The following is a 55,197-nucleotide window of genomic DNA, read 5'->3' as shown; positions in this document are numbered from 1 at the left end:
ATGCTACTTTTCCTTTCAAGGTGTTCTGTTCAATAACATTTGTTTTACGTAAAAAACAACAAAAGTTATCAGAGAATAAAATACTAGTCTGAAATTCACTTTATTTCACAATCTTATTTAATAAATCTCCCACTGCATGTAAACTATGCCTTTTCTAGGAAAAAAGTTTACAGTGTAATAACATACAGAAACCTATATCAAAAGTTTCACTTCAAATAGTAATTTTTTTGCTCAAATATTTCCAAAAGTAACTTCTCTACCTATCCATGTATGTATAATACTAGCTTTTAAGCAAGACTTCAACACAGAGTATGTAAAACTTGTATTTAGCATATGGCGGTTTTAATTTGTAAATACTATTAAAACATTGCATTACTACTGTTTTGGAAAGAGCACGTTCAGAGTGGATTGCGGAAGGAAAGGAGTTGAACATAACAAGTTGCTTGCACTTGTTTTCTTGCAAGTAGTCTAACTAACACAACATGTTCTCATGAAAGGATAAGTTGAAAGCTAGATAGTAGTCCCATAATCAAAAACATGTCTTGTGGGGGACATGTTTTAAATACCACAAACAACCAGACAGTTGTTGAAAGACAAAAATAAATGAAAAATATCATTTATGTACACGGAGGCAGAAGAAAAGTATTTTTTTTTCCCTTTTTCTCTTTTTGTGTTGTCTTGTGGAGGTGAGGGTGGAGGAGTTTCAAATAATATTCCAAGTTCATGGTGTCTTCTCCCAAGAGCTGGTGAATTGTGATCCTAGAAAACTGAATGGACCTTTAAAATTCAGTTCAACACCCTTCCAACCAATTTTATCTTTTCATCTTTCTGCTTCCCAACAAGTGCTTTTAAACCATCCTTCTCCCAGAAGTAAGAGAGATAGCTATATAATCTGGATTCAAGCTGGCATAAACAAGAATCAAGCATGGTCAATTGACAAACAGAAGAAACAAAAATGGAATCAATATGCTAGATAGATAGAAAGAATAACTAATAAAGTTTTCAAGTAATTATCTTCTCATCCTTTAATAGGTACTTGATTTCTTAACATGGGATTTTGGAAACTCATTACTTGGACCAACATTAAATAATAACCTTACTGTTGTATCATGGCACTACAACAGGGTAAGCTAAACCAAAATGTCATTTCAGTGATCTACAAATGGGATTTCTATAAACATCTCCTAGATTCTATTATGAGGTTTTTATTGATCATTGCTTTCGACCAAGCTATAATCAAATTTTAGAATATTGAAGTTTGAGATGAATATACCTGTTTAAACATGTTGTCATTCACAAGCAATCTTGGTATCAAAGCTGCTGAGGCACATCGCAAAGGCCTGAAATGCCGAAATAGGGTATCGGTAATCCATCGTAAACAAATCCTTCCCAACTTTTCCAAATTGGAGGATAATCTTATCATGCTCTGGTCCAGCAGGTCCATTTTCCGCAGAAGCTACCAGCTGAAAGTTTTTAACTGAGGCAATTGTCACCCGGCCATGAAAGTTTAAGCACCAACACTGGAGCTGCTCATGCCACCTAGGAGACTTGTTTTTCAACACGAGCATCCCATCCTTTTGATCAACCAGGGGTCCGGACATGGTGTTTTCTACACGATTTGATTTTGATCGGAAAAAAGGGAAAGAAGGAAACATATCTATGTTGTTAAGAGAAAACTCGGTCTGTGTAGGAGCTACTCCTCCAGCTTCAATTGCAGTGGCAGGAATGGAATCCATGACACAATGCATTCTCCGAGGCCCCCTGCTTAGGGTATACACATTGTAAGTATTACATAAATAAAGAGGATGAAAAGTTATCTAATATATTTTCAGCAAACATTTTGCCTAATTCAAAGCATCAATGTCTACCAAAAGAAAATCTATGAATGGAAGGTTAAAATTTATACGAATAAATATAACAAGTATGAGCAATAGTTAATTTCATGCATGAAGATCTACTTACAATTCCAATATGTAAAACTTACCGGGAGCCTAGCACATTCAATTCATATGAGATGTGAGCCACTGGATAGTTCCCTGTAGGGACTTTCGGCGAAACTTGTTTTAGATTCACCAGCCTTGTGGAGCGACTTTTCATAATCCTTGCCCCCGAGTGAGGTGGCTGGCTGTCATAGATTGTGAACTTTGTTCCAAGAAAATTTGATCTGGTTAAAAAGGAAAAGAAAAAGGTGTAAGTCAATGCAATAATAAACAAGACAACAAACAATGACCACAGTGCCAAATTACATCACACCTTAGTTTCCCGACATAGGAGTTGCTTCCCTTTGACATATCATCTGCATCAAGAGAGATGATATAATCTGTGCATGTCGGACGTCTGCACTTGCGTGCAGCCAGAAGAAACTTCCCATCTTCAGCTAGCGCTGCGATGAAGAACACACTCTCTTAGGATTAAATAATGGTGGAAAAACAAAGAATCTAAAGCTAAAACAGGAAGATTCAACCACAAGTTTTATTATATACTTACTGTTAGTTAAACTGAGAAACAAATAGTACGTTTGAGTTGAGCGGTTGCGCTTTATAAAGCACCGGAGGAGATTCTCCCTTGGGCCAGGCTGCAAAAATTACTCACAGATGAAAACATGTCAATGACAAGAGAAGGAAAACAGTATAATGAAGTACTAAGTAATAAAAGACAAGCACAATAGTCACATTCAAGCATCATGCCTTTGCAGTGAACAAGGGAATCTTTAGTGCGATACCATGGAGAGCAGGGAAATAAAAACAAAAATCAGAGCATTCCACTGAACCTTCTGGTACCCACTGAACTCAAAAGCTTAACCTCTTCTTTAACCCTTTTGGCCAGTATATTGTATAACAAGGACCACAAACCAATCAAAACATAATAATCCCAGATAAATTGGAACAACTGGGCAGCATAAGAAAACGAGGATCAATGAAAGATGCACACTAAGGATGCCATGCCAATAGTAACAGTGACAATACCCAGATGCCACTTAAAGTGGTCCTCTCAAAATGTTGTGGAAGGTATTAGTGAGTAAACGCCCATGTAAACTTCATAATAATTAAAATAGTGACATCACTATATAGTGGTCCCAGCCTCCTAAGTAGTGATATTGAACATTCAATCCTAGTGATGGAGGCGCAAAAAGGGAATATAGTGTTATGCAACAAAATATCCACAAAGATCATGGTCCAACCAAAATAACAATTTTCCACAAGGATAAAATGAACATTAGAGGGATTTATACAGAATAGGCAGGAATTTATCAGTTTCTTTTTCCCAGTAGATACTGTTAGAAATCAACAAAAAACACAATCTGTCCAAAAACAATTCACCATTGCTATAGTTGGATAGAACCACTATGAAGAACGACATTCTCCCTCAAATATTTATCGGGATGGCATTAATTAATTTATGAAAAGGAAGAGAAAAGCAGTAGCATATGAAATGTCATGATAATTAAAAGGACAGATAAAAGACATTAAAAAGTTAGAGTGATTTTAATACAAACAAGGAGGTTCGGTATATTTTAATTCATGCATTATATTCCTATACGTCATACAAAAAGATGAGAAAAAAGAAATGCACAACCATCTTATTAATATTCCAAAGAAACGAAGTTAATAATATTTAATAGAGTCACACAATGAAAGTGAAAGACCCCAAAAATGAGTTCATTGGTTCAACTCTATCCATCAGCTCACAATTACCTTCGCCCTTGCCTTCACGCCACAGGCGGGGTGAATCAATATTTTTCTTTTATTTTTTTCAACCATAAAGAAATCGAAGCACAACTCATCACAACATCGAGCCAAGAATATCGTCATGATTCTTCACAAAAACCAACGTTAGGAAGAAACAAAACAAACAGTGGGTAACACAAGAAAACCTCGTTGCACTGAATCAAACAATCATGCTAATATGAGGAATAATACCAAACCCAATCAATAAAATAATCCCATCACCAAAAAAGTACAAAATACCCTCTCAACTCAACAAAAAGTTAATAGAAAAGTAAATGAGTTACACTTTTCTTTTTGAGAGAGTTTATATTTAACTGAATATCAGTAAACAGTGATGCATGCACTTGTACATAAACATTTTATTGCAAATTTAGTAACTTTTGTAGTAATTATATTAATGTTATCCAATCACATCTTAATTTTGTTTCTGATTCCTGCCCTCAACTGTGACCTAATTCTGTTCAGTAAAACTGTCAAATTTTTTAACAGTTTGAATGCAAAAAAAAATTGTCGCTTAAGAGAAAATTTCTGGCGATTAACCACCACCAGAATATTTTGGGCCATATTACACTCCAATCTCCATTTATTGCTCTGTTGGTTAACAGAGTCTTGACTTCAGGAACCAAAACGAAAGTACAAGTTTGAAAACAAAAATACGCTTCAAGAAATAAAGACCGATACATAAAAATGGTTAACAGTTAAAAACCGTCTTAAAAGAAAAAAAAAGTGGTATCAACTACTATGATCTCTAATTAATAGTGTCAAATTATGTGCAGTGCGTGAAGTAAAATTGAATTTTGAGGAAATCCCACAGAAAATTGAAGGCAAAAAGGAAAAGGGTGGTGAAGAAACCTGTTTAACAGAAATGGGGAAGGTGATTTTTGAGGAAAGTTCGGGCGTTTTGACAATGTCTTTGGTGATTTGTCTCCAGCTGCGGCACACGCCGGCGCAGGCGACGACACTCTTCCGCGGCGGCCACGTGTCCTCGGAGGCCTCGATTCGTAGGAGAACCTCTCGGAGAAGCTCTTGGGGCATGTTGGCCCAACAACTCTGTCTCATGCTGTCACCAACACACTCTTCTTGCTCCTGCACGACGCGATGCGACCTCGATCTCATGCTTCTGATTATGCCCATCTAGATCACCGATTCCGATTCCGATTCCGCGAAAGGTAAAGCCTTTAGGAGGAGGAGTGCGCGCGTGTGAGAGAGATAGAAAGAAAGAGAGAGGAAGAAGGGTGGTAATTTAAGCGTGTTGCGTTGATTGAGGGGGAAAAAAGGGATTTTTTTTCCTCAGGGTGATTAAAAAATTGATTCTTTTTTGGTGGGTTTGGGAAGATAAGAGAAAGGGTAGTAGAGATGCAGCACAGAGAGGGAGATGGGATTCTGATAAGAGAGAGATAGAGAAAGAAAGTGAGAGAATGGTGAGTGAGTGGTTTTGTACTTTTGTGTTTTGGAGAGAGAAAAGAAAAGAAGATGAGATAATGGTTGATGCAGTAAAGTGAAATGCAATGTGATGGTTTGATCTGATGAAATGAAAGAGTTGGTTGTTACTGAGAGGGAAGATAGCAATATATGGTAGGTAGTGTAAATGTTTGGTGCTGGTGGAGACTGTTTTTGGGGTTTTTTTGGTAAATTGGCTTTGTTGATCCAATGGAGAAAACACAATGATAATGATGATGATGATATGGTTGAAAGGGTAATTTTTCTGATGTAGGGTTCATACAACAGTCTACAACAGTAATCTTGAAGAATATTTTTTATTAGTTGATGAAGGAAATTAAACTCTTATTAGTTCAATTAGATTAAACTTAAATCCTGTGGTGATGTTTTATAGAGCAACATTGTTGATAAAGGAATTCTCAGTTAAAAAATATTAGTACATTTCCTCAGAATATTTTAGTTTTATAATTTCTTACTTTAGAAACTTCTTATCCAATCCTGATTCTGAAAAAGATTAACGTGTTATCGGAGAAAAAGGTCTTGTTCACTTAATTATTTGAATAATACAAAAACAATTCACTATCTATCATTTAGTTATATCCTTAATTGTTCTGCCATTTATTTTTGTATTTATGTGATACTTTCTCTTTTTGTAGTATTTTTATATTGATTTACTTTTTTAGTTGTAATAAAATGTTAATGTTTTTATTTCAATTTCAGTATCTGAAAAAGTTATATATTAAAGTTTTTCCATAAATAAAGAAAAAAACAGTTTAGTAAAATTCGGTTCCTGATAAATGTTATTGTTATTATTATGTGAGATACATATAGTAATTTATTAAAGTTGTAACTTATGAGTTATACTATCTCTAATTAGTACTTCTTTTTTTCTGTATAGTAAAATATTTTAAGTGTTGTATTTAGTATATCACAAGATTGCCCTTATCCATGATTAATCCCTCTTACGATTGTGCTATTTTGTCTTTCATATGCAAATTAGATTTTTCTATTTTTATCAAATAATAAAATATTTTATTAATTTAAAAGGTGAATGAGTATATTGATAATGTTGATTTTATGAAAATACAAGACACTTTAGGCAGAACTTGTAAATAAAAAAATGAAGCTTAAAAAACAAAAGTTAAACCACTTTTAAAATAAATTCACGAAAATAATATTTTTATAACATTATTCTTTTAGTTTTTCTATTATATAATTTCTTTCTCACACATTTATTTTAATTTTTCTCTTTGTTATTTTATACAAAACTTGTATACACCAACGTTCCTTGAGTGAATCACAACTTGAAATTCTCAGAGTTTGGAAAATCTATGAATGAAAAATTGACATTACTAAAATAGACTTCTTTAAAAAAGTTAATCATTAATTAATTTTTTTGGAAAACAATTAAATGATATGATAAATGAGTAATGAAATGTAGTAGTTGTTAGGCATATATTATTGTATATTATGGTAGCTTTAACATTGAACCCGTACTAAACAACACATCATCAACTATCATTCCATTTCACATCTAACACACATTTTAATATCACCAAAACTCGACAACTGCAGCCAAACAAAACATTCAACATTGTTTAATTGTTCATCATCAAGTGCAACATCATTTTTCTTTTCATTGTTTATGTTTATATCTTAAACTTGTAATAACTTTGTTTATGAAAGATGGAGGGCAGGGAAGTTCAAATTTGCGTATATGTTTCCAATGAAATCAAATGTTATTGTTTTATGCTACATTTCAATTTTTATTTCTATTCCGAATAATCTTATAAAACCACTTTATTCGAGTATTTTTCAACTGCAGTTTGAACATTATTTAGGCGTAATGTTACTAATTACATAATTAGCTACACTAAATTACTATTAGTTTAATTGAAAATATTCTGATTCATCCCATTAATATAGTTTCTAATCTGACTCTGATACCATATTAAAAATGGAGTTTAAGATTAAATCAACCTATAAAACCAGTTTACAAAGTAAGATTTACACTTCACTTATATATTATGAAATGATCTTATCTCTAAGCGATATGAGACTTCAAACATTATATATTATTTTATTTTTTTACTCACTCTTAGGTTCCTTCCTGTAAAATATAGTCTTAATTATTTTTTTTTCACAAGTTCTAATTTTATTATTAGCATTACTTTTATTTTTTTAAAGTAATTTCAAGTAATACTTATTTTTTTCTTTTTTTTTGCCAGTTTTATTTTTGCCTTCAAATATAAATTTAGAATTACCAGTGTTGTCCTTTTTTAAAAAATAATGCCCATTCTTTAACATACAAGAAGATAGAAGAAAAAAAAAGGAAAAAGTCAAGAAAAACATAAGAAAATTCTTGTTATTCATAAGAATTGAATACATAATTTTTTTTCTTTATCTGATTAGATAATGAAGGATTAAAAAACATGTCCCACTCACATGTTTTGCTTTTCTCCACCAACATAAAAAAAAAGAGAGAAATGTCTTCTCCTCTATTAAACCCAAAATATCTTCAATTTTTGTATTTTTATTTTCAATTGTTTCAGTCCTTAATTTTATTTTTTAATTTTAACCTCCCACTAAAAAGTGAGAATAACTAATTCAAAATTTGGAGTACAAAAATAATTTTATGAATCGTGAGAAAAAAAAATACAATATTTGTTGGGAGGACATATTCAAACCCACTTAGCTTTTTATATGTAAACCATAAAAATCTATTAGATCCTAATGAATGAATCATCATCATCATAACAAACATGATGAATCACTCACTGTTAGTGATTGTTGCAACATTGAATGTTTTAGTAGATTCTTTCCCTTTTACCAAACTATTAGACTTGTAAATGATAACCCTAAGAAACTTAGTGTCCTTAATGTTATTATTGAGGAATTGATAAAATGGGTGCATAAGAAAGATTATGTCATTATCAAAATAGGGTGAATGAGTTTAGTGGCAGTGTTCTTAGAATTGGTACCACAATTTAGCAGTAGGTAGAAGTCATGATACCCCACCATACTAATATCTATACGCAAAATACAATGCTTTTCAGTGCATTATTATGGTCCATTCTATCAACCACTTCTATTCATTTGCAAACCAATTTTCCTTTTCACTCCATCAAATACTTACTCAGTAATTTTTCTTCAAAAAAATTATGTAAATTTAGTGTATTTTTATGGGTTAAATATGTTTTTGGTCTTTTAACTTTCAGTAAATTTTAGAATTAGTCCATTTTGAAACTTTAGACCAATTTAATCTTTCATCTTTCGAAGACATAAATTTAGTTCTTTTAATTAAATTTTGTTAGGTTTATTTGATATTTCATATGCATTTCAGGATTGAATTTGAGTTATTTATTTTGTTTGACATATTTTTTCTTTAAGGTTAAGTCAAATATTATTATGAAACGCGCTTGAAATGTCAAATAAACTTAACCAAATTTGATTAAAAGGACTAAATTCACGTATTTCGAAAGATAAATGACTAAATTGGTCTAAAGTTTCGAAATAAACTAATTCCAAAATTTACTAAAAAAGTTAAGAGATCAAAAACATATTTAACCCTACTTTTATATATTAAATAACCGATTTTTTCAATTTTAAAAAAAATCAAATTAAAATTACATAACTTTGCTCGAGAAAAAGTGAGATAGATTTTTGGAGTACATTACTCTGTTGGGTAAATGTAAAAGCTTTAAGCATTGGAGAAGTTAAAACTCACACCAACAATGAGAAAAGGGTTTAATTTTAGGTGACGAAAAGCTTCACTTAAACTGTCAATTACAACACTTAAATTATAAAGGGCTTTGTGATGTAACAGATAGTGGTGCTTTGCAAGTTTCCAACTAGGAGACGGTGAAGGATTGAGAAGAGTAAAATATAATTTTTTGTACAAAATTATCAACATGGTTCCTTGTGTTTTATTTCAAGTTTATGTTTAAGCACATGGATCCTTTAAAACAACATTTGAGGAAATTTAATAGTTTAATAATCGACTAAAATTGGAATATAAACGAAATGATGGGCAAGATAATGAACAAAAAAGGAAGCGGGACAAAGAAGAGGGAGAGAACATGACAAAGAATTATAAGCTTTTAGTATAACTCAATAACAACATTTTTGGTCCAAAAAAAATTATAATCAAAACAATTAAATGACCACATTTAATAAAAATCATTAAAAAAAATACATTAGGGATATCGAAGTAGTGGTTAGAGTATGGATAATAGTTTTTCTGTATCTTTATTCACACATAAATATTTGTTTCATATCTGTCTTTATTTTCGTATGGTATCTATTATATGAATATCTATATTTTTTTAATATTCACTAGTATCTGTAGATATTTATAAAAAAAAATTAAAATATTTAATAATATATTTTAATCATTTTCTTTTTCAATTTAATTTATAGTATAGTGAATATGAGTATACACATGTATGAATATTATGATAAGGGTACTTACCTCGTTAAGATGCAGATGTAAAAAATACTCATACTCATTATCTGCGAATATCTATTTTTTACTCATTATAAATTTTATCTGCAAATATCTGCATATACAAATTTTGTTGACATCATATGCATTTTATAAGTTTTATTTTTCTGCCAATAAATTTAGCAACGTTTTAAATGAAGTTACATACTAAAGTATTCCACCAAAACCAAAGTAATCATAACCTATATGACTAAATGAATGAATAGTAAAAATAGTGGAGATTTCATTACTTGTCACAGACCATTACTTTTATCAAAGTTTCATATTATATAATTCTTACATTTTTTTTATATAAATGACTGGTTTTACAGTACACTACCGGATAACTTCATTACCACTAATAAAGTTTGCACTTCAAATATTTAAAACGGCACGAAAGCTGCGTCTTACTATTTATTTCTAACAAGAGTTATGTGTTATTTTAAGTTTTACAATTTTTTTTTTGTCAAAATTGAAATATTACATATTTGATATTGTTTTATAACAAAAATAAATAAAATTTGGGTCGAGAGTTTGAAAGAAGGCAACTGTTTGTCTCATAACTGGCTGTCATTTTAAAAGACAAAGACTTACAATCCTAAAGGCTTATATGGCTTTTTCATTTACATTAATTCATTCATTCATCAATTACTATAATAACCTATAACCTATGCTTAATTTAGCATGAGTTGACTCGTTTTTCTCCTGATTGGGATAAAAACTAGAAAAAATGACATGTAATTTGTGAAAAAGGCAAAGCAGGAAAACATTATATTTCTATATTTGTGATGCTTACTATGAGATAACACATAAAAAAGATCATTTTTTTATATATATTTGAAGAAAAGACAACTCTGAAAAGGAGGGTGTGGAATTGACAAGATGGGGAGAAGATATTAAAGGCAAATTCCAATCGTGTTGTGTATGTATATTCGTAGAAGCAAAATAAAGATGGTGGCTTCAGATTTATGTGATAGAGTATGGTTTGTTGATAGAATTATAGATAAGCCAAAAGCAGGGAAATGAAAGTATGAAAATGACAAAAGAAGAAGGAAGGAGGAAGTGGGTGTAGTAGGAGACAAAAGTTTAGAACTATTCTGGCAAACAAAAAGAGATTATAAGTGACTCATTCTACCACTACACAACATTACTCAACTCTCCCAAATGCATTGAAATCATATCAACTCAAACTTTTCACACAAAATAATGGTGTGATGGAGAAAAAAAAAAAGACCAAAGACAAGATAATGCTTTGAAGGCCGAGACTTAATTTAAATGCTTCAACAACAAAATTTATGACTAAAATATATTCAAGTAAGAAAACCATTTTATGTTTACGAGATTAACTATGTACACAGAATAAAAAGTCCATTTCATAGAAAAATTGAGAAATTCAAATTTATATTTCATTCTTAATTTCTCATGATAAATTGAATATTAAACATTTATTTTATCACTTCTATTATAGAATATATGATTATAGGTTTAATTAAGTTTCTACCTCATAAACTTTGATATTTTAAACTAAATTTCTATTAAAAAATTTATCCATTAAATATTCTAAAATTTTATATTTAATTACATCTGTTTTATTAATTTTTTTATTAATTAAATAACATAATTGTTATTTTACTCCTTGCTTGCTTATTTTATCTACCTCATTGTATTAAAAAATAAAATTTTATGAATAATATAAAAATATATAACAATTAATATAAAATAATTAAATATTTGTATTACTTTAACAAGATCGTGAATAATTATGTATTGAATAGACAAGTTAAATAAAAATATTTAAATTTATAAACCTTAGAATTTAGTTTATATATAAAGAGGGAAAGAGATACAAAGTAGAGTTCGCAAAACAAGTGGCGCACCACCTCATCGTTTGACACTTTATTTTAGAAATATATAAATATAATGAATTGATCTTCTTTCCCACAATATCTTATTTGTCTACAGCTGATCACTGTTTTACCACTGTCTCAAACAATTATTGCACAGACGAAAAATGGATCAAATTAAAACAACTCAAACCAAAAATATTTTAAAATAATAATTCTCTCTTATCATTTTCAACTTGTTTATTTCATCTACAATATTATTTATTCCTCCCTACCTAAAAGTTATCCCGTCAGTAAAAAAAAAAATTGACAAAAAGTTAAAAATATTAAAAAGACAAGTTATCGACAAATCAAAAAACACAAAGAAATACAGTATTCACATCATTTCATTAATAACAACAAAAATATATTTCAAACAGTCATTAAAACAATTTCTTTCATAAATATTAAATTAGAGAAACCAAAATTTATAAGATATTAAAAATTTTGGATTATATTAAAGATATTAAAAAATACATTTTTATAATAAATTTATTTACTGTAATCCCAAATAAATAATTCTTATTCATTTCATACAAGTCAAAATAAGATAAAGTATCTTTGATTTTTCCAACAAAGCATTCACCTAGTTGCGGTGAGTCTGGACTAGCACGTGGTATGACATCATCTATTCTAATAAAATTCCATGTGGTACACTACCTGATTTTTTTTCTTTCCAGATGGCATAAAGAAGAATCTGCTACTAGATATTAGAAGACGTGAATGGAATGTGACAATTCCTACCAAAAGTGACAGAGAGAAGTCAATATCTGGTGTCATTTCGCATGTACATCAAATGTTACTATATTTCCGATAAAAAATTTACCAAATTCTCAATTTCATTAAGTTGAGCACCCGATTCTCCAACTCCCACGAACCTTCCACAGGTAGGCAAAATGTTGTGAATATTCATATCATTAATGAATGTGCTTCCATGATCATTTCAAGCATGGAATTAAACAAAGGACAACGTGATAATAAATTTATTGTACTCACCAAATGAACATGTGGCCTCCATTTAAAACAAAATTACCTTTTTCCTCCAAAGTTACTTCAAAATTAAAAATTAAAATATACATTATATCACTGCCAGATTTCCATGAGGAGAGTTCTTTTCTGGTTCAAAATAAATCCAAAAGAAAACACAAAGATTTGACACAGTTAAATTTTAGGAATAAGAATAAAAAAATTAAATAGAGGCCCCCGTTTAAACAGAAATACAGAGCCTTGACTAATTGTTAAAACAAAATATAAAATTTGTTATAATAATAAATTATTCCTACTGGAGAAATAGAAGTTTTAGTCTAATTATCATCTGATCATATTGTTACACAGTCCAAAACTCACTTTTTCTGACATACTGGAACCTGTTTAATAGCTGATAGCATTGTAAATCTGCATATCTGTTCCCAAATATATTCTTGTATTGAGAAACCTGTAATATCAAGAACGATGCAAGCTGCTATGCAAATACTAGTAAGCATAAATAACAGAAGACCAAGTATCGAGTTGAGGACACTGGGGATATAGAACTAATAATTTCTTCATTTCCATCCATTTATACAGAAGTTTACATGTACAAAGCAGATGACAGGATACACAATTTGAGTAATTTACTTTATCAGCTTCAAAAAAGGAGCTAAATCCTAAACTCAAGTATTGTTTACCTGAACCTTAACCAACCCAAAAAATTTCCACCATGGTTTCTAAATAACAGGAACACTACCATTCGGTTGCTGCATTGTTCCCAATGAATTTCCTACAAAAAACAGAACAAAAAACACTCGTTAACAACTTGTACCAATCATTTTCCTTCAAGCTATCACTCCAAAAATTGTCAGCTTTTTGTCAAAGCAAATCTTTCACCTCAATCCGTCCTTTAGTTAGTGATAGGCTTTTCACGATTACTTAGTTTTTCTAAATTTAGAATACCCTATAAACATGAAAAGACAACTCAATAACATATTAGATTACCTGTGTTGCTAGAAAATGAATAGGATGTTGGAAGAAAGTTGCTTCTAGTCAAACCAACATGAGTGGCTGTAGACCTTGAAACATTATCGAGAAGAAACTGATTTGACAAACCATTACTTGGCAGGCCTCCTGCTTTTAGTACGCAAACTTCTGAGCTTTTGGCAAGAATATGATCAGATTTTTGAGGAGATGATCGGCCCTATTTTTCAAAAAAAAAAAAGAACTGTATAACTTTGTTGACATGATTCGACCTATAATTGTAAATGATCAGCATTAAAAAAGAGCAAAGATTGTCACACCTCGGGCACATTGTCCAGTTGAGAAGATGAAGGGCATCTAAGAGATGAATCTTGGAATGTGACCATATCTTCAGGTGATGTCTTTGGACACAAATCAGTACGCAATTGCTCGTTTAAGTTCTGGAAGTAAAGATGGCGAAGTCTGGCACGCAGTCGATTGGTCCTTTGTGAATAAAATATCTTCGTAGCAAGGGGCGCAGGAAATTCTAATTCAACAAAAAAACGTGTTTACACAAACACCAGCTTGTATTAGAAACACTAAAATTAAAAATTAAAGGAAAAAACATTGGAGGAAAGGTCTTCCATTTTACCAGTTGCCGGAAGTTAATGACTTTCAAAACTTAAATTATATATTTTTAATACCATTCTTCGTAGTGTTTGGATGTTGCACAAGGACCTGCCCAAGGATTTTTCGGTTAGGATCTCCATGTTCTGAAGTAGTTATTTCAACCAAGTCCTTGCCTAAATGGAATCAGAATTAATTAGGTGATTCATTCCATGACCAGGTCCCCAATCGCCAAAGAGCGAACAGCATAATACAGTAAAAGTAATAGCACAGTTGTCATTAATGTCAGACTAAACATTACAAAAACCAAGGATTCACTGCGCATACATAGGAGGGCTTTGGTGGCATAAGAATATTATAAGAAAATTACTAATTTCTCTGAAAGTTAACATTGTTTAGTGTCCACAAATATAGAATTTGAGAAGTATGAAAATAACTTTCACACATTTGAGCATATATGGAAATCAGTAATAGCTTGTAACTTTTTGAGAAAAATAAATTTTAGCATCCATATTTTGGCATTCAACATGCCTTCGCTTGACACTAGAATGTTTTTAGAATGTACATGCCCAAGTTCTAGTTCACTTATAAAAATGAAATATGGTAGAACAGAATTAATAATTATGTTTTCACATCATGCAAAGACTTTTTTTAAGCTGGAGTTTATAAGGGTAAGAAACTCATTATAGGTATGTCCTGCAAGAACAACTTTTTTCATTCAACACGTATAATTGCACACTTACAAGTTATTCCATCAGTGAAACTCAGAGTTTTGGTCTCTCCAGAATCTCTTCCAGGGCTTTCTAGTACAGGTAGGTGGGTGTTTGCTCTCCTGCAATAAACATAACAGATTGGATATAAATTTAAGAGGGATGATTAACAACTCCAATAAATGGGAATAATTATCAAATTTCCTAACATAAGTTTTAAACAAATGTGTTTAACCTCTAATTATAATTTTCATTTTTTTCAATACCGTGAAGGTATAGTGGTTATGGCAGGCAATCATTCACACTGAACGACAGCCTATTTGATAATTGATTAACAACTTTTTATATCTGCAGTTTTAATAATTTTCCATTTGATAGTGGTAGTTTATTGGGGAGGGGTAATGGAAGTATTATGCAATAAATGATGCATTCAAATTTATTTTGTGTTAATCAAGAACTTATGATTAATATCTGGTAACATAGGCACACAATCAAATTAACACAACAAATATCAATATATAATCTAAGCCACAAAGTTAACCACAATGATATTAAAATAATCATACAACATGTGTGCGCAAATCAGATGAACAAAGAAAGCATACAATTTATGACGTTTTGTTGGAGGATGCATTACAGAAGCTGGGTGGTCCTTATTTCCAGGATTAATCCTGGTACCATCCATCATAGATGCTCCATCGACACAAGTAGAGTGTCCTAAGGAAATTGGAACTAAAATGAATCAAGTTTTCAAATTGATTAGCAAACCAATAGCATAGGGCATGGGAAAATAGATTTATGTAACCATAACAATAATAGTACTCCAACCAGCAAAATAAACTTGAGACATACATCAAGCAAAATAAAACCAGCAAAAAAGATCAAATATGTTTTAACAAGAGAAATTACAGTCTAAACTATCATCAATCAACATTGTATAATATTTCGAATCAATCCATCTTCAGCAATATAATGAAAGGTTTTGAACTAAACCTGTAAGCCAATGAAAAGCAAAGATCATATTCTCCTATGATCATGAGTAAAATGGTAGAGGGAGGCTAAATTTTAGTTCCATAAAAATACTCGTAAACAAACCCAGCGGCATTTGGTTGTTGAAGGTTTCAGGGAAAGTTAACACAAGTGATAGAAATAGCAAACTAATAACACCAATATGCCTTAGCTTTTGAACGAAATAATTTTAAAATACATTCAATCTTGTAAAAAATTAAAACAAGCAGTAATCATATGGTAAAATAGAATTTATAAGAAAATACATAAACTTCTGTATGAGAATTCCACTGATAATGAAGGAGAAAACTTACAAAAATAATCGGGCTTTTACCTTTAACCTTGTTTGAAAAGGGAATCACTCTGATTTGACTAATCCGGTGGGATTGTGACAAATCCGAGTCAATATTATCCATAGACCCAGACCTTCTATGCTCCCCAACGGCTGAAGCTTGGTCTATGAGGGGTTATGAGGCACAAAAAGTAATGTTACGAAAACCTAACATTAGAAAGTATTCAGAAAAAATAAAGGACTCCTTTAAAAGAAGAAATCTACTAAAGAAATCAAAGTTACTACTTAAATATGTTTATAGTCAACCTTAAATAAATAAGTTTTTTATTTTTTTATTTATTTTGGCCCCTGTATAATTTTTTTTTTGTTCGTGGTCAAAGGTTCCAAGAGATGCATACTATACTACTAGTGTTGTAATGTAATGTCACTATATGTCACCAAAAACAACTCCAAAGATTCGTAAAATAAATGATATTCATCTAGCTTAAAGTAAAAATAGGGGACTAAATACAGTGATTTAAAATTTTTGAAAGGATGAAAACCAAAGAAAAATATTTTACATGGACTGAAAAGGGATGAAAAACAAGAAAAAAAAATGGAAAAAAGAAGCATAGGAAACAAAAATTCGTTAATTTCACAGAGACTACAAAACATTCAAGCCTTTCAGAAAACATGAGTCATATACCTTCTACAAAAACAATCAGCAGAAGATTAAACTACTTATGACTAAACTTAAGATATAATAGTATAGTAACTAAAAATGTCTTAGCAATTTATTAATTAATTCATATTTTAAGGATACTAGCACAAGAAGCTGCTAACTTTTTCTTTTCCTTCCTAGGAGGTTTCAGACTCCCGGTGCTGCCATCAAACTCCAACCTAGTTTGTTCTGAGAGCTTTAATGACTGACAAAGTTCTGAAACACAGGGAGGATGGCGAAGCAAGGTTCAGTATTAGTAACCTTTTAAAGTATGGGGGACAAAAAACGAAAGCTGGTACTAAACTAGCCACACATTGACATTTGCAGTTTGAAAAGCCTCACAAAGTTCTATTATAAATACTAAAAGAAGCCAAAATTAAACCTGTATGAGCAGCAAATTGACTGTCTTTAATTGGCTTCTTGCAATTGTTGCAGCATACCTAAAAAAATATCACGCAATCAGTTATATGAATTTCTTTAGATTATACTTTCTAAAAGCTAATGCCTGGAGACGAAGATATTTACAAGTTATAACATCTAAATCAATTATATAATTACAAAGTTGGTATAAAATGCATAAACTGTTTCCAAACTGTGTCAGTTGCTCTGTGCCATCCTGGTGAATATGGCAGTAGAAAAGTAATAAAAAGAAGCAATAATCACTGAATTTAAGGTATACTAAACTATAAGAAGCAATAACAGATTATAAATATTATGCCATATAATATCCGCATGAAACCTAAGAAGAACAGGTTATACCAATAAAGAAACCACATAAAGTCTCAGGCCAGACTCTTGGCGTCCACTAGCGAACAAGAAAAAGTAGAAACATGAGGCAAACCTTACCAGCTGCAAGCCATCAGTCATGGGGCTAACACCATAGACATGCATATCTGTGATATAAAACATGTGAAGAAGCATTTTAAAAATCTCTAATACGAAATGACAATTGTACAAAGACCAAAGAACTGGAAAATGAGCACAAATTAGAAACTATACTCATAAAATTGAAATAAGACGATAATCGAAAGCCCAGAAAGAAAAAAAATTCCTCAAAACTAAACATGTTCATTTGACCATTATATGTAGTTCCACTTCGACAAAGTACTTGTCCCCGTTTCCCCCAAAAGAAAATATTTACATTTAGACTGATAAGTTTCTTAAAGAAAAAAAAATCCAGTTATTTCTCAAGTTAAAAATACAAAATCTAATTGGTCGAAGTTAACTTCACACACATAAACTAATTTATAACTCATGAGAGAGGTTAAATCCATTTACCGTCTTATTTTCTTCGTCTGTAAGTGGTTTTTTAAGAAGCTTTTTTCCAAGCAGAGACTGATTGATTATTAGAATGGCAGTCATTACCACTTATTCTTCTACCAAATAAATCACATTGGACTAAATAAATAATGAAGACTATAAATTACTTTCTACCAAGGAATATCCACAGATTGTACTACAAAAAGGTTGATTCACAAAACAAAAACACTTTAAACAACCTTCTTCCTGAAGCAAATTTGCTTCGTCCGCCTCACGTAGTTCTGTACTTATATATTCAGCAGCCGACTTCTGATAGGCAAAGTCATCTTCCAAGTCATGCACAAAGAAATGAGGTTCAATCAGACATTGAAAATGAAAGAAAAATCCATAAATTAAAGAATTTAATAAACTACACTGTCAATCTATCAGAGGTCACGGTAAGTACAATATTTATAATAAAAATAAAAAATGACTCGGTGATTTGTGATTAGATAACAATATACAAAATTATTTACATTGCCGATGCATGTATTATCTATAATCCATAATCCATAATAATTACGGGAATGCAATGTTTTTATGCATTGTCTTAGACATTTTCACCCATAAACTGGTTTTCTTTTCCTATTTACCCATTAGCTGTACTTTGTGACTTCCAGAAGCCACTAAGACATCCTCATCTGAATTTTCCCCCAATAAGTAATCTCCTAACTATGCAACTTCTGCAAGATGCTATCAATTATTAGTATTATTTCTTTTTCTTTTAACTTCTTCTCCATCTTTTTATGCATTCCAAGAAATGAATACAATCACTTCTTGTACTAGTTTATTCTATAATTAAAAAACTATTTGTTGCGTGGTATTATATTATATTATATTATATTATATTAAATATACAATATGATGACCTGAATCCAGAAAACAGTGTCAGGCATAACATGCAGCTAATAGATACGGAAGGGTAGGGTCTCTAAATACCTGCAACTGTCTGAGAAGCAAGAAGCCTTGCCATGACTCCCATTTTGCCACCATCTCCTGGGGAACATACCATTGAAAAGAGAAGATAAACCTGCATAACCGTTGAACAACGGATCATCGTCAATCCAAGAACAACACACAACATTGACGCGAAAGAGAAAAGAAACAGCGGCTAATATCGAAGCTAATGACGAATAGGAGTAGTAAGAGAGATAGCAATGAAGGAAAAAAGAAAAGCACAGAACAGACAGAAGAGAGAAAGTGGCATTGGCGAAACTTAAAGAATAATAGATCGCGAGAGGAGAATGGGCGTACCTCAGAAGCGAAAAATGACGGAATCGGTTAGGGAACGATGAGAACCCTAAAAAGAGAGGAAGAAATTAGGGAATCGGAATATAATTGAGGAATGGAGAGGAAGAGAGAGCAATGCCTGCAGAGGAAAGAGAGTAGAAGGTGATGATGACGATGAAATTGGCAATGACGGAAGAGAAACCCTAGAAGACGGAGAAGGAGAAGAATAAGATTAACCTTGTTTGTGTTTGTTTTATAGTTTTGGGGAATAAGAAAAGTTCTTCTCCTCTTCTCTGTGGAGGAGGAGAAGAGGGAGAAGGCAAAAATAAGAAGCTTTTTGAAGAAGTGGGTCGAGGTTGAGTGAAAGCGTTTTGCGTAACGCCTTCTTCTGCATCACACTGTAACTCCACAACTCCACTATACAGTCACTTCTCTTATTTATTAATATAAATTATAATTAATCTTCTTACTCTCATCTCTCCTTCTCTACTCGTGTCTTTTACCTTCCCTCCATATAAATCAAAACAATACTAACAAACTAATCATTTGCTAAACTGTCCCTAAGTCTTTGATAATTTTTTTAATTTTGGTTATAAAAAAGTTAATACCAAAATACTTTCATAAAACTGTACTTAGCACTGGTTTTCCACTTAGTTCCATCTTTAATTTTGTCTTTATATTTATAATTATGATTTATTTTAGTTTTTTTAATTGAAGTAATTTGATTTATCATTGATTTAAAATCAAATTAATAATTAAATTTACTTACTATTTATATATATATATATATATATATATATATAATTTTTATAATTTATACATAAAATCATTCTTCTTAAATTTTTCAATTATATTTTATATATTTACTTAAAAGAAATCTCTTTTTATATTTATAATTTTTAAAATGCTAAAAATAAAAATGTAAAGTGACACTTTTTATATTAAAAATATTTGTCACTTAAAATGTAAAATTTAAAAGTGATTTTTTTTATATTTTTAGAAAATTATAAATTTAAATAGAAATTTTTTTGCAAGAAAAAAATATAAAAAATAATAATTTAAATATTTAGGTAGAATGATTTTATATATTAATTATAAAAATAATATTTTAATATATATATATATATATATATATAAATTATAATAAAATTTAATTATTAATTTGATTTTAAATTGGAAAGGTATGGAATTGCTCCGATTTAAAAAAAAAAATTGGAGGAACAGTTTAGTCTTGAATTTTTTGGTGTGTAATGACTTCATTTTGACCAACTAAGAAAACTATTTTAAAGATGTAAATTATTTTTTAATACAGTGACTATTATAATTATTCTTTTATATTTTTGTCATTATGACCATTTTTTTTGTCTTTGAAATTTTTTTCTAATGAATGACTGAGTATAAATTGAAGCAGATTTATCGATGGACCAATTTAGGAAGAAAGGAGCCGTTGTTAACGATGACTCATCAATGTAATTAGAATGATTGTTTTTTGATTTTTTTTGAATGATAGTTTATTTATGTTGATAAGAAGAACTTTTGTTCTTGTAATAAAATATTATTGTTTCTTTGTTAGATATCAATTAAAATTTTGCTGACCGTGATAAATAAACTATTCTAAGGATGTAAACTATTTTTTTAGATAGTGTCTATTATAATTATTCTTTTATCATTTGTCATTATGAACACCATTATTATTTTTTTTCCTTTGAATTTTCTTTTTCATAAAGGATTGAGAAAATTTCTGATATATTATAATTGAGCAAATATTACTTTATTTTTTTATTTCTTCTTCTATTATTATTATTACTATTATTATTATTATTATTATATAGTAACATATTATTAAGTTTTTTCCTCTCCTTAAAAATCAAACAATTTTAAGTATCTTTCTCTCTTCTCACCTCTGTCAAATCTATTCCCCTTTCATCGATAACCAAACTGTCCAAGAACGTAGCCAGAACATTATGAACAATAATCGGGGAAATTACCTAATTCTGCTCTCTGATTTTGGTTCCGAATATCAGAGCCCCTGTATAATGCTTCTCCTAAGAAGTGCAGTTCATTTCACAAACATTTCAGGAAGGTTTCCACGTATCACATATTGACATTGATTGAGTACAACCATTACAATTAACAATAGTTATCTACCGAAAAGCATGAAGGAGAACCCCATTATTTTGGAACCTCGGTCATTATACACAATTTCGCTCCTTATGCATGAATATAATATCCGACTGCCATACTGACAAGCGAAACCACACAAACAAACAAAAACGGGAAGCCCTCCTGAGCTCTTTTAATTTTCATTTTCTTCTTCATCATCTCCTAACAAAAAAAGTAAAAGGTGTCAAATATAAAAAATGGTCATTCAGCAGCTGAACATTAACAATAATTTCAAACAGGTTCCAAGCAAAGCATTCTAGAGAAACCATCTATTAGATAACTATATATACCATAACTAAATTGATTAAGAAGATAAGAAAATTAAAATCTATTGTCCATTGGAAGAGAGTAATAATTTGCTGGTCCTTTAGTTATGTTGCTGTCACAAAGAATTTGTGTTTTAAAAAGAGTTGTAGAGATGATTCGAGGTTTGGAGTTGCCGTTGTACTTATAACAAAAATCACTCACTTTTTAGGTTTACATCTTACATGGCAAGTAAAATAATGTGAGAAGATTGCAAAAATGTACCCACCTATTGTGTAAACTGTATCCATGGAGCGTATAAAAGGACTATTGAACATGAAAAATGGAACTCACGAATTTTTTTAATAGTTTATTAGGACGTAAAGTAAAATAAGAAGGTACCTACCAACTCTTGCTTGAGCAAATTTTTTTCTCGGGTGTTCCTGCGCTTCTCTTCATTCAACTTTGCGATGGTTCCTTCGGCCTGCAAAGATTATAACTGATTGTTGATTGCTTCCATCTTCTTTTAAGGTTGAACATTATTCGAAAGGTCAAATTGCATAAACATTTTACATTTTTACGAGCTTGGCAATAAGCAATCATGAGTACACTACAAGAGAAAAAGGACATTTTCAAACATAATGATAAAACATGCCCTTTTTTTTTATAAAGAAAAAAGATTGGATGAGTTGAAATTTGGAAACTCACAAAGCTAGAACATGTCTCAGAGTTGGTTGGTACTTTTATATTATATCATTCTCTAGCTCTATCTTTTGTAACATTGAGTAGTTACTGCAAGTTGTATAGAAATCCTCACCATCAACGAATAGGCGTCTAAGTTTTTTTGTCTATCATATTTCTATCTAAAACATGTTATTTTATCTTATGTCACTCTTGTTTCTTTTAAACTAAGTAAAATCCCAAGTTATATTACATGGTGTGCATAGCCTGAACATGATTTCCCCAGTCCAAACTGTCCATCAATACCCCTTGAAGCTCATAGACCAGTTCAAGTTCAAAAATCAAATATTTGTCACTGGCAGCGATATGTGAGATGATAATACATGTTAAACCATAACCAACCAACTAACGGAATACGAAACTTAAAATCAAAGTAACAGTGAGATAACTGCTAATCTAAGTCAAAAAAGTACTTATGACTAACCTCTCTTAACTTTGCATCCATTATACTCAACCTTGACTCCAATTCCTTGAAATCCTTAGGAAAACTCAATTTCTCATTACCATTAACTTGTTTCATATCCCCCTCCTTCTCAACTGGTCTTGGAACAACAGTACCCTTATCCGTTCCATCCTCCTCCAAACCCTGGGCCATTTCCAAACTTTTTTCAACCTGACAAAAGAAAGAAACAATTTGAGAGCAATGTTCTCTTTCCCGATAAATTACTAGTCTCAAACAATCTCTTCTTGACATGTAATTGAGTTATTAACTGCTGTAAATTAAAAAATTGAAACACATGTCATGTTAGTCAAGACTGTAGACAAATGGTGGTCCAGAAACATATAATAATTTCATGTAAATTATTACACGGTTTAGAATTATCTTGGTCCAAAGCAATCTTCGAGTCACATATAATCAAATTTTGTAAACTTTTTTAAATTAAAAAACGCAGTTACATATGACACAAAAATAAGACGGGAATATACAACACGTGGTGATCCAAGATCACAAATTAATTTGTCATGAATGAGAGTGATAAAGTAGGAGAAACTCACTGTAATAGGGGAAGGCATTTGGATTGGTGGATCTTGGCTGAAATCTCCATTTTCAGGGGAAGAAGATGGGCCAATGAGGACAACCCTTAGTTTCTTCTCCTCAACAAGCCTTCCACTATCTTTCACAAACTGTGAAAGCGAAGAGGGAAAGGATTAATTAATGTAAGTAAACCACACGACAAACACGGTAAGCTGAATAACATAAAGTAAAAAACATGACTGACCAGGTCAGAGGAGATGTCGTCCTCGGTTGTTCCAGCGGGGACAACCGCGCTTTGAACGAGGAACTTGTCTTTGCAGTTGAAATCCGGCGGGGCTGTGCGCTGAGCCTGCATAGTAACTACCTCCAAACCAAGAGTTGATCATTAACTGTAACAGGCTACGGGAATTGAAAAGCAAGAGAAGTGTAGTAGTGGATACCGGTGAAATCACATGTTCCGTGGGGTTGGACAATGCCGACGGTTGGCCTGACGCAGTATTTCTTGGGCGACGTCGTTTTGACCTGAATTGCAAATAACGATGAGCGAATCGTTGAATTGGGATGAAAAAAGTTAGGAGTGGATTGAGTACTAAGTAGCACCTTGAAGGCAACATGATGAGAAGCGTGGTTGGCGAGACGAACCACGCAGGAACTCTGTTTCTTCAATTCAACTGCGTGTGTGTGAGAGAGAGAGAGAGAGCGTGAGGAAGCGAAAGGAGAGGAGGAGCGGCGGAGAGAGAACGGAAAACTTACAGCGGAAAGTGATGTCAGAAGGATGGATTAGGAGAAGGTCCGTGGCCATGTGAAGGATGCAGAATGAGAATGAATGGGGAGAGTGGTGCAGAACAGAGAAAGCGAGAATGGGAAAAAGAGAGAGAAAAGGCACAGCTTTGCATTGTTGTTGTGTTGTGTTGGTTACGTGGGGTGGGGGGACGGTGTGGGACTACGACACACTGCTTGTAACTTAACCTCTTTCCTCTCCGACCTCACCTTCTCGCTCTTCTTTCCTTTCTCTTTTTTTCAAAAATGCCAACTTTTACAAATCAGAATTGTACCAAACACGCCATCTTCTTTACTCCTCCGTTATTTTATTTTATTTTATTTTACCAATATTTTCCTATTTAATTGACTGCCTTTGACTCACCGAATTAACCAAATATTTAAATTACGTGTTTTTTTATTTTCTTACTTTTTTTTGTCTTATATTGTTCTTACATTTCTTTATTTTTACGTTTCACTTCTTGCTTTATTACACTATCTATGCCTTCTCTTTTCCTTTTTTATTATTACACCAGAAAATTTGCACAGGTACATAAATTACTGTGATAATTTACATACGTACCTAACTGATTTTAAATTTAATAATGTCGTTGAAAGTTACCTATTCAATCGTAGGTTATAACTTAATGTTAAAATCGGTTCGGTATGTTAAATTGTCAGAAATACAATCAATATGGTATATCTATTTTATATTAATTATAATTATATCTAATACAATAATCAATCTATATCAAACAATAAAATAACTTAAATTGTAGTCTTGTTAAAAAATATTAAAACAGAGACAATTATTTACACTTTCAAATAAATAAAAAATCCTATTTATTTCTAATTTTTATAAATTGTATAGGCCTCTATTTTTAATATACTCATTCGTCTTTATCAATATCGGAAAAAACTCTGAATAATTATTTTATTAATAGAAAAATAAAATAAATACAAAAAAATATATTTATTAATAGAGAAATAAAATAAACACAAAAAAATATATACACAACATATTCATGCCCTTTATAAGCAAACTTCACAACACTCTTATTAAAAGAATAAACAAATAAAAAGAATAGTCAAATATAGTTTTAAGTGTCTTTAATTTGGAACAAGAAATATCATGGACTTAGAATTCATTATATAGTCACTAGGTTGTCCCAGGTGATGTGAAACTTTTCAAAACATGTTATTTTCATCAGTCCAACAATAAATAATGATTTGTTTTGTAAAATACATAAAAGCTAAATTAAATTATGAGTATAATGTAAAATTTACATAAAAAAAAAAGGTTACCTTGTTATAATCATTTTTAATATTGTTTACCACCACGAGACTTTCAATATATCACATAGTAGTCACCTTCATGACTATAAGGTTACATATTACACTAAAACCAATACCATTTGTATTAGTAGTTTAAAATGAGATTTTCAAATTCAATACCATATGAAGAACAAGATAGGAATTACTCATGGTATATTCCATCTTGCATTAATACTTTAACCTGTGTATTTTTCATCCAATGTAGTGTATGAGTTGAACATACTATTAATGATTAAAAGATGGAAAAATATTAGTGCAATTAAGTACTCTTTGAAAATTCAATGTTAAGTATTTATTAATCAATAGTGTAATCTAAATAATAAAAAAACAAACACTAAAATGTGATTTACTTGGTTTAGAAGTGTAAAACAATAATGTATAGAAAATACTTTAAAAGATATAATTTCTTCCAAAAGCTCTAGAAAATTTCCACTCTACCTTTTTTGTGTGAACCCAAATTAACAATAAAAACAAATATGTTAAACAAATACATTCTTATTATATAATTAAACTACACTAATTAATTTAAGTGAAACCCACCGAAAGGTAAAAGATAAGACTCAAAATATGAAGGAAAGGATTTGGTCATCCCACCAAATATCAGTATAAAGTTACTCCTAGAAAAAGTGAAGGACATTTTACTCTCTTACTTTCGCTTTTGAAATAATTATAACAACTATAAATTAAAAAATATATATATATATATCGAAGGATAATGTGGGGTATTAACAATAATCTTTTATAAGCAATTTTACACTTTTTTTTAGGAGTTTTGTTTTTCATACGTGTTTATTTTGTATTTGAGATCATTTTAAATTATGTGCTCAAAAGAAGTGACAAGTCTGACGTTGAAAAGGATTAACTTTTTTATCTGTATCTTTATCTTCTTCTTTTCGTCATCACTTTTCTTTTCGTGACTGGAAAATGGTAGGGTCGAAACCATAGGTAAAAAAGAAGAAAAAAATAGGGAAGAAAGATGCAAAATCATCCAATGAGAGGTTATTTGATTTAAAAAATTTTAATATACTTTATATGGGCAACTTTTTCAAGGATATTTCCTAGTGTTTAAGGATAACCATAGATAATAATTGTTAACCATGTATTTGTGTCATTATATAAGTTAAATATATGTATGTGTCAAATAAGATTTTAAGATATTGTCTGAATAATTTATATTTTTTTGACATCTTTCAATTTAGATGTTAATTTGAATGCTGTTTAACACGTAATTATTTTTTAACGTTGGTTAAAAAAATTATAGTTTTTTTTTTAAAAAATTTGAAACTAGAAAGTATCAAATTTTATACGAATTCCATGCTTAAATGTGAAAATATTCGAAGAGTTTCCTCATCTAACCACGTTTAAATATAAAAATGAAGTTATATATTAAACTGATTGATTGCTATCCTCATAGATAGTTCTAAGGGAACTTATATTATGTTCATAATTAAACTTTATTAAGATCACAAGAGAATGATATAATTATGGAAGAAACAATATGTTTTGGAGTATTAGCTTATTCCAATTAAATCGTTTAAATTATATTACCCTTAAATCGTTTAAATTATATTACAATTAAATCGTCTAAATTAAACTATATGTTTGATGAAAATTTGTCAATTTCCGTATAATTGTGTGAATGATGTACTGTTTATTTTAATCTAACTAGTTGACAAATGATTACTCGTAATCAAATTTAAAAATTTAGGCATGACTTTCCCTTCACTGATCAGAATGACGTGGTAAATAATTCAACAGTGAATATGACATTTAAACTATTTATTTATTAATCATATATTTTATTAAAAAAATTATTGATGTAAGAGATTTTACATAAATTATAAGTAAGTCTAATTTACAATAAATATCTGAAAATAATATTTATCTTATAAGTGACTTTAATTTAATTTATATTAGAATCTAATTTAGTAAATTTGTTAGACATATTACATTACATACTATTTACTTATCCATAAATATTTAATCTCATTTTATGTGTATTGTGAAAAAAATATATTAAATATTTCGTATTAACTAAAAATTAAAACAATTAATTTTATAAAACGAGTTAAACTTAAATTGTGGTCCTAATAGCATATAAAAATATATAAAAATATTGTTCAGATAAAAAAGAAGTTGAGTGGGTGAAAATATAGTAAACTATTTACTATTTAATCAAGATATTGTAAGCTTCAAAATTGCCTTAATTACTTTTTTTTTTGTTTATCTATTATTTTCACGAGCTAGTAAATCTAAATGAAATTGAACTTAAATGTTTTAAAAATATTTTTAAAATGAAAAAAAAAACAATGAATAAGAAAATAGATGAGTTGAAAATAAGCATCACTAGGGAACATAAACACAGTGACAAAGAAAATAGGTGAAGGAAGTGTTAGATGTCCAAATCCTGATATCTCTATGAAATCTCAACCGTCCATTCATTTTAAATTTGGCAACAAAGGTTGTCGTAGCCCTGAAAGAGTTCTGGACGGTGCATACAAAGTGGTGTGAACGTACTCATGGATGTTCTGAATTTAGGAAAAACCCATGTTTACTTGGTCGGAATTTTTTCTTTTTATTAGCAACCAAATATTTAAGAATATTATTGGATGAATAATTTAAAATTAAACTCTTGTCAATTAAAAAAATAGATACAAAAACAGTTAAAAAGGTTGAAATATAAAATTCAACAAAAGTCTCAATTGTTACAAGAACGGTCACCAATGTTTTAATAATGAAGAAAGGACGAACCCTATTAGGATTCCGGAAATCACGATACAAACTATATATAAATTATAATTGTCACGTGAGTTTTTACTAATTACAACCTCTAAATTTAAATGAATATTTTCACATGTTAACGCCCGAATCAACAATCATCGTAATTACAAAATAATTGTTTATTTAAAATACTTCATATCATGAGTTTGCATGTTGACTGTATTTAGTAGTTCCTATATTTATGCGATTTTTTTAATTATAATTATTTTTAAAGAGACAAATAACTATTAACACTATAAATTTAGTGAATAAAATGATAAATATCTAACATTTAAACTTGTGAAATATAAAATGGTAAAAACGTGACTACGATTAAAATGACAGTTACGACTAACTTAAGATTTTAATTTTTTTTTTCTGAAAATAAAAATGTGGAAGAGAATGAAAATAAAATTATACACTAAGTCTATCCTTTTTTTAGTAATAAAACAGTAATTACGCACTGATATCTAAACTGACTCAATTAACTAGCGCCAACTAATACCAGTAGTAATTAAGAATATATCAAGTGATTGATATTTTTTAATGTGTAAAATAGATTTTGTTCAATTTCTTTCAATGCTGGTTATAGTTATCATAAGTACTTACATAAATTTAAGTATAGTAAATAAACTCAATGAAAAAAAGTGTAAAGAATACACATTCTTAAAATGTACAAAATTAAAATATCATTTACTGAATATGGCATGAAACTGATAATAATTTAATAATTTTCCATAAACTTTAAACTATGTAATAAAAAGGAAAATGTTTCTGTATTTCTAAATCAATTACTAATACTTTTTTAGCTGGAGATTCGATCATAAACTAAGGGTTCAAGAAAATCACAGAGATGATAGATAATGAATGTGTTAGCTTGGTGAACCAAACAAAGAAAAAGGAAACCCAGATTGGTGGGGAACGAACAAATAAAACAGTTTCTTCCAAATCCCACGTGCCGTTCCTCGAAAGTATCGAAGCGAGGTTTAAAACCACCGCAATTAACACTGTTTCACATGCTTTTCCTATAAATACACCCATCACATTGTCCCTTTCTTCCATCATTTCTGAAACAAGAAACGTTCGCACCTCGTAATCTACGTCCTTCGATCCAGATCGCTCTCTCAGTCTCTCAAATGGCTTCCATCATGCGATCTTCCATGTCCCTGGCAGCTCTTTCCAATCAAGCTCTGGTATATATATCTAGAAATATTCAAATCTCTTATCTTCCTCTTTTTATTTCACTTGTATTCAAACTGTTCGATCAATTGATATGTTCGAATCTATCTGTTTCTTTCATGTTATATCATTTGCTTTTGCATGTCTTCATTACTAAATCATCTTTTTTTATCACCTTTACAATTCATAGACGATTTTACATGTCGGTCGAACTTGGTCCAAGACTTATTTTCCTTTGACACACTATTTTTTTGTTTTCATCTATTTGTTATGCAAGTATAATAATGGATTTCTAGCAGCTGACTAGAGGTCTTGGATTTTTTTTCTATACTTTATTTCAACAGAAGATTTGTTTTTTTATGCATGTTTTTGGTATAAAATCTGGTTGAAATATCATGTAAAGTGATCTCAGGTAAATGTTTAGATGTGATGTTTGTTTTTATCGCTTCATTAATTGATTTATTTGGTAACTTTTGGGTTGGATAAAAAATATCATGATAAGTTTACTGCTGAAGTTGTACTTGGAATAAAAACATACAGGGATCATTTCACTTCAAAACAATTTCAACCAAAATAATTTTTTTTTCATAAAGTTTCACGTTGACGAAAAGCATCAAAAGATTATTTCACTTCAAAACCAATTTTAATCAAATGTACACTATTTTACAGAAGCAACTCATTCTAAAATGGGTATATATTTTATTGTAACCATGTTACTAGAACAAATTATTACTACCTTTGTTTGGGTTTCTTTTCTCGATCATATATTTTCGATTCTCTAGATTCAAATGCCAGATCCTGATTAAGAGGGCCAAACTTACATATTTTATAGCAATGGTATGCCAGCTTCCTGGTGCTTTTATGTTTTCTTAATTTAGTTGTCTTAAACCTCTTTTTAAGATTCTTCTTATTTTCTAGTCAAAATCTTCCTCAACAACTCAATCTGCCCTTGGAAATAAAACATCTCATTGTTTATGAGTTTCAATTATACATGGTAGAGACATACTGAATTTATAGTTGACTTCATTATTGCTTGCTTTATGCTAAAAAATAAACTGCTCTTGTGTAGTATTTTATGGTTTCTTCCGTTTATATTATATTGCTTGGACTCATCTAGTTCTTGTTGGATAAAAGCAGGTCTCTGGCACCAGGACTTCCAACCCAAATTCAGTTTCCCTTTCAATTAACGGGAGGAATTTCCCATCCATTACATTGCAACCCAGAGGACGTCGGTTTCAATTTAGATGCGCGGTAAAATTTGCAGCCAAAAACCCATATTTTACCATGTCCCAGAAATGGAATCCTCTGACTTGATTTACTCTGGCTTTTTTCAATCTTTTTGTTTAATATTCTAAATGCTTAAACAAATTTTGGATTGGGGAGAATACAGACTTCATCCTTAGCTTCTTTTGCTATTGAAATTTGATCTTATACTAAACTATTCATTGGGGGCAGATACTGCTGTTAAGTCGTTAAAATTCACAGTATTTTCAGTATTGAATTATCTGTTGCCTTATGCTCGTAATTTTTAATTATGTGCTTGAAACTACTGATATCCATAAAAAGGCTCTGGCTTATGTCGCACGAGCTATAGAAGATTATATAACCATCAAAGTTTTATGTCATGCAGGCAAAACCAGAGACAGTGAAGAAGGTGTGTGACATAGTCAAGAAGCAATTGGCTCTGTCAGAGGATTCAACTGTTACAGGAGAGTCTAAATTTGCTGCACTTGGAGCTGATTCTCTTGACACGGTACTTTAATATTGATCTACCAATCTATGCATACTATGGATTGCTTTCGTGGTATAAATCACGCTTTGAAATCAAGCTGTTGATTAATAAATATATAAAATTTGTTAGTTTTCTCTACAATTGACTGGATGTACCACCTGTTTGTTATTTGAACTATACTCATTTGAGATCTTATTTTCTCCTGTTAGTGCTTTTATTTTATTTTTCTCTTTCTCTGTAATGACATATGAGCCTACATAAAACGGTGTGTATGGATATCATTCTTTTTTAGATGGTGGCTAGTGGCTACTCATTTTCCTCAAGTATTTACTGATCTAAAAGCAGAGCACTCTGTTCAATGTTAATGATAAAATGCATGAAGTTGTTTATATAGTTCTTACCCAACTATTGCTGTGTGCTTCTTTGAACTACCGCATGATGCTAAACTATGATCTTGTGTGACATATCGAAACACAATATCCGTGGCTTAAGTTTGATGATCTTTTACTTTATCATTTGAGACTTGCTCTTCAATCTGTGCAGGTTGAGATTGTGATGGGACTCGAGGAGGAATTTGGTATCACTGTGGAAGAAGACAGCGCCCAGAGCATCGTCACCGTTCAAGATGCAGCTGAAATGATTGATAAGCTTCTTGAAAACAAGGCTTAAACTAGTAAAGAAAACATGAGTATCCGTTTGGAATTTTTTCGCTATTTTTATTGAAGGGGTTTATATGTTTTAGTTTTTATCAACTGTATTAGACTTTTGATTGTTCTTCAAGTATTTCTGGATTGCATAGAGGGACTACTCTAATAATAGTTTCAATTTTATACGGTGCCCCGTTGAATCAAATTGCTCCTCAAAATCTCTTTATGTCAATTACTCAAATTTCTAATCTGAATTTGTTACAATTTAAATTGAATTCCTTTTTCAGTTAAGGATCAAAATAATTATTTTTAAAAGTGTTAAAAAATAATTTTTCATTGAAAAATTTACCAATAGTTTTACAATCAAAATTTTATATAATCGTATCTTAAAAACTCATAAATTAATATTTCAGTTAAATATTTTACTTCAATATTTTAACACTAAAAGTAGTTATTATTTGTGGTAGGAGATCATCCAAATTAGTGAAATACCTTTGAGTCACTATTATTAACTTTTTTGAAAACCAACATAATATATTTAAAGTTTATATATTTTATTATTATTATTATTATTATTATTAATACAATAAAAAATTAATATATAATTTAATTATAATTATAAAAAAAATCATATATATCTAATAGCTTTTTCTTATGTTTTTAAATTATTGAATTCAACAATAATTAAGAAAAAAACTTAAACTTTCAGTCATATTTTATGTAAATAATTATATTATTTATAAAAAATTTATTTTCTATTTTATTTTATAATCTTATTTAACAATAAAAATATTATTTCTGTTTACACAAAATGTACGTCTTATTCTTATCCAATATCGTCATATAAATAAATTTTTCAAATTTAAATAACTAAGGTATTAATAATAAATAATAAAGTACTGAAGTTAAAATTTTAAATTAAGTTTTTATTAAAAATGATATTAACAATATAGTTTCCGAATTATTAATTAATAGGATAATAATAAATATATTTATATTTTTTAAATTCAATAAATAATTAAATTTTATTTATAATTAAATTAAATTTCTTAAAAATTATAAAAATATTATAATTTTAATAAGTAATCTTAACAAAAATAATTCTGAGGGAGGCATGCTCCTTATGACCACCTAAGGTCCGTCCTGATTACTTGGTTATTTTTTTAAAATAAGTTGCTTGTCAAATATATCTTTTCCAAAAATTTCTACCAAAAATATTTTATATAGTTTTAAAGTAAAATATGTATAATATTATCAAAACAAAAGAAAAATGGCTAGAATTTTAGTTTAGTTGGTTCTATAGAAGATTTTGGATTAGAAAATTCCAATTCTCTTATGAAATTAAATTCATCTCTATTAACATAAAAAAAAATTAAAAAACTAAATATTTTTATTGAGTCAAATTTAAAAATATTTCCAAAAAATCAATAAAACAAAAAATGCTTTAATATAAAAAGAAAATCTAACAATACTCTAATGTAAAAAGAAAATCTAACAATACTCTAATATAAAAAGAAAATCTAATAATACTCTAATATAAAAGAAAATCTCCTAACACTCTTCACTAATTCGTTCTACTTCAGCTGGTTTGACAAATTTCTTCCAATAAGAGTGATTCTGCCACACAACATGCATTTCTTCGATGGGAACTCCCTTAGTCTCTGGGAGAAGACGGTTAATGAATATGCTCATAACAACAACAAAGAATGCGAAAAAGATGAACAATCCAAACTTCATGTGACAAAGCATTGTGGTGAAAATTTGCGCAATGATAAACGTAAAGATCATGTTCACGGAGACATTGATACTTTGTGCCGCTGAACGCACCTCAAGAGGAAAAATCTCACTCGGCACCAACCACCCTAAAGGGCCCCAAGACCAAGCAAATCCTGCCACATACACACATATGCCACACACAACCACTATAGCATACCACTTTGGCAATATTCCTGGGTTTCCATCAAGTCCAAATTTGAACATAATTGCCAGAGTTATTGCAATCTGTTTCAAACCAAATCAAAAACAACAAATTAATCACATTATACTAGTAAAATAACATTAAAATCCCGTTTAAAATGAAGGTTACCTGACAAATAAACATTTGTATTCCTCCTTCCAAGAAAAGAGTTCGTCTCCCAAACTTGTCAACTGTGAAAATGGAGACAAGAGTGGCAATGGCGTTACATCCTCCAGTGATCATGGCAGACATGAGTGAAGCACTGGCTCCAAACCCAATGGTTTTAAACAAAACAGGAGCATAAAATACAATCACATTCATGCCAGTAAGTTGCTGAAAGAAGGGAATGGCTATGGCAAATGTGAGTTGAGGCCTATATTGTCTTTTCAACAAAGAGACCCAAGGATGTTTCACTGCTTTGGAGGCTTCACTTGCTGCCACAAGATCCTCAAACTCTTGCTCTACATCTGTAGTTCCTCGAATCTTGATAAGTTCTATTTTGGCCTTCTCATCATGGCCACGTGCGATCAAAGAGCTTGGTGAATCAGGAAGAAAGACGGAACCGAGCATGATCATTAAGGCAGGAATTCCTGCACAACCTAAGCTATAACGCCACCCTTGTCCGTTCTCCATTTGAGCAAAGATGTAATTGAGAATATTGGCCACAAATATTCCAATAGTGATCGCCAACTGAAACATCATGTTAAGTGCTCCTCTATACTTGTGAGGAGCAACCTCAGATACATATATTGGCACAGACTGCAAACAGAAAAATACAACATAAATTAATTATTCATAGCATAAGTAATATCAAAAGAATTAATTACAATTTATTAAAAATAATTCATCATATTGTTAATAATAATTTATCAAAATAAAAGTATAAATAGATATAGAAACATATAAGTATATATTACCTGATTGGCGCATCCGATTCCGAAACCAAGAAACATGCGACCAAGTATGAGCATGGTAACATTTTGGGCAAAAGCATTAAACAGAGCACCTACAAGAAAGAGCACACCCCCAAGAACATGGTAAGACGCCTCCCAAAAAGCCGAGTGATGTAGGATGCCAACACTGATGCAAACAGAGCGGCCAAATATAGAGACGATGTGAACAGCGTCAATGTCTGACTATCAAATTTACAGTACTGATTATCTGAGGGCTTTACATTGTTTTCCTTTTCATACACTTCTGGGAAGAACTTCTTCAAGAAAGGATCCATGGAAGTCACACCACCTGCAGATTTTGATGTGAGTAATGAACAAAACAATAAGAATGAGTGGATAGTTAGATTGATACAGATTGAACGTACCTGATATACCGAGATCATAACCGAATATCAATCCACCAAATGCAGCAACAAAACAGGTCCAGAAAACTCTGCCAGTCAACTTTCCTGGATAGTTCTTTCCAGGAGAACCAGTTGCGATGAAACCACCAGCCATTCCCAAAACCTTTCACCAAATAAGAATCAAAGATGAAATCAGAGATGAGAGAGAAACAGCTTAATTTCAATGAAACCAGAGCGAACACTGTAGAAATCCACAAGTGACGAACTTAATTTATAGAGTTTGGAATTTGTATATCTGTATCTATAATCTGTGATTATCTCTTTTAACTGCATCATATCCATTTTAAAGATCTCTCTGTAACGGCTTACTATGATAATTGTTTGTTTTTTTTTTTTTGTTATTGATAAATTTAAAGATAATTCTGAGTTATTTTTTTATCAGGCATAATAAAAAAAATCGCGTTTTATTATTTTGATTTTCTTTTATTTTGAATAATCTTTTTCGTACGGGAGTGTTGTTTATTTTCCTTTTCTTTTTGTTGAAATCAGGTTTATCGAATTATTTAATTTGTTGTAATTGAATATTATAAATTAGCATTAAATACCTATTTTATCTTCTAAATTTAAGTACAATCTATATTTATTAATTTTTTCATCTGTTTCCTTTCAATGTACCATTTTTTATATTTTTATTTTTAATTTATATATGAATACCTTTCAAGAAATTATCCATAGTAAAAAGTAGTTTATATTATCTATCATATATATGTAAACGATAATTCAGTAATTTTCTTAAATTAAACATTCAGCTTTTATACATGTAATTTCCATTATTTTTATTTTTTAATCTCATTAAAACTGAATTCATTTAAAATCTAAATCTAAATATTTATAACAGATGAGACTGAAGTATATTTAAATTTTATTTTAGTGAAATACAATATTTATAATTTACAAATAAAATAATTTATATAGATAATTATTTAGTTTATGGTTGTTTATTTGTTTTTTATTTTTTTTGTTGTTAGTGCAAAATTTCAAGATAATTCTGAGTTATTTTTGTTCGGATAAGTTTTTTTTTCTTATAATTTCAAGTTCTCAATCTCTCTTTTTATGTAGGTGTCTTAGGTTAATTGCATGTATAATCCAGATAGAAAAAATAAAGTCATGTTAACCTAAAGTGAATTGTTTGTTTATTAAGTTTATTTTTCTAAAAATAAATTAAATAATATTCAAAGATCTTCAACTCATTTTATTTCTCAGGAATAAAAAATTCTGAGATCATATTACTTTTAGGTAAGAAAAGTTAGTTCTATTCAAAACTCTAATTCAGTGCTATTAGATAGAATTTATATGATGTAGGTTAAATTTTTATATGTACGAATTTGTGTTTTTATTTGTATGATTAAAGGATAAAGAAATATTATGTATTGGAAACTAAAATTAGGCTTTTAGTTTGATTAATTGTTTTGTCATGAGAATTGAAAATAACATGTTGATAAAATATTTGGAATAGAAACTTCTGACTGAAATTTCAAACAATTTCAAAGTCTAAAATGAGTAGAAATATAAAGGTGCAGTTTTGGAATTGTTTAATTTTAAATTGAACCGTGGAATCAACCGGATGTAATCTAAATATAGAAATTTTTAGTTATATATCTTAGATGAAAGTCGCACAAAATCATGTTTAGTTATTCTCTATTAGATTTTTGTGTACTGTTTTTTTATTATGTATCATAATATATTTATTGATTATTATTAATTTTGATATTTTAAAATATATTAAAAAAATATTTAAAATATTAACACACTTTTAATGTTCAACAAAAAATATAATCAGAAAAATCAATAGAAAATCTGCATTGAGTCGCAAATTATCGGAAAATGTAATTTATTAATACAATTTGCAATTTGTATTCAAGCAAAAGTAACTTATGTTAAATTATATTATTTTTATGAATAAAGGGAGGACTGAAAATAAGAATGAATATTAAAGATGAGATTAAAAAGATAGTATTTAGAGAATGATAAAGATAGAGGAAAATGTGGTTTTAAAAATTATGAAAATAAAGGAATTGTTATTAAGAGGAAAATAAATAAATAATTCATTAAATTAATATGTATTGCTCTAAAAAAATTAATAGTTGTGTAATATATATATATATATATATATATATATATATATATATATATATAATATATGAACAAACTAAAAAAACAATTATTTATATGTGATTCGATGATGAATTCTAATATTAATGAGAATTAAGAGTTGTTTTTAATGAGTTGTTAATAGTTGTTAACATGGTTTATAGTTGTTGCGGTTGACATTATTATTCTTCTTGCGATTTAATTTCTCAGTCTTTCAACTATTAGTGATTGATTTAGTAATCGATACGGTTATTATCTTATCTTATTACTTTACTGAGTTATTGGTAGATATTATTTTATTGTTTTTAAAATTTTATAATTATAAAATTATTAAGTAAGAAAACAGTAAAACCTGAAATTATCCAAACTTTAACCCAATCTACCGTATAAACAAGAAAGAAATAAAACTAAAGAATCAATTTAGATATATTTTCATATTTACGAAATCTAATTTAATTTATACACCCTTATAACCATATTATATTTTAGAAATTTTTTTAATATATCAATCAATTATAATATAAGAAATTTAATTACTAGATAAATTATCTATTTACTTCAGTTAAAGTAATTTTGACACATGTCAATTAATTCCTTTGATTTTTCTATTATTTTGCATCCAACTAGAGATGACAAATAAACCCGTCACCGTAGGTATTGTCCGAACCCGTCCCCGTTTTGACGGGGAATCCCCACATTGACTGGGTATGGGTATGAGTATGGAGAATCCCCGATTTTTTCAATTGGGTATGGGGATGGGATGAATATATATCGCCATAATACCCGTCCCCGCCATATCTCCATCCTCATTTAAATCATTAAAATATTCATAATTAATTAAGTAACCCTATATATATATATATATATATATATATATATATATTCTTTATATTTTTTATTTCTTCTAAATATTTGGTTTGTCATGAAACTCATTCGCATCTCCAATATATTTTTTATCTTATCATAACTTTTATGTAATTATGTTAAAATGATGTATGTCAATTAAAAAAAAATTATGTCTAACATTTGAATATTTCTATTATTTTTTAATATTTTTATTTATTGTATATTTTTCTTTCACATGAAAATGTTTAATACTCTTAATTTAAGTGTTTAATAGCATAAACATTTCATTTACTAGGTAATATAAAAAAAAAATCTTTACTTATTATTATTAATTTTTATGTCATTTGAATAACTATTTTATTTCGCTAAAACAATTTTTGTTATTTCTCAACCATTTAGTATATATATTGATATTTGAAAAGATTTCTTAGATCTGTAGGATATTTATCATCTTATCATACCCTTAATAATATATTTGTTTTCCTTTGTGTGATTCCTTCCAATAGTCTCCAAATTGTTTATAAGACACACATTTGTTAATTTTTTTAATATTTTTATTTTTTGTTTATTTTCATCATGTAGAATATATCTAATTATTTTTTATTTTCTAACTCATTACAATCATAATTTAATTTTTTCACTATAATTGTATAAATAATTTTTATTTACTACAATATAAAAATTTAATGTAATTGTCATAAATATTTTTTTTACCACCATCCAACATATATTGTGGTCCAAAAGATACAAGATCTATGTTAAAATTTTATTATTATGTTTATTATTTGTTCTTTGCATCATTTTGATCAAGTGATGTATTATAACTTTTATTAGTGTATAAAAAATAGATTCATTATAATTTAAAAAATTGAAGTAAACAAACATTTAAAATATATTTTAGGTTTAATTACTCGGATGATACCCACTTTGGTAGGAGGGTGTCAATTTGGTACCCGCCGAAAAAAAAAAGTGTCAATTGCGTCCCCACTTTTGAAAAAGTGCATCAAGGTCCCTTTCAGAAAAAAATAATTAATGCCGTTAACGGCAGACTACGTGTCACTCTCACGGTTTTTTTATTTTTTTTAATTTTTCTTTTAATTTTATAATTTTTTTTTGCAAATTTTTTGTGTTGCCACGTGTCAAGTCCCTATTTTGACACGTGGCAATGTCAGTGTCACGTGACAGGAAAATGTCACGTGTGACAACTGTCATTGTACTGATTTCAATTTAGAATCCATATATACCTGATTGTTTCAATTTAGTCTCCATTTTTTGTGCCTTTGGTTCAATTTTATCCCAATTTTTTTTAATAATTGAAGAAGATTTTTTAAGTCATTTTTTTATAAGATTAAAAGTAATTAAGTATAAATATTTTTACAACATTAAGTACTTTGATATTTATATTAAAATTTAGTTGTACAAAAAATGTTGTACTAATAGAACAATATAATCATCTACTTTTTTTTTCAAAGTAAAACAATATTGTTTATGTCAAATTCAAGACCAAATCTATTATTTGTATAAATGTTATTTTAATTAAACCTATATTTTAATTTAAATATTTTTTCCTTTTATATTTTTTTAAAAAATAGTTTTTTCCTTTTATATTTTTTTAAAAATATTTTTAAAATTTATCAACTAGGTTTCATTAATGTTTGCAAATTTAATAAATGTTTTGGTTCTCATTAAATTTTATTTGGTATTCTAATATAAAATGTAAACAATTATAATTTATTTCAAAGTATTTGATATCGAAGAAACAACCATACTCCTAATATTGAATATTTGATAATATTATGCTTCTTTTACCGTAATTTTTTATTATTTTATAAAAATTAATTAAAATTAATATTAAAGTAGTAAGAAAATGGATATGGGTATGAGTACGAGATTATACCCGTTACCCGGTGGGGATGGGGATGAGACAAAAATTTAATACTCGTTGGGTTTGAGTATGGGAATGAATTTTTTTTACAGGGATGGGTATGGGATAATAAAACCTGTCCCCGCCCCCTTGCCATCCCTATCCAACTACTATTTAATTGACCAAATTATCCCTACAACATTTCTTTATCAATGAAAATGTTATCTATAACTAAGGAAAAATATCCACCATTGTAGGTAAATTCACCATAATAAATTCATTTTTTTCTTTTTTTTCTTAATCACTAAATTTATTTTATAGGTAAAGTACTAGGTAAATTACTCATCTACCCCACTTAAAATTTTGACACATGTTCATTTTTTTTTGTCCTTTTGCATCTCAATTACTATTCAATTGACCAAATTCCCTTACGATCTTTCTTTATCTAAGAAAATGTCATTTATAAATAAGAAAAAATATCCACCATTATAGGTAAATTCACCCTAATAAATTCTTTTTTTTTTGTTCGTAATCACTAAATTTATTTTATATGTAAATTTTTTAGTTAAAAAATAGGTATGTCTAGAAAAATACCAAATAAAAAAACAGTTAAATTTAAAGAAATAGTTACTTAAAGGGTAAAATTATTTTAATATTTTTTTAAAGGTGAAGTAGAAAATAAATGTGAACATAAAAAAGAGACATCTTTATATATATATATATATATATATATATATATATATATATATTACTGTTATTATTATTATTATTATTATTATTAAGATTAATATTATAATAATAATTATTATAAATGTTATTATATTATTAGCATTATTATTTACCAATGTTAACTTCTTATCGAAGAAGTTGAAAAACAACAAGAACTTATTATTATTATTAGTAGTAGTAGTCGTCCGGAAAGAAGTTTTTTAAGTAAGGGAGTTAAGTTAGTAAGAATTCTAAAATACAATTGTTTTAAGGTTATAGTAACATTTAAATGTTTGTGATGAGAACTTGGTGGAATATGATTTAATTGTTTGGTTTCTCCTTTGGTGTGATTCTTTTTTGTTCATGTAAGAATGAGTGATTTAATCTCCTTTTATTATCGGATGATCACGATGAGAGTTGTGAAAGGGGTGACATGAGTATTCGTTGTGTTGAACTTCTATAAATAAATTGGTGTATTTGAGTCATTTTGAAAAAGAATGAGCCCATAGGACAGACATAACAAAAGTATTGAAATAGGACGGTGGTGATAGTTTAAGAATCGTTATTTATCTTGTCACTCAAATAAATTAATATTTTAATAGAAAAAATTGGTGTCAAGTGAGAGTTATTTGTAAATAGTGATGTGAAAGTAACATTTTTAATTGAAATAGACATAACTTTTTTCATTCAAATATACATACTCAATTAATCAGTTTTAAACACGCCAGAACTCATATGTTTTTTATGGCGACGATTTTCAAAACCATTAGGGACAATCTTAAAAATTTATTACAGAGAGTTGCAAGAATTAGAGCGTTGGACGCCAACTAAATCTGACATTAAACCATTGGATTTGTTACTTTTTTTATTTTTTGGTAGGAAAAATTAATTCATATTTTAGATGATATGAACATAAGTACAAGTGTACTTGTTATCCAATGAAGAAGATAAAACACAAGTTTTATATCCAACAAAAATAAAAACAGGAATGATTACAAACTTTTATTTTGAAGATACATATGTGCCCTCATTATTATATCTAATTGTTACTTCTGAATGTTACTTATTTGGTTCAAACAATTTCTATCCAAAAAGATCTACTTTTTATTTGTTAATCAAAATCATAATTTGAAAAAACATACATAATTTACTTATAGAGGAAGGTAAGTGATACTTACATATATAAAGTCCATGCATTTGTACATTAAAGTTGTGTTCTTGTATACATTGCTGCAAGTGTAAAAGATGGATTTCAGAATGAGAGATTGGATATGTCGATTATGTTAACAAGGTTAGGTCCAAATAGTATTTGAGGTGTTATTCCATTGTATTATAGTTGTTTTTTGTTAAAAAAATAAAATAAAATAAAATAAACATAAGCATCTTTGCATGGAGTAGAAACAGAAAGTTAGACACATAAAGACAAAAAAGGTTATTATGATATCCAAGGAATAAGACTGCAAAAACAGACCAAACAGGATTACCTAAACACTGTACAGTGACTTTACTGTTGAAATTTGTCACTTAATTTGGCAGCATGCAACCCATAATTGCAGGAAAAACAATAAGAAAACGCTGGATTCCTTCTGATTAGGTGTTTGTCACGTGCACTTGCTGAAACCATGTGCCGCCACCTAAATTTATTACATGCAAACCTGACTAAGGTGGAAGCAAATCCATGGGGACGAGGATTCCAGTTATTTAGTGAAGCCAGAAATGCAAAAGGCTCTTAAAAAGTCCAATCATGGACATCTGATTGGAAAGGTAAAGGATCATTTATTAACATAATGGAAAAACAAACAAATCACAAAAGCGAAAGTGACCTCAATAATTACACCAAAATAAACAGTAGAATCAAGAAATAGAAATTTGATACTATTGGGGAAACTACTCTCAAGCCAATCAAGAAGAACCAGGGTTTATTACACTTTCATATACTACAAGGTAAGAATGAAAAATTAACATACAAGAAAAGGGGCCTATAACAATTGGAACCTGCCACATCCCACAAATCAAAATCACTCATACTATAATACAGTGAAAAGACCAATATACTGCGAAACCAGCAAAAACAGTTGTGGCTAGATTACTAACTAAGATTCTTCTAGGGGCATTGGAGGAAGCCTGCATTGATCCAAATGGTGAAAAAGCTGAAAGAGGTCCAGGAGCTATTAAGTCATCTGGGTTTGGAGGGCTTGGATTGGAAGGAATAGTGGGAATGTCAGAGCCGGTGGGAGTCGGCAACACACCACCAGGAGAAGGAAACAGTGGAGCAATGTCTGGGGACAATTCTCTGAAGGGGGTTAGTGAAGATGGAGGAGGATCGGATAGTGCTGCTGGTGAAGATGAGAGTGTGGGAAGTTTTGGAATAGGTTGTGAATATGATGAATGCAGAGTTGAAGGCATGAAAGTCAAGATGATCATGAGTGTTATATAAACGTTGTGTAGTGCCATTCTGAAGGCGAAGAAAATCCAACTTACAATGCCTGCAAATGGATATAATTGGGTAAGGATTTTTGAGGGAGAGGGAGATATGTGAGCATTTAGTGGGTATAATTATGGCAAGTCTTTTAAATCGACAGTCACCTAAGTCTGCAGGTTCCCATCTCTCACTCACCTCTTACCTAAGACTAGGTGGGACAAATGGGGTACCATGTGTAAAGATTCTATTGGATGAAGATAAGGGACATGGTTTTTTACCTCGAGGAAGAGACAAAGATTGAGAAAGGGTTCCATGTGCTGCGTTTGGTGAGAGAGAATCCTTTTCAGCCCGTGATATTTGGTGCACTACAGCTCTTGATTTCCTGTTGAACCTTAAAGCTAATTTGTTAATTATAGCAAACAGGAAAACCGACTGTAGTCTTGCTTTACAAAATTCGTAATCATAGTGCTTCATCTTTCAAAGATGATTTAAAAATACTCGGCAAACAAAAGGAAGAACCATAATGATTCCAAATCTGCTGCGTGTTCTATGACGGAAGGAGATGTATGATCATCTGTCTTCATGAGACTGTTTCAGGGTAGAGGTGATTTTTATAACTTGAGGTTGTCTCGTGACGAACATTCCTATAAGCATAAAGAAGGCTAGGCTGGACTTTTTTGCTGCTAGAGCTATTTAAATAAGCCTTTTAACACATCTGACAGTTTTTTCTGTGTTCGGAAGTATGTGCCATGGTACCTATCAAATATGAATCTCAATCATATTCATGGAGTTTCATTTTAGTTTTTAACTTTATACTTTTGTCCAACACGTTACCACGGTACCCATCACACAAAGGAATCGCAATCATAATCATGCAGTTTCATTCTTGTTTTTTTGGCCATTTCATGTGTCCAATACCTTGTTCCTATTAGTGTTTGGCTTTAATGAAAGGACTCTACTTACTTGCATGGATATTTAAAAAACGGTGAGAAAACTCTAACCTAATCAATTTATAGAAAAAAAAATACAACGAAAATTTTCGTTGACTTATATTTTAATGTTCACGGAGATACAGAGTACACATACTTTACATAGGAATACAGTGGAGCTGTGGAATTCACCAAATTGCTCAACCTTTATCTAGAATTTAGCAAGGCCCGCCTGTAATATAAAGCGTAAACGATGAACTTGAAAAGTTACAGGTTCTAATGAGAAGAACAGGTCATAACATGATACCTACAATTATTCAAATGCAGCGAGGCAGCCGCTGCAACTCCAAGGCTGCTAGCCCAGCAGTTTTGGCTAAGAGTGGTACACCTGAACTCTTGATTTCAGAAACTACAACTTCAATTCTTGAAATCTCTGATTTAGATATTGATAATATCATTGCATGCAGTAAGTATTGCTTGCAAGCATAACCTAAAGAATGAAGCATTCGCTGCACCATCAAGTGAGGAATGCCTCTGTTCCAGCTCTCTAGGATCACAGTGACTTTGGGAAGATTGGTTAGTATACCAGTGGTGGCTTCTCTAGGAGCTGCCTTGAACAGTAAAACAACACATTCAGAAGCTATATCGGCAATACTGGTTTCTGCAGAGGCACTCAACTCTAGCAAGACGCCAAAATTGCTTCCAAAGTCTGCGATATCTTTTATGCATTGCTGGGGATCAACCGCACCACCACTCAACTCGGGAGGATAGTCACCTAAGAGAGTTGGTTCTGTTGCGCTGCTCAAGCCTTTTGTACAGCCTACTGAACGTGCTATAAAAGCCCTACAAAGCCCAAGAGTGGGTTCCAGCAAATCTTCCATGCCCTTTGCATGTACAAACTCAAGAAAGTTGCCAATCCTTCTAACCACCTTTAAATGAGAGAGTAATTTCGACTCCATCTCGGGAGCAGAAGCTAGAGCAAGACACAGTTTAACATTATTCACATTTGCATTTGAGAGATCACCAAGCAAGAACTCAAAGCATTGTGAAATTGCCTTCATGTGTAGAATGTCTGGAATTCTAATAAAACTGAACTCCAGTAGCATAACAAGAAGTTTCTGGGCATAAATAGGAATAGGGTCTTCATCTTCAATCAAGGTTGGATAGAGAGGAAGAAAACGGGTATTTGATATGAATTTCAGATCCTTTAATCGTTGCTCTTCTTCAATTGGTTCACTCAAAAGAATGATCATCACATCAAAAAGAATTTTAAGGCACAAAAACCTGGCATCACCATCCTTGTTACCCTTGTAGAGAACAGTCAAACTAGGGAGGATTTCACGTATGAAAATGTCCGCATTGCCAAGAATCATAGGAGATTCCTCTGTGAGAGACTCGAAAATTCGAAGAAGGGTTATTTGGAAGTCATCTCTTCCCTGAAAGACAGTAATATCGAATATCAATTATTACTTTGTTCTACTGAAAATGCAGTTTAACATCCAACTAATAACACATCATGATTCAATTGCGCAATCAGTGAAATAATGATCATCTATTTAAGAGAGATTAAGTAGCCAGACAGTGAAAAATTACACAGTAAATGAATCAAACACCGCCGTTCATTTGAATTAAGTTAAAACTTAGTGGAAAAAATATTAAAAAATAAAATATCTTAAAATTTATACCCAAATTAAGCATACACGTTATATCAAGGGAAAACTTAATGTCAAGCCTAGACCGTTAAGACGAAATATTTAATCTTAAGGAATGAGAAAGAGCCATACGATTTTTCTAAAGACAAATTCCGGAGTAAAACTAATTTTAATGGAAGCAATATCCACTTATGAGAATAAATACTCATTGGCATCTTTCATCCTAACTTCATGTAAGTACGAAAAGAAACACATTTTTGTTAATTGCCCAATGCGAATGCTTAAGATTCAATAATACGTAATTATTCGCAAATTTCTTCTTTCACTTAGTAAATCTGATATGAAACATCTTTAAATGACGATTACCCCGCTCAGTGAAAACAAATAATCGTTCAACTAAGAAAATACGATTATTCGCTATGTTCTCACATTCATGTATCAAATATAGTATGCCGTCTGTTGATTATTCAATGAAACACATAATTGCTTTTGAGACTTATTATGAAGATATCGTTTCTAACTATTAACATGCTAAAATAATTTTTATGAAATTTTTGGAACAATTTTAATTAAACATATACTCTTTACAAAAAAAGAACATTTGGCCTTAAACAATTTTATATTCCTAGCCATCATCCTCACAACCCTTATGATCAAAAATCTTAATCAAAAGCCAAACTCGTGTTTTTAAAAATTTAAGTATCTAACGGCTATATCTCAGAACAACTATATTTAAATCAGAAAAACTTCTATGTTTAAAGAAATATAGCAGCTCCACTATTTCAAAATCCATGAAAGCATACAGTCAAAAGTAAAAACAAAATGCTAAAAAAATACTCTATTAACACCTTCTAAATTATTGTGTGAACCTTAGGTGTAATCTACTAAAAAAGATAAGACAAGATAGATAGGGCGTAAGACTCATTTAATTAAGTAAAACCCACTCAATTAAAAAGAAAATTGGTTTGTAAAATAGAAATGGTTTTACCATTTCTCTGAAAAGGACAGATACAACGGAGGAGTCACGTACCTGAAATGGTGTCTCCACAAGTTTAATTAGATTCGCCAACTGAAGTACGACATGTGGTGTCACGACTTTGTGCTTAAAAGTTGAAGTTCCAAGAAGATGAAGGACAACAGGAAACAAATGAATGTTGGCTTTTGGAGATCTGCTGGTAAGGGCAGAGATGTGTCCATGGCGCCTTCCTCCCATCATTTGCTGGACATCCCCTGTTATTATATCCAATAAACCTGGAATACTGGATGCCACAATATGCACAAATGCATCCAAACACTGCCTCACATAGGCATCTTTCTCTTTTCCCAGCCTGTCCACAACAGAAAGCAACTTTTGACTACAGAAGAAGTGTGGAAGCCACCTCCTGCCATGCTTACAGAGGAGAGCCACAAGAACTAGTGCCTTCCCTCTTAAAACTTCACTACCTTGCTCAACAAGAGCCAAAAGACTTGGGATCAGATTTTTATCCTCGGCAAGTTGTATAAGGTATCTTCCAATATTTGTGAATAAGTGACTCCCAAGCATTGAAATGTTAAGAAGATTTAAGCTGATTTGCTGCTCTCTTGGACTTCCCTTTACAAGAGCAGAAGCTAGGTCTTTGAATGAGAGTTTCTCAATAACAGACTGAATGCTAGGAGGATTAAAACGAACAAGGCGCACCAAGCATGATCCTGCAGTGAGCCTCATACTCTCTTGTTTCCCTGCCGCCCTATAGATATAACAGAGATTACTAAAAACATCTTGACTAGCCAATCGCCCCACCCAGAACCCTCCTTGACTGCAAATATTTTCAATTGTTCTCAATGCATACAATTGAGTTATATCATCCTCGCCCTTCCTCAACATTGATGACACAAGCGAAATTAACGAATTTGGAACCTGCAGCGAGGTGGAAATTATTTAAGCATGAAAAATGTGAACTTAGAAAGCAGGCGATCAAACTTAAAACAGCTGACAGAAGGACACCAAATTGACGAAAAACATATTATTACTATGTTGGAAGCAAACTTTATTAGGAAATTGTAAAACTTTATATACCAGTAATAGATAAACCAAGCTTTAAATGGCCTACACAGATGACCAACAAACATAGTAAGCAACAAGCTGGGAAGCTAACCTGCCAACCATATGTTGTCCTATTGTCCTTTGATGGAGATTCAAGTTGATTGTTATCCTTGCAGTCTGCGTTTTGAGTGGATATATAAAATAGCAACTCACCCAAAGCAGCCATGGAAAACCTCCTTACTTTTTCCTGCCTGTCTCTAAGGCCATCAGTCAGTGCACCTAAAATTCCAGAATTAGCCAAACTGTCATCAACAAAAGTGGAGTGCCTAATCAACAGACCAATCAATGAAGCAAGTTGAACACGCAAAGCTGATGCCTTGGATTGACGAAGCAATTTTACAAGCGTGAGCATAATTGGCCCATTGGTCAAGACATTAGCAGCATCAGCATTAATGCTCAACATCTCGAGGTATCTAATCACATTCTGTTTCTCTCCAATGCTGGTATTTCCGTTCAAAATGGCTAATATTCGGTTGTGGACTGCCTCCAATTGCTCTTTAGGCATCTTAACAAAATCAGACGCTTGCAATGCCTCAAAAGGGAGTGAAGGAATGACTTCTGAGACTTTATCAACTTTTCTGCTAGGCATTACAGGTCTGACTGAGAGATCAGATGGATGCCAAAGAACCTGGGAAAGGTTGTTTGTCAACCTTGACGAATCAGAGTCAAGGGCAGATCCTGAGTCTTCTTTAGCTCTATTCTTCTTCACCTGAGGGCTCACACTGGGAGAAATACCAGAAATGTCAGGATGGTCAAGAGTTGATTCATGGTCAAATGATCTTGGATCATCTGAGACTGGAGGGTTAACAGCAGATGGGGTATCCAACTGGTGTGCAGTATTTTCAATCTCCTCTGTTTTTCCCTGATTCAGAAAATGATTGTCTATTTTCTCACCAGGCACAGAAGTTGTTTGTTCGTTGCCATCAGTTTCTTCATGTGTATCATCTTCGGTATTCTCATTAAAATCAAGTTCCATGTCAGTGTTCTCAATTTTAACTTCAGAATCATTCTCAGAGTTATTAGGCAAGGGGCGTCGATAGTTTTCTTTCTCATTTTCCCTCTGTAAATTTGTTTTTGCTATTCTTGACAATCTCAATAGATTGACGCCCTTGCTAATATTGGAATGATCTTTCTTCTTTACATCATTTGTTCTACCAGACCCTTTTATCTGAGTTCTAGGGCCATTTGGTGTTGCCCTTGTTGGTGTCTCAATGCCTCTAGATCCTAAAACAGAGTTCTCGTCCTTCTTCAACACCCCTTTGACATCTTTTTCACGATATTTGGGAGGTGTCCTGTTATGCGAAGATTTATCTCCATTTCGTTCTGATAAGCAAGGTCTAGTGTGTAGCTCTACCATATCATCAAATGCAGGTTGAGCAGGCAGAGGCACCGGAGGAATTTTTGTTCTCCAAACGGCATGTCCACAAAGCTCAGGCCACTGTATTCTTTCAGCTGGATCCTTTACCAACAGGGAATTAATTAAATTAACAAAAGGTCGACTTGGATTACCAGGGAGAGGTGGAGTCGGGTCTGAAATGATGGATTTTACAAGCTGCGTGAATTCTCTTCCCACAAAAGGTGGTCTCCCGGCATAACATTCATATAGTACACAGCCTAGTGCCCAGAAGTCAGAAGCATAAGAATGGACTCCACCATCCTCAAAAAGCTCCGGAGCCATGTAAGAAGGTGTTCCGCGTTTTGCCCGTGGTAACTAAAAAGGTATACAGACTTAGAATATATTAACAGAGATAATTTAATTCACGGAGAAAAGTGACAAATGTATTGAGCTAATCATTCATCTATTTATGCGCAAAGATGACAGAAAACTGCAAAAGTTAGGCAACCATACCGAGGAAGAAGGAGCTTTTGATATATCTTTCAACTTCCTAGCCAATCCAAAATCACATAGCTGCAACAATCAAGGAAAAAGTGCACATTTCACTTCAAATTAGATCAAACTGATTTAAAACAACTAAACCAACCAATCATGTACCTTTGCGCATCCATTTTCATCTAGTAGAATATTTGATGGTTTCAGGTCGCAATAAATTATTCCATTTGAATGTAAAAACCTGTATATCATATCACATGTGCATATGATAAGAATAAGAATAATACAACCCAAAAGAAGGAAAACAGACCAAACTAAGACTGTTGAACCTACTGTAAAGCTTTCACTAGATCATACGCAAGGTCGTGAACAGAGTCTTCGGGAAGTTTACTATCCTGCAATTCATCCACATAGTCAATACCAAATTAGGATTGCACAACATATCCCACAAGTTCCCAAGATCTACAGATTAAAATTCATATCGGCATCTTGAGATTAGATATGAACATTTTAGAGTAAGATGGAGGTGGGGAGGGAATCAAAAACATTTTAAGAATTCTACAAAGCTATGCATAACAGTAAATATGATTTCCAGCTTCAAATGAATGAATGAAGGTACACTACACAGGCTCAAAAACAACACGCAAAGAAACACTGTGTGTACCTGTCGTAATATGGAGATCAGATCCCCTCCAACGCAGTACTCTAAAACCAACCATAGGTGAGCAGAAGTTTCGTACCTAAAAAGGCATTATTGAACCACACTTTAGAAAACCCCTAATTAAGAAAAAATAAATGTTTGAGCCAATTCCCAGAAGGAGAAAGTTTCACGCAATAATTATATGTTACATATGCTTCACAAATTAATAATCACTTCAGTATTCAAAATTCATACTACAAATCTTATTAGTAGGACTTCCTAATATTTCAATGGAAACCTTTTTTTTTTCCTTTCAGAGCAAAGTTTCTTAATAGGATTTCCTAATTCTTGGGTTCTCTCAAATTGTTCTGCGAAACAATAGCATTACCAATCATAAAACTTCAGCACATTTATATGATCCAACGTGTGAAGAATCCTGACCTGCAAAAGGAGAAAGTTGTTAATTCAACAAGCACGATACAGCTCAGGATCTGCTAGAAAAAGTGCGAGAAAACACATCAAAGACGCAACTAACAATAATTTACTATTAATTAAAGAGAAAACAAAGTGAAATCATATTAAATGAACTACACTAGAGCACCAGAAAGCCTGGATAAGTTTTTCGAAATCGAATGACTTACCTCTTCGAGGACCTTAGTTTTCTGCGATTTATCAACGCTCTTGATGGCGAAATACTCGATAGTCTTCTTCTTCCTGCCTTTGTAAACGGTCTGCGAGTATTAAAAAAAAAAAAAGAGTGATAGTGAGTTACAATACCGATCAGAGCTTTAGAAAGAAACCGGAAAGTGGAATAAAGAGGAAAGAGGTTGCGTTACGGAGTATCTGCCACGACCGATGGCTTCGTAGATGTGGTACTGGTTCATCTTGCTAGGGTTTTTCGTCACAGATTTCAGTCGTTGCGGAGGAGGAACATGAGAGAGAGAGAGAGAGAGAGAGAGAGAAACAGAGAAAAGGAGAGAAAGAAACGTTGTGCCAACGGGCGGGGTAATTCAAAAATCAAAATTATGACATTATGTTATCTAAGGGACTAAGCCTAAGGAACAAGCGCAATTTTGAAAACGGAAACGGAAATGTAATGGAGTATACCTTTTCACATAGTTAACGTTCACTCGCCACTAGAGTAGTATCACTATTTGACTCCTTATTTTTTAAATTAATTTTAATTTCATATTCAATTCAAAATTATATACTTTGTATAATAATATAATATAACAATAAATAATAAATTAGTTGGATCCAAAATTTTACTCTTAGTTTACTGGGGGGTAAAAGAAAATAAATATATTGGAGCTTTCCTAATTGTTAATAAGAGGAATACTACAAAATACGGATTTTTATTTATTACAATATATTTTCTCCTCAAAATGGCATGACGTAGTAGAAAAATAATGACACTCTTCTATTTATTTTATTTTAACTAGTGTAAACACAGGCGCTATCGCGCCTGCGTGTACGCATTTTTTGAATTATATTTATAATTGATGATATTGTAATGTTATTAAGTTAATGAACAAAATAAAAGTATATTTATAAAAAAATAATTGTTGATGAATAGTATGAGAAAAAAGAAAAAGGAGATAAATAAATAGTTTTATAAAAACTTGTAAAATTAACCGTTAATTTTTAAAACTTTAATAAATAATTAAATTGTAAAGGGTAAAATTAGAATTATGAAATGTGGACACAAAAGAGGGAATCCCCTTTATATATAATTATAGATACCTTAAAACTTTAGCATTTTAAGTATGAAAAAGTATGTAACCGAAAAGTATGAGAATGAAAAATAACTCACGATTAATATACCAATATTGTTTTATATGTTTTATTTGTGATCTTCTTAACGAAATGCAACTTAAAAAAATACAAATATCTATGCAAATTATGCGATGAAAAATCTTTCATTTAAAAAGTGAGAAAAGAAAATAAAAATAATTTTATATTTTATTTGTCTCAGCAAATATTTTTACTTTTGTGATACTAACAGATTTAGTTGACATAAATAATAATGACTTTTGTGTCTTAACTAAGGGGTTCATAATGTCAAATATGTGTCGTTAATTTAGGTAAAACAAAAATAATATTTAGATCGAAATACATAAATAATATATCTATAACAAAATTTAAAGAAATAAAATTTTGTTTTCAAATTTTATTATTTCAATTTTATTCTTAATTATTATTTTAAAAATTATTTATTTTATAAATAGTTTATTTTTGATCGATATTTAAAAAAAATTTAACAATTATTTTAAAAACTTACTTTTTATTTATATTTTTTTAATTTTAACAATTATATATTATTTATTGATTTTAGTTCAAATATATGTATTTTTTCTAGTATAATATATATATATATATATATATATATATATATATATATATAAGTGTTGTATAATGTTTTTTCATATGTAACGATTCAATTATGATTATTTCGTTTATGTGAAAAAGTGAAAATAATCTTCTTTATATTGTGAAAAAGTAAAATTAATTTTCTTTATATTGTGTGAAATAGTGATATAAGATTATATATATATATATATATATATATATATAAAAAGGAGTTATTCAGTATCAAAATTATTACATTAGAAATAAAACTAAACTATATCTTTAAACAAGTTGTAATTCTAAAAGCATGTATTTTTTCACGAAAGATTTGCTTCTATTAATTTTTTTATTCGATAATATTGAAATGGTGTATTTTCACATCACATGTACTCTCGCGTGAGCTCACATATATGTATATAAAAAGAGAGGATGTGTAAAGTCAAAAAAACGTGAGAGTTTAATAAGAATTATGAATTTTAAAGTCAATTTAAATACATTCATAATGGTAAAAACAATAAAGTATATAGTTGTTTTTTTTTCCGCGAGTTTGTGTTCATCAATCTACCTACCATTTTTTATCATCAAAAGTGGAATGGTATTATTGAAGCTCGCTTCCATCTTCGGTATTGTTATATTTTTCATTCTCATATTTATTTATTTTTCGTTGATTTAATTTTTTTATTGGATAATTATATTTTGATACTATTTTAATTTATCATTCTTACATCATCATATTACACCATTAAAAACAATCAAAATGCATAATTGAAAGGTAATTTGAGTGAATGATGGATAAAAAGTAGATCAAAAAAAGTTGGTCAAAATATCATTATCATCTTTTATTTTAGTAATATTAAAATGTTTTGAATTGAAATGATGAAAATGTTATAGTCAAATTTTATACCATTTTTTGTTTTACATAATATGTTTGTTACCATTCTTGTCTACATTTTTTGTTGTCTTTTATTTAGATGACTTGCACATCTTAATTTGTGTTGAACTCACAGTTATTGTCAAAGATGATCCTAGTACATTTAGGTAATAAATATAATTGTTTCTCAAGTTCCTTCCTTATTTTCCATGAAAGATGTGATATTTTTCAACCAAAATGAGTTTGGTACATCTCGACATAAGAGGGTGAATACATCTCAACCAACATGACTATTTGGCATTACATTTTGAAGAACATTTTGGAACCTCACATATCATAGCCAGTGTGGTTTATTTACATTAAATTATGTAATGGAAGGAACTATATTGGGAGCACATACTTTCAACCTTTGTGCATTTCAACTTAAACAAGCAAGTCGCTTCCCAATATATCTTATTCTTGGTGCATTTAAGCCTAATCAAAAAGTTGTTTCCCAATATATCTTGTCTCGATGCATTTTAGCACAATCAAACACGTTACTTCCTAATACACTCAACTCGTGAAAATCTCCACCAATATATCTCGACACAATAGGATAACAATATAATAAGGAGTGCAACTTTCCAATACATGTCGTCCTCACCTAAGTTCAATGTAAGGACTCTTGTTACATTGTGTTTACTATGAGAATGGAGGACTAATGTATTGTGGAAGTTTTGCACATCTCAGTTTGTGTTGAACTTGAGTTATCGGCGAAGACGATCCCAACATATATTGACCAAATATATGATTGTTTTCCAAACTCCTTCCATTTTTCATTGAATATCTCATACCTCTCAATAAAGGTGGGTCTGATACATCCCGTCTAATAACTTGGTGAGCTTTAGATATAAAATATGATACATCTTAGCTAAGGTAATCTAATACAGTTCAGCCAAAGTAACTTGATACACAAATTAAGTGATATTTTTAAAATTCAACATTTATTTAAAAATTGTATTGTTTTTTTAATTAAAATAATTACCAATAATAAAAAAGTATTTACAAACTAAATAAAAATTATATAAAACAAAATTTTATAATTTTTTATTAAATATATTTTTGTTCCTCACCTTTTTGAGAGAAATTTATAATTAATTTAATTTAAATGATTGATTTCACGCATTTATATGCATTTATAACCATATATAACAATATATAAAGAATATTCATTCTTTTATATCCACATTTCAAAATACAAATTTTACCTTTTAAAATATAATTATGTATTAAATTTTTAAAAATTGACCGTTATTTTTACAAACTTTTATAAAATCGTTTATTTTTGTTTCTTTTCATTTATCAACAGTTATTCTCTCATATTTTTTTATATATTTCACTTTATTTTTAATAAATATAATTTTATTTTATATATTAACTTAATAACATTATAATATCATCACATACTAATATAATATCACACATATATAAAAAGTACATACAAAGTTGCGATAACGTCTGTGTTTATGTCAATGAAAATTAAAGTGGTTTAAATTTTTAATGACTAATACAAATTTTACTGAAAATTAAAAGGACAAAAAATATATTCAACAAAAAGATAATATAATTAAAATAACTAAATTTAAAATCAATCAAATAATAAATTAATTAAAATTTAAAAACCGTTATCAAGATAAATTTAACAAAATTATTTTTTAATTTAAAAAATTAATTTAAAAAATAAAAGTAAA

At 30.3% G+C, this 55,197-nt stretch overlaps 6 protein-coding genes and 1 pseudogene across 14 annotated transcripts; 1 reads left to right on the top strand and 6 right to left on the bottom strand.

The window, feature by feature from the left end:
* Positions 1 to 422: 422 nt before the first annotated feature.
* On the bottom strand, positions 423 to 5,251 carry LOC114187705 (tubby-like F-box protein 3). Of its 2 annotated transcripts, none has more exons than XM_028076023.1 (6): positions 4,581 to 5,251; positions 2,488 to 2,575; positions 2,254 to 2,383; positions 1,985 to 2,164; positions 1,274 to 1,761; positions 423 to 903 (listed from the first exon to the last, which is right to left on the bottom strand). In XM_028076023.1, exons 1-5 carry the CDS (start codon positions 4,860 to 4,862, stop codon positions 1,290 to 1,292), a joined length of 1,152 nt encoding a protein of 383 aa, XP_027931824.1. In that variant the 5' UTR covers positions 4,863 to 5,251; the 3' UTR covers positions 423 to 903; positions 1,274 to 1,289. The 2 variants fall into 2 exon arrangements, with proteins under 2 accessions (XP_027931824.1, XP_027931825.1); XM_028076024.1 differs by lacking the exon at positions 4,581 to 5,251 and adding an exon at positions 3,696 to 4,566.
* A 7,792-nt stretch (positions 5,252 to 13,043) lies between these two features.
* Positions 13,044 to 19,744, bottom strand: LOC114189193. Of its 6 annotated transcripts, none has more exons than XM_028077904.1 (14): positions 19,472 to 19,744; positions 19,357 to 19,402; positions 19,042 to 19,132; positions 18,303 to 18,389; positions 17,650 to 17,696; positions 17,186 to 17,243; positions 16,906 to 17,019; positions 16,146 to 16,268; positions 15,409 to 15,535; positions 14,837 to 14,925; positions 14,171 to 14,269; positions 13,808 to 14,013; positions 13,509 to 13,707; positions 13,044 to 13,293 (listed from the first exon to the last, which is right to left on the bottom strand). In XM_028077904.1, exons 3-14 carry the CDS (start codon positions 19,112 to 19,114, stop codon positions 13,241 to 13,243), a joined length of 1,275 nt encoding a protein of 424 aa, XP_027933705.1. In that variant the 5' UTR covers positions 19,115 to 19,132; positions 19,357 to 19,402; positions 19,472 to 19,744; the 3' UTR covers positions 13,044 to 13,240. The 6 variants fall into 6 exon arrangements, with proteins under 6 accessions (XP_027933705.1, XP_027933703.1, XP_027933707.1 ...); XM_028077902.1 differs by having other exon boundaries at positions 19,357 to 19,471; positions 19,570 to 19,744; XM_028077906.1 differs by having other exon boundaries at positions 15,409 to 15,520; positions 19,357 to 19,471; positions 19,570 to 19,744.
* A 1,622-nt stretch (positions 19,745 to 21,366) lies between these two features.
* On the bottom strand, positions 21,367 to 24,459 carry LOC114187254 (vesicle-associated protein 2-2-like). 2 transcript variants are annotated; one of them, XM_028075449.1, is made up of 8 exons: positions 24,209 to 24,459; positions 24,056 to 24,126; positions 23,896 to 23,977; positions 23,700 to 23,815; positions 23,476 to 23,604; positions 22,904 to 23,092; positions 22,145 to 22,222; positions 21,367 to 21,654 (listed from the first exon to the last, which is right to left on the bottom strand). In XM_028075449.1, the coding sequence occupies exons 1-8, from the start codon at positions 24,255 to 24,257 to the stop codon at positions 21,544 to 21,546; spliced, it is 825 nt and encodes a 274-aa protein (XP_027931250.1). In that variant the 5' UTR covers positions 24,258 to 24,459; the 3' UTR covers positions 21,367 to 21,543. The 2 variants fall into 2 exon arrangements, with proteins under 2 accessions (XP_027931250.1, XP_027931249.1); XM_028075448.1 differs by having other exon boundaries at positions 21,367 to 21,657; positions 24,209 to 24,458.
* Positions 24,460 to 29,256: 4,797 nt separating this feature from the next.
* LOC114187078 (acyl carrier protein 1, chloroplastic-like) lies at positions 29,257 to 32,072 on the top strand. 2 transcript variants are annotated; one of them, XM_028075205.1, is made up of 4 exons: positions 29,257 to 29,502; positions 30,626 to 30,739; positions 31,119 to 31,241; positions 31,764 to 32,072. In XM_028075205.1, the coding sequence occupies exons 1-4, from the start codon at positions 29,446 to 29,448 to the stop codon at positions 31,887 to 31,889; spliced, it is 420 nt and encodes a 139-aa protein (XP_027931006.1). In that variant the 5' UTR covers positions 29,257 to 29,445; the 3' UTR covers positions 31,890 to 32,072. The 2 variants fall into 2 exon arrangements, with proteins under 2 accessions (XP_027931006.1, XP_027931005.1); XM_028075204.1 differs by having other exon boundaries at positions 29,333 to 29,502; positions 30,623 to 30,739.
* A 1,346-nt stretch (positions 32,073 to 33,418) lies between these two features.
* On the bottom strand, positions 33,419 to 35,275 carry LOC114188603 (annotated as a pseudogene).
* Positions 35,276 to 42,521: 7,246 nt separating this feature from the next.
* On the bottom strand, positions 42,522 to 43,243 carry LOC114187475 (classical arabinogalactan protein 26). The gene has a single exon (XM_028075737.1). The coding sequence runs from the start codon at positions 43,142 to 43,144 to the stop codon at positions 42,713 to 42,715; it is 432 nt and encodes a 143-aa protein (XP_027931538.1). The 5' UTR covers positions 43,145 to 43,243; the 3' UTR covers positions 42,522 to 42,712.
* An 855-nt stretch (positions 43,244 to 44,098) lies between these two features.
* On the bottom strand, positions 44,099 to 51,320 carry LOC114188653 (serine/threonine-protein kinase RUNKEL). Its single transcript, XM_028077227.1, has 10 exons — positions 51,084 to 51,320; positions 50,889 to 50,978; positions 50,636 to 50,688; positions 50,272 to 50,347; positions 49,941 to 50,002; positions 49,770 to 49,848; positions 49,626 to 49,685; positions 47,829 to 49,487; positions 46,724 to 47,590; positions 44,099 to 45,477 (listed from the first exon to the last, which is right to left on the bottom strand). Exons 1-10 carry the CDS (start codon positions 51,129 to 51,131, stop codon positions 44,359 to 44,361), a joined length of 4,113 nt encoding a protein of 1,370 aa, XP_027933028.1. The 5' UTR covers positions 51,132 to 51,320; the 3' UTR covers positions 44,099 to 44,358.
* Between the last annotated feature and the right edge of the window lie 3,877 nt (positions 51,321 to 55,197).

This window comes from Vigna unguiculata, chromosome 6 (assembly GCF_004118075.2).
Source record: "Vigna unguiculata cultivar IT97K-499-35 chromosome 6, ASM411807v1, whole genome shotgun sequence".
NCBI classification, from domain to species: Eukaryota; Viridiplantae; Streptophyta; class Magnoliopsida; order Fabales; family Fabaceae; genus Vigna; species Vigna unguiculata.
Note: the sequence above shows the minus strand (reverse complement) of the source record. Positions and strands in the feature narration are given on the sequence as shown.

What these genes read in the sequence shown, in the direction of transcription:
- LOC114187705 (XM_028076023.1), bottom strand. Translation starts at nt 4,862, where the DNA reads ATGGGCATAATCAGAAGCATGAGATCGAGGTCGCATCGCGTCGTGCAG. An exon ending in TCCCCATTTCTGTTAAACAG is followed by an intron (nt 2,576 to 4,580) that starts GTTTCTTCACCA and finishes TAATTTTTGCAG; the next exon opens with CCTGGCCCAAGGGAGAATCT. An exon ending in TTGAATGTGCTAGGCTCCCG is followed by an intron (nt 1,762 to 1,984) that starts GTAAGTTTTACA and finishes TACCCTAAGCAG; the next exon opens with GGGGCCTCGGAGAATGCATT.
- LOC114189193 (XM_028077903.1), bottom strand. Translation starts at nt 19,114, where the DNA reads ATGGTATGTTCCCCAGGAGATGGTGGCAAAATGGGAGTCATGGCAAGG. An exon ending in GTTAGCAGCTTCTTGTGCTA is followed by an intron (nt 16,269 to 16,905) that starts GTATCCTTAAAA and finishes AACCCCTCATAG; the next exon opens with ACCAAGCTTCAGCCGTTGGG. An exon ending in CTTTTCAAACAAGGTTAAAG is followed by an intron (nt 15,536 to 16,145) that starts GTAAAAGCCCGA and finishes GATTCATTTTAG; the next exon opens with TTCCAATTTCCTTAGGACAC.
- LOC114187254 (XM_028075448.1), bottom strand. Translation starts at nt 24,257, where the DNA reads ATGGCCACGGACCTTCTCCTAATCCATCCTTCTGACATCACTTTCCGC. An exon ending in TTCTGACATCACTTTCCGCT is followed by an intron (nt 24,127 to 24,208) that starts GTAAGTTTTCCG and finishes ACACACACGCAG; the next exon opens with TTGAATTGAAGAAACAGAGT. An exon ending in CGGAACATGTGATTTCACCG is followed by an intron (nt 23,816 to 23,895) that starts GTATCCACTACT and finishes GTTTGGAGGTAG; the next exon opens with TTACTATGCAGGCTCAGCGC.
- LOC114187078 (XM_028075204.1), top strand. Translation starts at nt 29,446, where the DNA reads ATGGCTTCCATCATGCGATCTTCCATGTCCCTGGCAGCTCTTTCCAAT. An exon ending in CTCTTTCCAATCAAGCTCTG is followed by an intron (nt 29,503 to 30,622) that starts GTATATATATCT and finishes GTTGGATAAAAG; the next exon opens with CAGGTCTCTGGCACCAGGAC. An exon ending in GGTTTCAATTTAGATGCGCG is followed by an intron (nt 30,740 to 31,118) that starts GTAAAATTTGCA and finishes TATGTCATGCAG; the next exon opens with GCAAAACCAGAGACAGTGAA.
- LOC114187475 (XM_028075737.1), bottom strand. Translation starts at nt 43,144, where the DNA reads ATGGCACTACACAACGTTTATATAACACTCATGATCATCTTGACTTTC.
- LOC114188653 (XM_028077227.1), bottom strand. Translation starts at nt 51,131, where the DNA reads ATGAACCAGTACCACATCTACGAAGCCATCGGTCGTGGCAGATACTCC. An exon ending in AAACTAAGGTCCTCGAAGAG is followed by an intron (nt 50,689 to 50,888) that starts GTAAGTCATTCG and finishes CTCCTTTTGCAG; the next exon opens with GTCAGGATTCTTCACACGTT. An exon ending in GATCTAGTGAAAGCTTTACA is followed by an intron (nt 49,849 to 49,940) that starts GTAGGTTCAACA and finishes TATGATATACAG; the next exon opens with GTTTTTACATTCAAATGGAA.